The sequence below is a fragment of the Haliotis cracherodii genome, unplaced genomic scaffold (assembly GCF_022045235.1).
Source record: "Haliotis cracherodii isolate W230 unplaced genomic scaffold, xgHalCrac1.p SCAF_11, whole genome shotgun sequence".
In the NCBI taxonomy this organism is placed as follows: domain Eukaryota; kingdom Metazoa; phylum Mollusca; class Gastropoda; order Lepetellida; family Haliotidae; genus Haliotis; species Haliotis cracherodii.
Window position 1 is genome coordinate 12,413,026 of NW_027266266.1, and position 72,089 is coordinate 12,485,114.

General features: G+C 41.9%; 3 protein-coding genes across 3 annotated transcripts in view; 2 read left to right on the forward strand and 1 right to left on the reverse strand.

The window, feature by feature from the left end:
• Positions 1-22,895: 22,895 nt before the first annotated feature.
• Positions 22,896-32,568, reverse strand: LOC139455395 (uncharacterized). The gene is made up of 4 exons (XM_071236951.1): positions 32,472-32,568; positions 30,419-30,808; positions 27,903-28,259; positions 22,896-23,724 (listed from the first exon to the last, which is right to left on the reverse strand). Exons 1-4 carry the CDS (start codon positions 32,527-32,529, stop codon positions 23,633-23,635), a joined length of 897 nt encoding a protein of 298 aa, XP_071093052.1. The 5' UTR covers positions 32,530-32,568; the 3' UTR covers positions 22,896-23,632.
• A 2,466-nt stretch (positions 32,569-35,034) lies between these two features.
• Positions 35,035-53,686, forward strand: LOC139455396 (uncharacterized). Its single transcript, XM_071236952.1, has 12 exons — positions 35,035-35,123; positions 38,473-38,588; positions 40,464-40,599; positions 41,581-41,692; positions 43,502-43,699; positions 44,582-44,694; positions 45,345-45,468; positions 46,971-47,065; positions 47,704-47,777; positions 49,769-49,927; positions 52,240-52,383; positions 53,460-53,686. Exons 1-12 carry the CDS (start codon positions 35,035-35,037, stop codon positions 53,684-53,686), a joined length of 1,587 nt encoding a protein of 528 aa, XP_071093053.1.
• A 5,546-nt stretch (positions 53,687-59,232) lies between these two features.
• LOC139455397 (cytochrome P450 2J4-like) overlaps positions 59,233-72,089 on the forward strand; it is a 15,654-nt gene continuing 2,797 nt past the window's right edge. Inside the window, exons 1-5 of the mRNA XM_071236953.1 lie at positions 59,233-59,569; positions 63,227-63,452; positions 66,811-66,937; positions 68,838-69,000; positions 71,230-71,366. Of these exons, the coding sequence (XP_071093054.1) occupies positions 59,233-59,569; positions 63,227-63,452; positions 66,811-66,937; positions 68,838-69,000; positions 71,230-71,366 (990 nt within the window). The remainder of the gene's footprint in view (positions 59,570-63,226; positions 63,453-66,810; positions 66,938-68,837; positions 69,001-71,229; positions 71,367-72,089) is intronic.

The following is a 72,089-nucleotide window of genomic DNA, read 5'->3' on the forward strand; positions in this document are numbered from 1 at the left end:
TGATGATTATGTACACTTAGATTATCGAAGGTTCCGTTCAGGAGGTTAAACTACCGTAAAATAATTCCCCCTGTGTGACACGTAATTCCTATCATAATTGATGGAACTATCATCAACCAGTGTTTTAAGCCATTGCTGAGTACTTTTTAATATTGGCTGGTATTGTGTACAACCACCACCAGCTAAAGTGATGTAAATACTGCTGGGGTATCGTGCAGGAAGAAGAAGCACGTCAAGTCCCCATGATCCCCAGCGAGGTGGCCCAGCTTTGGTTACTGGTGGCCAATAGCCCGTGTTTTAAACTGTATCAATGATATTATGCCCAAATGTGTTGGATAAGATGTGTTTTTAAATAGAACTTTACTATCACGACCTAATTGCGAATTTATCTCGTCGCTATATGGCTGAAATAATGCCAATACGACGTTACATTTTAACTCAATCACTCACACGTTTTCTTAAGGCCTTAAAAAATACCAGATGATCAATATTATCAAACGATTTAACAACACTTCCTCCTTTTCTCAATAGATTAATTCGACCCGTGAAGATCCGGGGTAGAATAGGTCTTCAGCAGCCCATGCTTGCCGTAAAAGGCGACTATGCTTGTCGAAAGAGGCGACTAACGGGATCGGGTGGTCAGGCTCGGTGACTTGGTTGATGCATGTCATCGGTCCTAATTGCATGGTTCGATGTTCATGATGTCAATCACTGGATTGTCTTGTCCAGACTCGATTAATTACAGACCACCGCCATATGGCTGGAATATTGCTGAGTGCGGTGTTAAACAAACTAAACATCAATCATAGAGAAACTCTGTACCCTAGATCAATTCCCTCACACCAATGTCCAAGGTGTGGAACATGATTCAGAAGGTCAAGGGCAAAGGATATAAATCTGGAGCTCACCATCTCAAAGACGGTAATCCACTATTAACAACTAAATCTGCAATTGCCAACAAGCTTGGTGAAACTTTGGTAAATCATTCCTCATCATCAAATAATAATCCTCAATTTTAAGATGTTTTCAAAACTCTGATAATGGTGAGGACTTCAATGAAACATTTTCACTCAACGAACTACATACTGCCCTTGGGCAATCTCATGACACTGTAAACAGGAGCTGACAATATCCACTGAAACTGAAACACTTCCCCGATACATCTTTGGAAACTTAACTTCAATATATTTAATGAACACCCGAAAATTCCGCTCCTTCGTGGCACAATGCTATAATCATTCCTATACCAAAGGCTGGATGGGATCATACAGGTCCATCCAAATACCGTCCAAGATCATTAACTAGCTCTGTTTGTAAAACCATGGAGCGCATGGTAAACAAACTTCTGGTACTTGGAGACCAATAACCTCCTGAGTGACATCCAGTGTGGTTTCCGAAAAAAACAGAAGTACAATTGATTATTTGATGCGTTTAGACCATTTATTAAAGATTCCATTGTCAACAAACAAGATGCTGTATAAATATTTTTCGACCAAGAAGGCATATGATACAAGGTGGAAACATGGTTTGTTTTATAGATTTGCATAAAATTGGACTGAGGGGCAGATTACCTCAGTTCATATCTCATTTTGTAAACAACAGACAATTTCAAGTACGAGTGGGCTCTACCCTGTCTGATCATTTCGATAAAGATCAGAGCGTCCCTAAAGACAGCATCGCATCTGTTACACTTTTTAGCATCGAAATTAACGATCTCACTGAAGTATTAAACAGCAGCTTTGATGGTTCAATTTCTGAGGACGATTTCAACATTTCTTGAATACGCATTCAATAGAAAGACAGCTTCAAAATAAAAAAATGGGCCAACGAAAATGGCTTCAAATTTTCTCAATCCCAAACAAACTGCTTTCATTTTTTTTCGAAAATACAAACCGCATTAGGATCAAGCTTTACTTTAAGATGGTACTAGGTAGTAGAGGAGGCCAAATTTCTGGGCCTCATATTTGACCATCATCTCACATTCTTAACACACATCATATACCTAAAGGCAAGTGCCTGAAGGCCTCTTGACTTGTTAAAAGTCGTTTCAAATTCTGACAGTGTGCCACCATCACTGGATCCAGAACTGTCTCCTCAAGAATGCCATATTATAGGTCAACCTTTACTGCTGAAGTCAAAGCTGTTAGTTATACTCGGGATCTCATGCAAACGTGGTGCGACACCTAGGTAGGAACCTGTAAACTTCACGAATTTAAACCAACAATTGGTCATACCTTCATTATGAGGTCTTACCACGCTGTCGTATTGGCCACGGTCGGTTTACCCACGAATGGCTGCTTAAAATAGATGAGGGCGAACGTCCAAAGTGTATCCTTTGTGATGAAAGGTTCACTGTCAAGCATACATTGATTGACAGTGTGGACTTTGAAATCCCAAGGTATTCACATTATCAAAGCGTAAATCTGAGAGATCGCTTTTCTCCTGTAAGCGGACATCTCATGTTAAGTGACTTGAAAGAAATTAGTCTGTATAATAAATTTTAAATATGTATGTGAATAACTAAATGTTGTTTTTTCAAAATTGGTGTGATGATTATGTACACTTAGATTATCGAAGGTTCCGTTCAGGAGGTTAAACTACCGTAAAATAATTCCCCCTGTGTGACACGTAATTCCTATCATAATTGATGTAACTATCATCAACCAGTGTTTTAAGCCATTGCTGAGTACTTTTTAATATTGGCTGGTATTGTGTACAACCACCACCAGCTAAAGTGATGTAAATACTGCTGGGGTATCGTGCAGGAAGAAGAAGCACGTCAAGTCCCCATGATCCCCAGCGAGGTGGCCCAGCTTTGGTTACTGGTGGCCAATAGCCCGTGTTTTAAACTGTATCAATGATATTATGCCCAAATGTGTTGGATAAGATGTGTTTTTAAATAGAACTTTACTATCACGACCTAATTGCGAATTTATCTCGTCGCTATATGGCTGAAATAATGCCAATACGACGTTACATTTTAACTCAATCACTCACACGTTTTCTTAAGGCCTTAAAAAATACCAGATGATCAATATTATCAAACGACTTAACAACACTTCCTCCTTTTCTCAATAGATTAATTCGACCCGTGAAGATCCGGGGTAGAATAGGTCTTCAGCAACCCATGCTTGCCGTAAAAGGCGACTATGCTTGTCGTAAAAGGCGACTAACGGAATCGGGTGTTCAGGCTTGCTGACTTGGTTGATGCATGTCATCGATCCCAATAGCGTGGAGGGGTGGCCTAGTGGTTAAAGCATTCGCTCGTAACGCCCAAGACCCGGGTTCCATTCCCGACATGGAATGTGTGAAGCCCATTTCCGGTGTCCCCCGCCGTGATATTGCTGGAATATTGCTAAAAGCGGCGTAAAACCATACTCACTCACTCACCCCCCAATAGAGTGGACCGATGCTTTTGATATCAATCACTGGATTGTCTGTCCAGACTCGAGTATTTACAGACCGCCGTCATATAGCTGGAATATTGCTGAGTGCGGTGGCGTAAAACAACAAACCAACCAATAGATTAATTCCATAATAAAACCATAAATATCGTTTTAATGTGCTGCTCCAGACTCTTGTATTAATATGCAATTTCATTTGAACAAAGCATATATTTGTTTTATTGGAACATTCAAATTCACAATCGCATTAAACAACTATTTCTTGTTCCAGAATGCCTGAGGTACCGTAAAAAGATGAAACTGCAGAAAGGAAAATCTATCGATGGTTATAATGACAAAGAGTATTTGGGAATATCTATAAAAAAATGTGAAAGATATTGTGTCAACCACAGAGAATTTATCTGCAAGTCGTTTGACTTCCGACATAGGTATAATATCTGTTACCTTTCAAAACACGCCTACAAAGATGTACCAAAATCATTTCGTAGTAAAGGGTTAAAGTCGAAATGGACATTGGGATCAAGACTCTGTGAACAGTGGAGACAATAAACGCGAAATAAACATAGTGTTGGGAATTGAAACAGTTTTTTTGAATTTCAAGGATGGGGGGGGGGGGGGGGGGGGCTCAAAATACCAACTTAGTGTATCTGCAACACCCCACGATGTGAAGTGCTGAATTTTGAAAGTTAATTTTTCTGCCAATTGTGTTTAATATTTTAATTGATATTTATAGCTGGAATGCTGCTTAGTGGGGCGATAAGCATCAACCTTACACTATTCCCCTTGCAAAAGAAAGGAACTCAACTCCTCTGAAATATTGTCTTTAGTAAAACGTACAATTCACAAATATGTTGTCAACTGTCCATCATTTCTTAGCATTTATGTTTGTCTGTGTGTATACTTATGTAGTTTAAAATAAAATAAAATAAAGCTTACAATACGACGGTACGTTCTCTATTACAAACTGTTGGCATTTGAACCACTGCGCCATCACGGTGACAGTCGGCCATTTCATTTCAACCACTTCACCATCATGGTGACACAGTCAGCCATGTCATTTGAACCACTGTTTTTTTTCTTCGCAAAAATGGCACCTTTTACGTTCCAGGAATCCACAGACTGCGTAAATGAAGGAGACTAGCTTCTCTTGTCACAACACTTTAAGTGATCACACTACCATTACTTCACTCATCACAAAAGTTTTAAGTGATCAAACTACTATTAACATACTCGGTGGAACATTTTCACCACAAAACATTCCTTAGAATCATTATCACATCAACATGTGTCATTCAAGACAAACGCAACATCACACAATCGTCTACAAAAGGATTTATTTGTTATTAGGATGAATAAATAAAATACTCAAATAAGATCTTGTAATTTTCTAATCTAGAAACGAGAATTTTATTTGTTATTGATAACTTAGGATCCTTTAAGGGCTGAAACAGGTAGTACATTTTAGTTAAAGAGCAGATATTTTTCTTATAAAATGACGTCTCGTCAAAATAATGGAAACATGAGCTGTATTATTTAGACTATATCTGCCTATAAACTTTTGTTATTAATGAGATATTCCAATACCAAATCTTTCATTTCATTCTCTTGATACACGACTTCCTTCTTGGTCTTGTGGGTAGATTGCCCATCCGGAGAGCGGAAGGACGGTGGTTCGATACCCGGATGCGTCAAACCAAAAGACGTCAACAGATGGTATTTGTGACACTGCCCTGATTGGCGCTCGGCATTTGGGGGATAAAGACTGGTCGGCTAGGAGTCAGTATACTGTGTCTTAGTGAGGTGTCAATGTTAAGCTGCGGCTTGGCATCTTAGTGGGCGCGTATAAGCAGCACCCAAACACACGCGTACATGTACGGGGCTTTATAAGTGCAATACTCTTGAACGCAATGTTAAATCCCTTTTAACAGTTCACTGGTACTTCCATGAATTACCATATAGCAAAGAGTCCGTGTCGATTTGGGGTCACGAGTGGCTCAGTCGTCTAAGGCGCCGCAATTCGCTGTGCAAAATTGAGTCCCTACGGCACGCCAGAAACCTATGATTGTGGGTTCGAATCCCGGTTGCCCCGATTATGTTTCTAGGTTTGTCAGCGCCACACCCTTACTCACTCACTGGTCATATTGGTTAAATGTTGCAGCCTAAACCAAATTGTAATTAGCCATATCAGTGTCTACTGGATAGAAAAGCTGTATTTCCTCAACCTCACAACCTACCCAAAGTCGTCTAAACAGATTTGCCCAAATTGTGGATTAATACCGCTCAATAAAAGTTAAAGAACATCCGATTCTTTCATACTATGGCATGTCAATATAGTATTATGAAACAATCTTTGATTCCTTTTGAGTAGTATATATAGATACACAAACTGTCCAAAGCAACACCGAACAATCTACGATCAACAAATGCTTTACAAAATTCACAAAGTTTACAAATCAATACAAATTACTGCACAGCCATTACAATAGCAGTAAGCAATAGAGGGGTGGTACAATTTGCAATGGCAATGAATGATATGATGGCAGTGGTCAGTATCAAATACAAAAATCAGGTGATAGCAAAAGTCAGTAACAGTAAAATATATTCACCCTGTGGCGACAGTGGTCAAGTTTCCGATATGGGTTAGGCAGGGAATCAGGGATGATGAACGATCCTCACATGAAAGCTGGTTCCGGTGAGATGAAGAGGCGTGAGAGATCAGCTGTTTGTTTGTTCTTTGTTTACGGCGCACTCAGCCATATTACGGCGGTCTGTAAATAATCGAGTCTGGACAAGACAAACCAGTGATTGACACCATGAGCATCGATCCACGCAATTGAGAGATCAGTAAACACACTATTGTGCCCTTATATGTTCCACACAGTGACCTTACCAGTCCATCGGCACTAGAAATTTACACAACATACTATCACCGTTCGCGGTATACCAGACCGGAAGTTTACACACCACACTAGCATCTAAATATAATAGCTGCCTGACGACTCATAACTGTCCATACAAATGAAATCAGTGTCTACCGACACCCATATCCCATTTTACTGACTCCCAAATACACTGCCATATAACACATAAATTAAATATTACTTCTTCTTACTGTTTAGAAACAATGGAAAAGAAGATTGGGAAACACTGTTTCATAAATTAAAAGTTTCTCTTCGTACTGTTTATTTGGTTTCTTTCAAAGTCTTAAAGCACTTCAACTTCTGTCATTATGTTTTTAACTCCAAGTATTTGGCTCGTCACATTCATTTGAAACAATTAGACGATTGTAACATTATCATATTGTAGCAAAAAAGTTTTTTTTGACATGAGTATAAATAATTAATATGAAGCGACATCTCTCCTATCTTGAACGGGGGAGTAATTTGAAAGCTGGGTAATTTGCTATGTTCTAAATTGAATAGTTTAAATGAAGCAGTTTGACGACTGGGTGTGTGGGTGTTTGAAAGTACATCCATTTCGAGAAACGTTCCAGACTGAGTCTATTGTATGTGAATAAGAGGTATAATCGTGTTCTCCGTAAACGAGGGTATCACAGCCATGCAAGCCGTACTTTTGATGGTCACGTTTGTGCAGATTAGCACTTCATTGGTGTGTAAACCCCAAGAGTGCGGCACACAGAAAAAAAATGTTTCCGGATTGTCCTATTTAAATTTGGCAGAAAAAAGGCAGAAGATGATCTGTTCTACATTCTGTTTGGCTGAATGTCGACCTGTGCTTGATGCATTCGTGTTTATTACCGTTACAGCTGAAGAAACCAAGTCTACAGGTCAACATTCCCTGGTAGAAAAGCATGTTAAAGGTAATACCGCAATATATTTTCTATCAACCAATCACATTTGTTATCCTATCATTGTGTCATGTTAAACCAATGTGCGGGCACTTTTCCCATTTATCAATTTTAATGGTGATAATTTAGATAGGATCTAAAATATGATAGCATTGTAACAATTTGATAACAGAAGTTGTCTGACCAACTTACTAAAACTAAAACAGCATTTTAAAGTAAACATATTGCTTAAAGCGGCGTAAAACCATGCTCACTCACTCACTCACTTGAACATGGTTAACGTTTCCATGTTCAGCATCAGAGTTAATTTAAAACATATTCAAATTTTGGTATTCCCTTCCGTTGATACTTTTATCTCTATATAGTCTAAGGTCAATATACAATGGACTGATGGTATATATATGGCGCTCATCTTCTATCAAACATAAACTTCTTGCAAACAATATCAACAATATATCCGGTGAAATGGGATTCCTTTAAATCTACCAATTCCTATCATTAATTTAAAATTTGTTTTATCTAAATTTTGCAAAATACATTTTTATTCCCCTTCGGATATCACAAATCAGGTAACTTTCAACATCTAAAATGACAATAAACTATTTTACTCTTTTACTTTTGACATCTTGTTTACTCAGAGGACCAATCTTTTTGTGCCACATAACTTAACCTTTGTTTAAATAAAAACAAAAACATTTTCTGGTTACCTTTCTCTTGTGATAACCAAGCATACCCAAATCCATACAAATATAGCATATGCTTAATCTTTAAAGCGCAAGTATCTTTACCATCTGCTGCCATAGATTGAATCTCATTAAAATCAGATCTAAGTTCTCGCTGCCGCAAAACAAAGATCTGAGGACATCCCATTACGGGTCACGTCAGAACGACCTTTCGCGAACTTTCGCGACTGACCACTGACATCACTAATAAGAAGTCGACATCAGCCAATTAGAAAGCTGCTTTCTCAAGCTTTACGGCACTCGTTTCAACCTGGCGACTTCCATTTATTATTATTATTATTTATTATTGTTTCTAGGTTTGTCAGCACCATACCCGTGCTTGTGGGTTTCATCAAAGTGGTAAACGTCTGAGACCTGCATCACTTCGGGCTTTCCTCCCACATTTAGCTGACACGCCGTGATATAACTGGAATACTGTTAAAAGCGGCGTTAAACCCAACTCACTCACTCACTATCAAATATTTGCGACAGAACTGTACTTGGACTTTCTTCATATGTTCTGAATATTGTGTGCCCAAAATTTCTGACCCATAACATAAACCTGGGCTTAACATAACATAAAATGTATGATTAATGTTCCCAAATGTCTTCTTAAATGCCCAAAGGGACCCAACAGCTTTTAATGCTTGATTACATTAACACATTTTTGCTTAAGCCAAGAGCGTTTTGTTCAGACCATACACCTAAATATCTATAAAAGAAAACTGTTTCTAACTGTACCCATTTATTTGTAAACCATTTATTTCGTATTTTTTCTCTATTTCTAAAAAGAATACTTTTGGGTTTATCCACATTAATCATCATACATGTGTCTTTACAAAACATTTTAGCTGTACTTCTCTGTCCCTGTAGTCTATTTTTTGTATCCGCACATCCTGCTCTATCAGCAGCTAAAAACAATACATAAATATTTGGTATATCTGTACCAATAAAAAATTCCCTTCTACAATTCTCATGACGTCTAGCTCCCAATTATGATGGAATTTTAATACAACCAGACTATTAATATTCATTTTCATTTGAGCAATGTATATATTTGTTTTATTGGACTTGAGTGTTTGTTACGACGTAAATTGTAATAACGCGTTAAATTGTAATAAATTGCGGTAAAATATAATAATACTGCAGTAAATTGTAATACATACTGCGGTAAATTGTAATAAAAACTGCGGCAAATTGTAATAACTGAAACTGCGGTAAATTGTAACTGAAACTGCTATAAATTGTAACTAAAACTGCGGCAAACTGTAATAACCATGGCGGTAAATTGTAATAACTTCACTGCGGTAAATTGTAATAACTTCACTGCGGTAAATTGTAATAAAAGATTATTCATTTGCAAATATTCAAAGAAACATGCCTGAAGTTTTAAAATGTGCGACTAAGCTGTTTGGAAATCAAAATCCGGTCTTTGAAACGACTCATTGATCAATACTAATGTTCATTAAATTACATACAATTAATTTAATAACATTTTTATTTCAATTTCTGTCATTCCTGTGTAGAGGTTGATGCGGCAAATTGTTCCAGTGTTTGTAATAACAAGTGCGGCAAATTGTAATAACATCTCTAAATCCTTCAGATTACAATCTGAATTCAAGTTCCAGTGTTTGTTCGACCTTAACAAGATCAATTCCAACCTCCAGCATGTTTAAGGAAATAAAAAAAAGCGATTTTGTTTCAATTTCTCTCATGTCTATTGCAAGACAGGTGCAGTAAATTGTAACAAACTGGGGCAAATTGTAATACAAAGTGCGGTAAATGGTAATAACATCTCTTAATCCTTCCGATTTCGAACTGATTTTAAGTTCCAATGTTTGATCGACCTTAACAAGATCAATTCCAACCTCCAGTATGTTTACAGAAATAAAAAAAGCGATTTTCTTTCCAGCATGCTTAAGGAAATAAAAAAAAGCGATTTTGTTTCAATTTTCTGTCATTCCTATTGAAACATAGGTGCGGTAAATTGTAATAACATCTCCTACTCATTCCGATTTCAAACTGATGGGTATACATTGGCCTGAACTGGTGGTTGAGGCTTGATCTGTAGGGCAGTGTTCTGGAGGCCGCTGAGGTGGTTGAACTATTTGTTCTGGGAGGGGAGTTAGACACTGAGGAGGGTCGATCATAGGTGAGGGTTCACATACAGGAAGCGATGGGTGACACAGATGGGATGAGTCATCCTCAGTGGTGTCATCTAGTCCATGTATAGGACCAGGAGAGTCAGGAACCCTTACAGTCGGGAGAACAGGGTAACAGCATATGTTGCAAGACAGGTGCAGTAAATTGTAACAAACTGGGGCAAATTGTAATACAAAGTGCGGTAAATGGTAATAACATCTCTTAATCCTTCCGATTTCAAACTGATTTTAAGTTCCAATGTTTGATCGACCTTAACAAGATCAATTCCAACCTCCAGCATGTTTACAGAAATAAAAAAAGCAATTTTCTTTCCAGCATGCTTAAGGAAATAGAAAAAAGCGATTTTGTTTCAATTTCTGTCATTCCTATTGAAACATAGGTGCGGTAAATTGTAATAACATCTCCTAATCATTCCGATTTCAAACTGAATGCGAGTTCCAGTGTTTGTTCGACCTTAACAAGATCAATTCCAACATCCAGCATGTTTAATAGAAACAAAACAAAGAGATTTTGTTTCAATTTCTATCATTCCTATCAGGTGCAGCAAAATTGAACAAAACTGCAATAAACTGTAGCAAATTGAACAGAAGGAAATATATTTGCGTTGAAAATGTACAAGTAATCTACTTGGAAGTCGATCCCTGACATTTCTATCATTCTCATTGGTACCACCTTCGAAAATATATTAGATTACATGTTTTAACATGAAACACGATCCTTCAAATATCCAATACATTTATTATGTCCCCATTTAATTTAATCGTCAATAGCCCGCCCTGAAAAGACTGAAAGGACCCATGTCCAGACATTAAACTCACATATGAACTGTTGAAGAAGAGGCAATGAAATCATTGTTGATAATTATCTAAAATTTCGATAATGGAAAAGAGAGAGATACAGAATGATTGACAAAATGAATAATGAACCAACCATGTAACAACGATGCCAGAGAAGTCAATTCAACAAACCCTGGTGTTTCAAAATCTTCAGTCTCGCTAAACAATATATGATGGCATGAGTCTACTTTTTCAATAATATGTCTATTATTGCATATCATTCAAACGCATTCTCTTCTAGAAGTAGCCATGCGTTGTTCCACTTTCTATGGCTAATTATTCTTTTGAGTTCTATTGCAACACTGCTACTTTTTCCATGGTACAGTATAATTCTACGCACACTAACAGTTCTTGGAATAGTAATGTGTGCGTCAATAAAGACAAACACTGCTGCTCCGTTACACTTGGCGGAAGCCAAGACGTTTAATGAGGAAACAAAAACACGGAATGGTTAATGTGAAACACTAACTTACAACAAACGAAATAAGAGTCAATTAATGTCCCAGTCCCCGCTAGTCTGCCAAGCAGGAGGGTGGCGAATTCTCCCTGATCTTCGTGTACCATTATTTGATACCACACAGTCCATTTCACTGGGTGTGACAGTTCCAATGTCACTAGGTGAAACAAGTTCACTCTCACTTTGCAAAGTGGGGCCATAGTCACTTGACACAGTCTGGTCATTGCACGCTTGGGCGGTGGGTATACATTGGCCTAAACTGGTGGTTGAGGCTTGATCTGTAGGGCAGTGTTCTGGAGGCCGCTGAGGTGGTTGAACTATTTGTTCTGGGAGGGGAGTTAGACACTGAGGAGGGTCGATCGTAGGTGAGGGTTCACAGACAGGAAGCGGTGGGTGACACAGATGGGATGAGTCATCCTCAGTGGTGTCATCTAGTCCATGTATAGGACCAGGAGAGTCAGGAACCATCACAGTCGGAAGAACAGGGTAACAGTTCTTGATCAGAACAGCATATGTCTTTGACCTGAACTGCAATTTGGTAAATTTCCTGACTAGGCAAGACTCACCAGAGATCTGAACGATCATGTATTTGTCTCTTGTTTTGGTTTTGTCTTTGTCATGGACAAGGAAAACGAGATCTCCAATGTGTAAACTAGCTACTGATGTCCCGGTCTTAACCGTTGGCTTTTGATCTTGAACTGTAGGGATGGTTGATTTCTCGCAGGTCTTTCTGTTGGGTGATGAGGTCTGCATTTGCTAAGGGTAACTGACTGCAAGTGACCTGGTCTCTTTGTGTCCAGACCTCTCTTGATGACTATCCAACTTTACGTAGTATGGCATTCATGTTAGCTACTGCTAATGCCAGCATGGTGTTGGAAAGTGGTCCACCTTCGGGTGACAGATGCAAATTTCTGTTCCGAGTTCCTGTATAACTCTTTCTGCAACGGGGTTCTTGTTGATGTTCTTTTCATTACCAATGATAAGTGAAATTCCATATTTCGCGAGCAGAGGATCCTTGACGAGGCTGACAAATCCTGGAGCTGGGTCAACACGAATTAGGGAACCACCATCCCCCATGTTACGGACGCCTGCAGATAGGGTTACAATAGCGTCCCGTAGACTGTCTTGTTGCTCGTTGGGTTTTGTCATAGCCCATGAGTAAGACAACACAGTCTCTCTGAGGACAAATACAAGTTGTTTGTACCAGCGCATCACATCAGCTGTGAATGAGGATCCAATCTTTTCAGGAGGGGGATCTGAAGTCTGGGGTTGTAGATATTTTGGCACTAAGAGTAGGGACGTACAGAGATGGCAAGATGAGGTGACATGGTCAATGCCCGGTCAACATCCAAAGCAAAGAAGTAGTGATTGAATAACATCCTTAGTTGATGTCTCGAAGGATGGTCAAACCTGAGATATAAATCAGTGATGAGTCCATTGACAACAGACCTAGGAACAACAATATGTTCAATAGGAGACTGGAATGGCAGTGTTTCTTTGTCAATAAGCACACCATTATGTGCGATTGAAACCACACGTTTTACATCCACTATGGTTGTTTCTTTCTTAGAAGGCTGGGTTCCCTGAGAGAGATCGGCATGTGTTTGGCGCATGTAAGGACACTCTTGCCGTGTGTCCATCCAAGCAGCTCTGCTTGTAAAGGACATTCATGCTCCATGTTGTATGACATCCTTTACTGATAGTCCAAGGACCACTGAGGCATCAGTTTCTTGAATGAATTTACATATCTGGCAGGTCTGGTCAAAACAATCCACAGGATTGCGGCTAGTGTAGTCAGATGGAAGGTTTGCTGCTCCTGATATGTGTCTGACCTGCACATTGTACCGACTGACTGTCGATAGAAATGTAGTCACGCTGGAGCTGGCAGAGAACTCTCCTCTTGTAAGTTTCTCGTAGGCCTGCACACCGGGACGGCTGTCAGTCAGGACTTGTATCGGGTGCTTCGACCAGTATCCTGATGACAGGAGAGAAGTGTTTCACAGCTGCTCCAATAGCCAAAGCCTCAATTTCACATGGCACCAATTTTTCTGATTCTTTTTCAGTTTTGCGTTGAAGAAGCCTGAAAGGAGCAGTTTGTCTTGTCATTTGGCATACAATGTCGCAGCTAATCCACCCAATTTGAGAGATGCATCCGTTACTATCCAAAGACTGTCTGTTGGACGAGGAAAGGTAATCGTTCTGCAGTCCTTAAGAGTTGACTGGGCCTTAACGAATGCTTGAGTGAGGCTATCAGACCATTCTACCTTGTCTTGGGACTGTTTTCCAGCCACAGCCTGATCCAAAGGGTTGAGGACATTAGCGTAGCCAAGGAGAACTTGGCTGAGCACTTTGAAGGCACCAATGAAAGAACGCAAACCCTGAACAGTTGATGGAGGAGTGATTGATGATGGTGCTGTTACCCGATGTTGACATGCAGAAAGGGTTCCTTGGGACCAAATCCAACCGAGGATCGTTGCAGATAACTGTCTTGGAAGCTGTTAGCTTGAGGTTATTCTCTTTTGGGGCGAGTAGCACTTGTTCCCAGTTGTTAAGAGCTTCATCAGAAGTAGCCCCTCTGCAAAACAGGTCATCGGCTAGCTTGATGACACGGCCTTCTTCAATCAGATGACCCAACACACGGCACATCAATTCCTCAAGGCAAGTCTCGGATCCGGGCATGCCCATGGCACACCGAGTATACACACGCACGCTCTTGAAGGGAGTAACAACTCCACAGTACTTCATTGACTGGTGTGAGAGAGGAATTTGGTAAAAAGCCTTTAACAAGTCAGACTTGATAATGTAAGTCCACTTCCCAATGTCTCGTAAGACGTCCTCAATGTTCGGCATCAGTGAAGGTTGAGGTTTGCTATAAGGGGCCACTTCACCAAATGATGTTACAAGAACTTCCAACCATTTGGCTTTTGGACAAGAAAGGAGAGATTCAGGTATTCGATGCTGACACTAACCTTCTCAGGCTTTGAAAAAACTCCACAAGATTCAAGCTCATCAAATTGCTTTTGAAGTTCTAGGAGCATTTCCCTATTGTATCCTGGGAGGCGATCTTTCCTTTATGGGGGGAGAGTGGGGCCCATATTGACCACAGCTTCAATTTTGCCACTAGCATTATTATATTTTGAGAGTGAAGGATAAAAAAATAGTGTCATATTTGAGGTGCAGATATTTAAACTCTCGTCGACTTGTGGGTGGAAGGAAATTGTCAGGGTCAAGGAGTACCTGGCTTGAATAGGGTGGGGTGTTGATAGTCCGTTGAGGTTTCACTGTGGAAGGATGTGGCTCGTTCCTCTGGGTACTGGAGAAGTTACTTCTCTGATTTGATACAAGTGTTCATTCTTTCTCAAAACCAGGGGGGTCAAGAGATGTATTAGAAATCCTTACTGTACGACCGACGGACTCAATCTCCTGAACTGGAGGCCAGGCACTTTCAGACTTACGACATGAATTGCTCCGTTACACTTGGTGGAAGCCCAGACGTTTAATGAGAAACACTAACTTACAACAAATGAAATAAGAGTAATGGCGGTGGGCAATAAATACTTGGTCGCAGATGGTGAAATGATCTTGATGGGACACTTGCAAGAAAGATGTCACAGTCTTGCACATCAAGACCACTGCTTGGCTACCTGTAAAGAAAGTACAATGATTAGAAGCACCATTTGCTGGCCGATTGGTGAATGCAACCTGTGTGGCATATTGTGGCATGTTTTTATCGGTTCCTTCCATGTGATGATCTTTTCGACATGAGAGGAATACTTCTTCATCGCTGCTGTTGGTACTGTAAAAGCCTTCTTTTCTGTTCCCTTCCATTTCCGATTCTTGATCCTCACTCAAAGACTGACGTTGTTCTTCATTGCTGCTGTTGGTTCTGTAAAAGCCTTTTTTCTGTTCCCTTCCATGTCCAATGACTCTTGATCCTCATTCGGAGAATGACGTTGTTCTTAATCGATTCAGTTAGCTCTGTAAAAGCGGTTTTTTTCTGTTCCCTTCCATGTCAAATGACCCTTGATCCTCACTCAGAGAATGACGTTGTTTTTCATCGATGCAGTTAGTTCTGTAAAGCCTTCTTTTCTGTTCCCTTCCATGTCCAATGACTCTTGATCCTCACTCGGAGAATGACGTTTTTCTTACTCGATGCAGTTAGTTCTGTATCGTCTTCTTTTCTGTTCCTTTCCATGTCCAATGACTCTTGATCCTCACTCGGAGAATGACGTTGTTCTTCATCACTGCTGTTGGTTCTGTAAAAGCCTTCTTTTCTGTTCCCTTCCATGTCCATTGACTCTTGATCCTCACTCGGAGAATGACGTTGTTCTTCATCGATGCAGTTAGTTCTGCAAAGCCTTCCTTTCTGTTCCCTTCCACGTGTAAAACCTCATCAGTATCACATTGCGAATTATGTTGTCGAGATAAGTTGTGTTCTTCTTCACTGCTATTTGTGCTGTCAGAGACTAGTCTTGGCAAGTTTATGTTTCCTTCCCGTCTCATGGCTGATCTTCACTTTGAGTTTCATGAAGTTGCAGAGCAACATAGTGTGCCAAGATTGATTACAGTAGCATCAACGCCAAGCGAGGAGTGTACGATAATATTAACATTAAACACATTTTAGACTGCTTGCAGTATTATGCAATCTCCGAAGATATCTTCATCTAACATACCGGATATGTATGTATCACAGTCTTCGCCCGCGAAAAGTTCTAAGAGTGATCCATCTGAAGTGTAGGGATGTACAAGGAGGTAACTGAGAACATGTTCTCGGAGTGTCCTGGGCGATCTGAATAAACCAATTTTAGATAAAAGGTGACACAAGGCTGCAAACAGACAGTTACCGTTTCCCGGTGGGTCATAAACGATGTCACTTTGTAATGCGTATGGCCTGTCTGTGTCCAATAATGGTATTTGATACTTTGCTCGATGATGTCTGCGCTGTAATCTCGAGGAAGCCATCTGCTTTCGTTTTACCTCTTTATCAATTGTGGTACTTGACAACTTATCAACTGACACCCATTCATTCGTGTCCTCTTTTTCTGTAATTGGATTTGTGAATGAAATCTTATACATAGAAGATTTCAACCTGCATGCAAGAACCCTTCCTTTTACAACGTTCTGTTTTTTTAGAGCGAGTTTTCCCTTTTTTGGATTCATATTTGCACAAAACATCATCGCCTACATTGTACACTGTGGGCGGATGCAGTCTTCATTGTCTTTGTATACTGAGTCTGTCCGGTTTCTTTATCACAACTTCAGCCCGATGTCTAGTCCGAGTAACGTACTTACTCTGCTTCAACCTGTCCTTGTTGTTAGGGACATGAATATTTTCATTCACTATATCAGCATTGAAATCCGCTGAATCCATGCCTAAAACAGTGTTAGATTTTCTTCTGAAATACACTTCAAAGGAACTCTGCCATCCTAAACATTCTTTCTTTTCATTATTCAGTATTGAGGCATATCTTCGCAAATGTGACGCCCAGTTGACGCCCTTGGCGCCCATAGTTACAAAATCATACATTATTTTCTTTTTCAATTGTCTATGGGATCTCTCCACTTTTCCTTGAGATTGAGGGTGGTAAGGTCTACTGCGTATGGGTTTGGTTTTTAGGGTTTTACAAAGTTCATTTACATGTCCTTTAAATTCGACACCTTCGTCCATTTTTAACTTGTTAGGTGGTCCATGTTCTTCGTGTAACACCCGCAGAGCGCTGGCTACACCTTTGCTTTTCTTTTCTGCCGCCTTACAGTTAATCAAAGCCAAACCGCACATAACTGCTACAACGAGTGCATGCATGGGTGAAAATGTACGTGGAGGTCCTTTGAATAAAGTCGGGGTCAGTTGGACATATACAGCCTTCGCGCACAGATGAGCACCTTGGGCAACACTGGAAGAAAGCAGCAACTTACTTGTGAATTCAAATGGACGCAAATGTATGTCAAAAGTAAAGCCTGTTAAATTAGAAATAAACGTCGAATATTTAATTTAATGTCCATATTGTACATACCTTTATATCTAAAAAAAACCCATTGACTTAACAATTTATGGAAACGGAGAAGACTGCGTGTGATTTAGACATTATTTAGGGAAATAATTTATGGAGGCATTAACATGAAAAAACAGGGTGTAAAACTCCTAGTCTATTCTGGTTGAAAAAATAACAAAAATAACTTCACAATCTGCTCATTTAATCATAAACACCAAAACACTTTACACAACGATGAGAAATCAGTGGTTCTAAAATCTATTTAGTGTTGTGTTAAAGCATGTGCTAGAGCTAAGAACATTTTGTCAGACCTTTTTGAATGCCCACTGGCCCTAAGACAAAAGTGCCTTCTAAGCCCACTATTGTTCTCAATATTTATAAAAGAACATGCCGATGAAGTATCTACATGTGGATCTGGTATTCAACTTCATCCAGATATCATTCAGTTATTTCTGCTTTTGTTCCCTGACGATGTGGCGCTTGTTTCGTCCACAATTATTGGTCTTCAGAAACAAATTGATACTTTGGATAGGTTTTGTTCAGACCGCAGTTTGTTACAATTAGCCGCACCTGTGTTTCAATAGAAATGATAGAAATTGAAACAAAATCGTTTTTTTTATTTCCTCAAACATGTTGGAGGTTGGAATTTATCTTGTTAAGGTCGAACAAACACTGGAACTCGAATTCAGTTTGAAATCGGAAGGATTAAGTGATGTTATTACAATTTACCGCACTTGGTATTACAATTTGCTGCAGTTTGTTACAATTTGCGGCACCAACCTCTCAACAGGAATGTGTGACTTAAAATTAAACTCTACGAAATGGCTGAAATATTGCCGATGTGACGTAAAGCATTAACTCACTCACTCACTAAAATTAAACTCACTCACTCACTCAACAGGAATGACATAAATTGAAATTAAAATATTATTGAATAGAATTTAATGCACATTAGTATTGATCAATGAGTCGTTTCAAAGTCCGGTTTTTGATTTCCAAACAGCTTAGTCGTACATTTTCAACTCCAGGCATGTTTCTTTGTATAATTGCAAATAAATAATCTTTTATTACAATTTGCCGCAGTTTGTATTACAATTTACCACAGTGAAGTTATTACAATTTACCGCAGTGGTTATTACAATTTGCCGCAGTTTTATTACAATTTACCGCAGTATGTATTACAAGTTACCACTGTATTACATTTTACCGCAGCTTATTACAATCTACCGCGTTTTAACCAAATTTACGTCGTAACAAACACTCAAGTTCACAATTGCATTAAACAGCTATTTCTTGTTTCAGAATGTCTGAGGTACGGTAGAAAGATGAAACTGAAGAAAGGAAAATCTCTCCATGGTCATAATGACAAAGAATATAAAAGAATATCTCTCAAAGAATGTGAAAGGCATTGTGTCAACCACAGAGAATTTATCTGCAAGTCATTTGACTTCCGACATTTGTATAATACGTGTTACCTTTCCAAACATGGCATCCATGATGTCCCAAAATCATATCTTAATAAAGAGTCAAAGTTGAAATGGACATTGGGATCAAGACTATGTAAAAAGTGGAGACAATAAAAGTGGAATATATGTAGTTTATTTACAGATCCCTTTAGGATAACTGGGTTCTGAGTTGACAAGCAGCTAACTCGGATCTCATGGGTTGCTGACAACCATTTCTAACCCGGATCTTCACGGGAGACAAGCATGGGTTGCTGAAGACCAGTCCTAACCCGGATCTTCACTGGAGACAAATATGGGTTGCTGAAGACCAGTTCTAACCCGGATCTTCACGGGAGACACGCATGGGTTGCTGTAGACTGGTCTGTCATTGAGAAGCCAACGAGGTGTATGATAGTATTAGAAACAGAGGTGGTTCATCAAAATACCATGCCGTAACATGCCGAATTTGAAAGTGAATTCCTCAGCCAATCGTGTTTATAGTTCCGGAAATTATGTTTTATAGTTGGAATACTGCTGCGTGTGACGATAAACATCAAACTCACCCTATTGACCTTGAAAAAGAAAGAAACTCAAAATACATGTTGTATATATTTAAACGTTCAAATCACATATATATTGTCAACTGTCCATCATTTCTTAGCTTTAATGTTTCAGTATGTGTATACCTGTGTGGTTTTAAATAAGAGAAAATAAAGCTTACAATTCATAGGTACGTTTTCTAATAACACACTGTTGGCAGTGAATGAATGTCCTTCAACGCCACAATCTGCAAGATTCCTGCTATGCAATCACCCAAGACCAGGATGACCCGTGCTAAAAGGTCCACACCATCAATTTCACACTGTCAGCCGGGTCATGTGACCCGCTGCACCATCACGGTGACACAGTCAGCCATGTCATTTGAACCACTGCGCCATCACGGTGACACAGTCAGCCATGTCATTTGAACCACTGCGCCATCACGTTGACACAGTCAGCCATGTCATGTGAACCACTGCTCCATCACGGTACCACAGTCAGCCATGTCATTTGAACAACTGCACCATCACGGTGACACAGTCAGCCATATCATTTGAACCACTGCTCCATCACGGTACCACAGTCAGCCATATCATTTGAACCACTGCGCCATCACGGTGACACAGTCAGCCATGTCATTTGAACCACTGCGCCATCACGGTGACACAGTCAGTCATGTCATTTGAACCACTGCGCCATCACGGTGACACAGTCAGCCATGTCATTTGAACCACTGCGCCATCACGGTGACACAGTCAGCCATATCATTTGAACCACTGCGCCATCATGGTGACACAGTCAGCCATGTCATTTGAACCACTGCGCCATCACGGTGACACTGTCAGCCATGTCATTTGAACCACTGCGCCATCACGGTGACACTGTCAGCCATATCATTTGAACCACTGCGCCATCACGGTGACACAGTCAGCCATATCATTTGAACCACTGCGCCATCACAGTGACACAGTCAGCCATGTCATTTGAACCACTGCGCCATCACAGTGACACTGTCAGCTGTCATTTGAACAACTTCATCACAGTGACACGGTTGGATGGTTGGTTTGTTGTTTATTGCCGCACTCATTTGAACCACTGCGCCATCACGGTGACACAGTCAGCTATGTCATTTGAACCACTGCGCCATCACGGTGACACAGTCAGCTATGTCATTTGAACCACTGCGCCATCACGGTGATACAGTCAGCTATGTCATTTGAACCACTGCGCCATCACGGTGACACTGTCAGCCATATCATTTGAACCACTGCGCCATCACGGTGACACTGTCAGCCATGTCATTTGAACCACTGCGCCATCACGGTGACACAGTCAGCCATGTCATTTGAACCACTGCGCCATCACGGTGACACAGTCAGCCATGTCATTTTAACCACTGCGCCATCACGGTGACACAGTCAGCCATGTCATTTGAACCACTGCGCCATCACGGCGACACTGTCAGCCATATCATTTGAACCACTGCGCCATCACGGCGACACTGTCAGCCATGTCATTTGAACCACTGCGCCATCACGGTGACACAGTCAGCCATGTCATTTGAACCAATGCGCCATCACGGCGACACTGTCAGCCATATCATTTGAACCAATGCGCCATCACGGGGACACAGTTGGTTGGATGATTGATTTGTTGTTTAACGTTACACTCAGCAATATTCCAGCTATATGACGGCGGTCTGTAAATAACCATGTCTTGACCAGACAAATACAGTGATTGATATCATGAACATCGATCCACGCAATTGGGATCGATGACATTCATCATCTAAGTCACCGAGCCTGACCACCCGATCCCGTTAGTCGCCTCTTACGACAAGCATAGTCGCTATTTATACAGTCAGCCATGTCATTTTAACGACTGCTATCTTTCCTCCTATATATATATACATATATCACCTATTACGTTCCAGGGCTCCAAAGACTGCGTTAATGAATGGGACTAGCTATAGCATTTCTTGTCTCAACACTTTAAGTGATCACACTTCCATTAATTCCCTTATCACAAAACTTTAAGTGACCAAACAGCTATTAACAAACTCAGTGGAACGTTTTCACTCCATCACATTCTTTAGAAACAATATCACATCAACATACATGTATATCATTCAAGACAAACGCAACATCACGCAAATAAATATGATTTATTTGAAATTTGGATGAATAATTCAAATTCTTACATTAAATTTGTAATTTTCTAATCTAGAAACGAGAATTTTATTTTCCAAAATAATTTAGAATCATTTGGGGCCGAAACAGAGGTAGTACATTTCATTTTAGGAGCAGATATCTTTCAATAAAATCACGTCTCGTCAAAATAACTGAAACATGAGATGTATGGTTTAGACTATATCTGCCTGTACAACGTTTATTAATGATGCTATTGCAATACCAACGCTTTCATGTCATTCTCTTGTTTTTTTACGACTGCCTCCGTGGTCTTGTGGATAGCTTGTCTACCCGGAGAGCGGAAGGTCGGTGGTTCGATACCCGGATGCGTCATACCAGATGGAACTTGTGATACCAGTTCTGGCTGGCGCACGGCATTAGGGGGAAAAACATGGACAGGTCGGCTAGGGGTATACTGCGTCTTAGTGAGGTGTCAATCTTAAACAGGGCGGTCTGTTAGCCTAGTGGTTTAAGCGTTCGCTCGTCACGCCGAAAACCCAGGTTCGATTCCGACATGGGTACAATCTGTGAAGCCCATTTCTGGTGTCCCCCGCCGTGATATTGCTGGAATATTGCCGAAAGTGGCGAAACATCATACTCACTAACCCACTCAATCCATGTTAAACTGCGGCTTGGCATCTCAGTGGGCAAATATAAGCAGCCACACACACGCGAACATGCACGTTGCTATATGATACTATGCAATACTATTGAACGCGATGTTAAATCCCTTTTTACAGTTCACTGGTACGTACATCTATGAATTATGTTTCTAGGTTTGTCAGCACCATACCCGTGCTCATGGGGTTCACCAAAGTGGTAAACGGCTGAGAACTGCATCATTTTGAGCTTTCCTCGCACCAAGCTGACGCGCCGCGATAAGACTGTTCAAAGCCGCGTTAACCCCAACTCATTCACTCACTCACTGGTCACATTTGGTAAAAGTTGTAGTTTAAACAAAAATATATTTAGCCACGTCAGTGTCTACTGGATAGAAAAGCTGTAATTCCCAAAAGTAACAACCTTTCCTAAGTCGTCGAAACAGATTTTCCCAAATTGTGGATTTATACTGCTCAATAGAAGTTAAAGAACATCCGATTCTTCCATATCATTGTACATTGATATAGTCATATGAAACAAATGGATGTGCTTTAATTTCTTTTGAGTAGTATATAGAGATACATACACAATAGCCACTATCCAAACTATCCAAAGCAACACCGAACAATCTCGAAATCTAAACCAGTTAAGAAATGTTCGTGGAAATAAATTATTTTGAGTCTTTAAAATGTCACCTGTTCCATAATTAACCTCATAGAGATTTCGAGTTACTATTGGTCCCAAGAAACCTATGTTGGCAGTAAGGGCACCAAGTGGATCGGGTGGTCAGACGGGGCGACTGGCTTGATTGTGCATCGTTGCTCATAATATTGATCACTGGACTGTCTGGTCCAAATGCGAGTATTTCCAGACCGCTTTCATCTACCTGGCTTCGCAATATTCCAGATATTAATGAACTGAACGTCCATTGTGCATAAACAGTTTTGAACGAGTATTGTAAATAATCGAATAGTCCAATATAGTCACTGAGCCAAGCGTGATAACATGGGCCACTTCGTCGCTCTCCGGCAAAGGTTTCTGGGTTCTTGAAGCTGAAACTTCTTATGACCATTACGCCGCCATATTCTTTCGGGGCTGTCGGGTTGCCAGCCTAGTGGTCAAAGCGTTCGCTCGTCACGCTGAAGACCCGGGTTCGATTCCCGACATGGGTACAATGTGTGAAGCCCATTTCTGGTGTCCCCCGACGTGATATTGCTGGAATAGTGCTAGAAGCGGCGTGAAACCATACTCCCTCACTCTGGGGATGTCTTACGTCCAGCGCATGTTTCTGATGACCTCTAACGACAAGCACGGGTTGTTTCCTGGGGACTTTTTAAGACCATCATAGGTTTCTCGGGACCGCTTACGACCAGCATAGGATGTGTTTGTGACATAGGTTTCTGGGAACGTCTTAAGACCCGCATACTATAAGGTTCCTTGGGACCAATCCTAACATGGACTTCCGTCGGGCACAGTTAATAATAGGACAGAAGAATCGCCAAGAACAGAACAACAATGTTGATGTCCCTGTACATCGCCACTTTAACAGCCACCGAGGACTCCGAATCTGAAACAAATAATAGCATCGCCATAACAACAGCAATAACTCATATTCGGAAATACCGTTGAATTAATACAATATATATTGTTATTATATCTCTTCATGTTTTAAGTATGTACATTGGCCAGTCCGGTAAGGTAGCCTAGCAATTCACCCGTGAAGATTATTTAGGAGTTTTCAGAACATTACTTTTTCCCTGTTTCCATGACAACAATTTGGATTTGACTCTGTTCATCGTGTTGTGTTTGTCCGGACTATATCTCTAAAACTAACAGCCACTCTTTCTTACAACTGTGCACACACACAAAACCAGGTTGTCAACTGGTGCCTTTTGCTATTTATGGAATTTTAGAATTATTTATTTTTTTACTCTGTTCATAGTGGCGTGTACCTGACATTGAAATACAACGTTCCGAATCCCAATGCCATGGTATTGTTTAGAAAGCTCAATAACTACTCTCATCAAGTTGGAGTTCAAGTAACAGTCGGAGGATTTGTTCTTTCGAATTTGTGAGGGCCGGGGGAATTTGTCATCTTCTGATGACGCTTGTTTACAGGCCGCCGTCATACAGCTGGAATATTGCAGAGTTTACAGGCCGCCGTCATGTAGCTGGATTTTGCAGAGTTTACAGGCCGCCGTCACACAGCTGGACTATTGCTGAGTTTACAGGCCGCCGTCACACAGCTGGAATATTGCAGAGTTTACAGGATGCCGTCATACAGCTGGAATATTGCAGAGTTTACAGGCCGCCGTCATGTAGCTGGATTTTGCAGAGTTTACAGGCCGCCGTCACACAGCTGGACTATTGCAGAGTTTACAGGCCGCCGTCACACAGCTGGAATATTGCAGAGTTTACAGGCAGACCGCTGTCACACAGCTGGACTATTGCAGAGTTTACAGGCCGCCGCCATACAGCTGGGATATTGCAGAGTTTACAGGCAGGCCGCTGTCACACAGCTGGACTATTGCAGAGTTTACAGGCAGGCCGTCACACAGCTGGACTATTGCAGGGTTTACAGGCCGCCGTCATACAGCTGGACTATTGCAGAGTTTACAGGCCGCCGTCACACAGCTGGACTATTGCAGGGTTTACAGGCCGCCGTCATGCAGCTGGAATATTGCAAAGTTTACAGGCCGCTGTCATACAGCTTGCATATAGGCGTTACCGAGATATTTGAGAAAAGACGAAAGTGTTCCAAATCGTTCGGGTTGGTTAGTTTCAAGAGCAGACCATGCATCTGACAGATATTATTGGGGCGATACGCACCCTTCACCTTTGAATCGTGGCCCGGGTAAAGGGACGCAAACTCTGCATAGCAAGATGTTTGCCTCAGGCTATGTTTGCCTTCCGCCCTTCCTGTGGCACCCGTAACACATGCAAAGGCAAGTCAATTGTTTACCAGAAAACACACGGAACAAACGGGACAAGAAAAAAAGGGGATTCCATCAGACATGATTTTTGTCACAGATTTCAAAATCTGAAAATGACCTTCACATGTATTCCATGAAATTGTCTCAAGATTTATTAAGGCCTTGCTGTAACCCTGGACTCAGTCATACAGTCTTGTGGATAGCGTTTTGTCACCTTGAATCTTTATAAATAGATCTATGGCGGTATGACAATTGTAGCGATTCCGTCTATGAACAGGTCCTTAGTAAAATACGTCTAGCATGACAATCGATGACTTGCGGATAACAGTACCCCATGTGCGACGGTTTCGGACATGTTCATAATGCTGACAAACCAAAGAACATAATCAGCGAAAATCTGGAATTCGAAACTCTATCATAGGATCCTGGCACGCCCAAGGGACGCAAATCTGCACAGCGAATTAAGGCGCCTTAGTCGACCGGGCCTTCTCGTGGTCCTTAAACTAACATTATCTAGGACTGAAAAAATGTCTGACACACGTGGGTTTTTTTTTTACTTGCAAAGATCAGCTTATCAGTTACGTCCCCATTAGAAAATAGCTGTAGTACAGTATTTCTTTCAGTTGGAGTAATACTTGTTGAGGATCTGTTGTTGGGTTAACTACTGATCATTACATTTGTACAATACGTTGAAACAGCATCATGCATCTTTGTTCTCGGTACAAATACAGTAAACTACGGTTATAACGAACTCAAAGAGACCACTAATTTTAGTTCGTTATAACCGTAGTTCGTTATAAGCATATATATAGCATATATACAACAAATGGCCGGGACTAAAAAAATTGTTCGTTAAAACGGTCAGTTCGTTATAAGCATATATACAGAATATATACAACAAATGGCCGGGACTAAAAAATATGTTCGTTATAACGGTCAGTTCGTTATAAGCTTGTTCGTTATAACCGTAGTTTACTGTATTACAAGTAAGTCAACTGTCGTAAGTCCACATGGTCCGAGTGAGCTAGGCTATTTTTGGTTGTTGGTGATTTAAAGCCCAAGTTTTATGGGGCGTCTTTGTTTAAAAGTCTGTTCTTAATATGCCTTTATAAATAAAAAATATGTGACGTTATTGGTTATTGTACTTCCCGTGGATAACAGGGTGTTAGAACATAGATTCGTTACTTTGTATAATCACAACATGGTTGAAATATTGCTGATGTGACTTAAAATGTTACTCACTCACTCATTCCCTTACTAGTCACGTGTCATCCTAGGTGAGGAATCCTACCGCGCAAAAATACCACCAATAAAACAAAGTGCCCCCAGTTCAGTGGACAGTGATGCAGAAGTACTGAAATCTCCCTGCACAGATCCTTACCTTCAGTAGACAGTGATGCAGAAGTACTGAACTCTCCCTGCACAGATCCTTACCTTCAGCAGATAGTGATGCCGAAGTACTAAACTCTCCCTGCACAGATCCTTACCTTCAGTAGACAGTGATGCCGAAGTACTAAACTCTCCCTGCACAGATGCTTACCCTCAGTAGACAGTGATGCAGAAGTACTAAACTCTCCCTGCACAGATGCTTACCCTCAGTAGACAGTGATGCAGAAGTACTGAACTCTCCCCGCACAGATGCTTACCTTCAGTAGACAGTGATGCAGAAGTACTGAACTCTCCCTGCACAGATCCTTACCTTCAGCAGATAGTGATGCCGAAGTACTAAACTCTCCCTGCACAGATCCTTACCTTCAGTAGACAGTGATGCCGAAGTACTAAACTCTCCCTGCACAGATGCTTACCCTCAGTAGACAGTGATGCAGAAGTACTGAACTCTCCCCGCACAGATGCTTACCTTCAGTAGACAGTGATGCAGAAGTACTGAACTCTCCCTGCACAGATGCTTACCTTCAGTAGACAGTGGTGCAGAAGTACTGAACTCTCCCTGCACAGATCCTTACCTTCAGTAGACAGTGATGCCGAAGTACTGAACTCTCCCCGCACAGATGCTTACCTTCAGTAGACAGTGATGCCGAAGTACTGAACTCTCCCCGCACAGATGCTTACCTTCAGTAGACAGTGATGCCGAAGTACTGAACTCTCCCTGCACAGATCCTTACCTTCAGTAGACAGTGATGCCGAAGTACTGAACTCTCCCTGCACAGATGCTTACCTTCAGTAGACAGTGGTGCAGAAGTACTGAAATCTCCCTGCACAGATCCTTACCTTCAGTAGACAGTGATGCCGAAGTACTGAACTCTCCCCGCACAGATGCTTACCTTCAGTAGACAGTGATGCCGAAGTACTGAACTCTCCCCGCACAGATGCTTACCTTCAGTAGACAGTGATGCCGAAGTACTGAACTCTCCCTGCACAGATGCTTACCTTCAGTAGACAGTGATGCCGAAGTACTGAACTCTCCCCGCACAGATGCTTACCTTCAGTAGACAGTGATGCAGAAGTACTGAACTCTCCCTGCACAGATGCTTACCTTCAGTAGACAGTGATGCAGAAGTACTGAACTCTCCCTGCACAGATGCTTACCTTCAGTAGACAGTGGTGCAGAAGTACTGAACTCTCCCTGCACAGATCCTTACCTTCAGTAGATAGTGATGCAGAAGTACTGAACTCTCCCTGCACAGATGCTTACCTTCAGTAGATAGTGATGCAGAAGGACTAAACTCTCCCTGCACAGATGCTTACCTTCAGTGGACAGTGATGCAGAAGGACTAAACTCTCCCTGCACAGATGCTTACCTTCAGTGGACAGTGATGCAGAAGGACTAAATTCTCCCTGCACAGATGCTTACCTTCAGTAGATAGTGATGCAGAAGTACTGAACTCTCCCTGCACAGAACATCTGAACTGCCTCTTGATGTCCAAGGATGACACTCTGTGGGTGAGTGTTGAACCAACAGAGTACTCGCATCCACCTGAGGCAGGTACTTGCCTGACAGGGTTGTAGATGATGCTGGTGCTGTTTGGGTACCGTCTCCAGGGGGTTATCACACTGCCCACAGATCGCCACTCCCATGTCCAAAGGTTCCTGACATTCTTGTCAAACACGTTACCAATTCTACCACTGCACGAGAAACGCACAAGCTCATCTCTGTAATAGAGGCTGCTTTCAGGGACCTGTGATATCGTCAACCTTTTGGGGGGATTGTCTGAAAAATGGAGGCATTGTGGTAGAAAAATTTAGAAGGAACAGGATCGGGACAAGAAGATTCATTCAAGGATATTTGTAATCCACCTCTCTCTTTTTTAGGGGAGAACAGGTTTGTTTGGTCTGCGATGAGGACACGATATCAACCAAGTCACAGAGCCTGACCACCTTATCCCACTTAGTCGACTCTTACGGCCAGAATAGGTGATGGGGGCCAATTCTAAAGAGTAAAGTACTGTTAATATTCCATTAGTACATGTATGTTACATGACTAAATAAAGCATGAAGACAGTTGATGGGAAACAACACCCTTTGTCCACAATGTGGCTAGATCAAAGTAAACTTAGGGTTTGTTTTAATAAAATACTGGCCGTTGCAGTGATGAAAGGTTTGTGACGTCACTATATGATGGATGTTATGAAAAGACAGGAAACATTGTGTAATAAAGTCATATTTGAGGTAGAATTTTTTTTTTTTTTTGTAGTGGTTGCAAAGCAAAAGTTGTTAATGAGACCGTATCAACGTTTAATGGTGATGACATTGGTTTTTCCATTTAAATATGATATGATAGATGGGAGTAGGATGTAAATTTCCTGAAATGGCATGACATTTAATATATAGAGAGGGTTTGTTTGTTGTTTAACACCGCACTCAGCAATAAGACGGGGGTCTGCACTTTATTGAGTCTGGACCAGACTATCCAGTGATTGAGCATCGATTCAGGTTTTTTTGGTTTGGTTTGTTGTTTTACGCCGCACTCAGCAATATTCCAACTATATGACGGCGGTCACGCAATTGGGATCGATGACAAGCATCAACCAAGTCAGCGAGCCTGACCACCGAACCCGTTAGTCGCCTTTTACGACAAGCATGCAATTGGGATAAGATAACATGCAATCAACCATGTCACCGAGGCTGACCACCCGATCCCGTTATAATTAGTCACCTCTTAATTAGATTGCTTGATATATTCTTATCAGTCCCAAACCCGTGAAGATCCGGGTTAGAAGAGGTCTTCAGCAACCCATGCTTGCCGTAAAAGGCGACTCATGGGATCTGTAGTCAGGCTCGCTGACTTGGTTGATACATGTCATCGAATCCCACGCGTGTCCCCCAAGATTCTTATGACATAAGGTGTCACTAATAACTGACATGCATTCGGGAGGCCTAGTGGTTTCTTTGTTGTTTAAAGCCGAACTCAGCAATATTCCAGCTATATGACGGCGGTCTGTAAGTAATCGAGTCTGGAAAAGACAATCCAGTGATTAATATCATGAGCATCGATCCACGCAATTGGGATCGATGACATGCATCAACCAAGTCAGCGAGCCTGACTACACGATCCCGTTAGTCGCCTTTTACGACAAACATAGTCACCTTTTACGGCAAGCATGAGTTGCTGAAGACCTATTCTACCCCGAAATCTTCACGGGTTGCCTAGTGGTAAACTTCCCTCCAACACCCACCCACCCACCCACTCATTCACTCACTTGTGGACCCGTGAAGACCTGGGGTAGAGTAGGTCTTCGTATATCAGTTGCGTAGGTCACTGTATAGTTTCAACCGGAGTTCACATATACGGATTTACGGCCCATGAAGATCCGGGGTAGAATAGGTCTTCAGCAACCAATGCTTGCCGTAAAAGGCGACTATGCTTGTCGTAAGAGGCGACTTACGGGATCGAAGTTTTGAAGCATGTCATGGCTACTTGTACTAGTCCAGAGTGTGTGTGGCTACTTGTACTAGTCCGGAGTGTGTGTGGCTACTTGTACTAGTCTGGAGTGTGTGTGACTACTTGTACTAGTCCAGAATGTGTGTGGCTACTTGTACTAGTCTGGAGTTCATGTGGCTACTTGTGCTAGTGACCCGTGAAGATTCCGGGGTAGAATAGGTCTTCAGCAACCCATGCTTGCCGTAAAAGGTGACTATGCTTATCATAAAAGGCGACTAACGGGATCGGGTGGTCAGACTCGCTGACTTGGTTGATGCTTGTCATCGATCCCAATTGCGTGGATCGATGCTAATGATATCAATCACTGGATTGTCAGGTCCAAACTCGATTATTTACAGGCCGCCGTCATATAGCTGGAGTATTGCTGAGTGCGGCGTAAGACAACAAACCAACCAAACCAACCACTCACTTATGTGGGTAATACATACTTATGACTGACACGTTCACAGTGACCTGATCGTTTCCGTTGACAGGGCCAAGCTCGAAACGGGACGCACAGGAGTAGGCAAAAGCGCTTGAGCACTCGAGCTGTGTGAGAACAATCTGTAGATAGCCAGTGGTAGCGCTAAACGATCCAGTCGCTGTGAGGCGCGACTGCAAGCCTGTTTCGTGCACTACGGGCGACGAATTGGTTGCTGTTACTATAGGCTGGATGTCACGCCTTTTTCCATAGACCCTTCCGATCATTATTTCATTGAGACGTGTTATATTGGATGCAGCTAAAGTCTTAACTGAGCAGTTCACAGTCAACTGTGGAGTTGGGTAACTGCCTCCTATTAGTATCTGCCCAGGATTGGCTGACAGCGTGATGACGTGTCCTTCAATGACAAAAGTAATAATTATAGTTTTTATCTTATTTATGGTTGGAGATAAAATTTCATAACTGAAATTTTGATAACGGTTTCATGTATTTTCCGGCGATCCTTTAACTAATTTCCGTAATAAAAGAAACACCCTTAAATACAGTCGAAGTAGACTAACCCCTTGTCTCTGAAATGAATATATTTTACAGAAGAAACACTTGTTAAATAATAGTTTTAAATTATAACAAAAAGGAGCCGAGGGACTTTCTTCATTTCAGATACTGTAGTAATCTAGACTTGCCAAACATATGATTATAGACTTGCATGGGCTCATTTGGAAATATATTTTTCAGGGTCAGTATGACAGAGTACAGTCTCTCTCTCTCTCTCTCTCTCTCTCTCTCTCTCTCTCTCTCTCTCTCTCTCTCTCTCTCTCTCTCTCTCTCTCTCTCTCTCTCTCTCTCCAATCAGAGAGTCCAATCAGAGAGTCCAATCAAAATCGAACTAGACATCCGGTTCGTAAACAATCTTTTTGGTCAAGAGGAGTGAGTGAGTATGGTTTTACGCCGCTTTTAGCAATATTCCAGCAATATCACGGCGGGGGACACAAGAAATGTGGTTAAGAGGAACGACATAGAAGGGACATGACGTGTAAAAGCCACTTGTGTCGCTACGATGAAGCCTGAAACTGGGCTTTTATAGTCAGATAACGCCTTTTCTTCGGGAACATGGCTTATCTGTCACCCAGGGGCGGTTGGGTAGCCTAGTGGTTAAAGCGTTCGCTCGTCACGCCGAAGACCCGGGTTCGATTCCCGACATGGGTACAATGTGTGAAGCCCATTTTTGGTGTCCCCCGCCGTGATATTGCTGGAATATTGCTAAAAGCGGCGTAAAACCAAACTCACTCACTTATCTGTCACCCGGGTGCCAATGTTTCAAATGAATGTTGAAATATATGTTTCGTCATTTTCGTCTTGCAAAGAGTCAAAACTCAATAAAATATTTAGAACTCAGCTAATGAGCACGCATTAGCAATTCTATGTGAAAATCCCTCTTTAATGTATGTGTACCGTTCGTGTACAATGACGCCCTAATACAAGCGACTAAACCATTTCCACATCATATCTATTGTCCATTGTACGATTCGAACTACATCATAATCATGTGTTTATGAATCACTATCAAACAATACCATCACTGTCAACATTGGATAATTTCTTAAATTGGGCAGTTCATGTGTCCCGTCAAGATCAACTGCATGTATTAAATGCATACGACAGACAGTTTTTGTTGGTTGGTTGTTTAAGGCCACACTCAACAATATTCCAGCTATATGATGGCGGGTTGTTAGTAACCGAGTCTGGACCAGACAATCCAGCGATAGATATCATGAGCATCGATCCATGCAATAGGGATACGATGACATGCATCAACCAAGTCAGCGAGGCTGACCACCCGATCCCGTTTGTCGCCTCTTACGACAAGCATAGTCGCCTTTAACTGCAAGCATGGGTTGCTGAAGACAAATAATAAATTACAACCGGGATCTTATATATTATATATATATTGAAGATAGTAATTGCACTTGCACCTTTCTAACAATTAAATCATATGGTTTCTTCAAACATCTCATCTTCCCCACAAAAGTATAAAAGAAAACAAACAAGAATGTATTTACCCGATAGTCCAGTAATATGTTGAAACATCGCTGTAAGCAAGAGAAGTGTTAGTTCCATTTTACGAAGCTCTGGTGTTGAAAGCTTTAACAAATTGCGGTGATGGTCCGTGAGTGACTGACGCAGATGACTATATGTCGATCGTACACTTCCTGATGTCCGTTATTCCTCATTTCCTCATAAGTCCCACTGCGCAGATGGATAGACGGAGAATTTCCTGTCATCAGTGTTTAAACGAACAACAAAGCGAAATGTGTCTGATTCAGTCGTAAACGCATTGGCGTTCAGTATCGGTGGCTCCTGCTGGTTGGATGGTTTGGTGTTTAACGCTGCATTCAGCAATATTCCAGCTATATGACGGAGGTCTGTAAATAATCGAGTCTGGACCAGCGACCCAGTGATTGATATCATGAGCATCGATCCACGCAATTGGGATCGATGACATGCATCAACCAAGTCAGCGAGCCTGACATACCAAAAGACGTTAAAATATGGTACTTATTGTTACCCTGTCTGACGCTCGGCATTAAGGGGTTAAAACAAGGACAGGTCGGCTTGGAGTCAGTATACTGTGTCTTCATGAGTGGGGTTAGAGTAACATTTAGTCTCTGAAATCTTATATTACACAATATTCTTCTTGACTCTAAAAATAAAAAAACAATTCGCTATGCTGATTGTGGAATAGAGCTAGCTTGAGCTGGCTAGACTTGCTTTTGTATGCATTTCTAGATTATTATTTTTTCATAAAATAAATATATTCCACGGTGATGGTGCAGGACTAGAGTGGGGTATTCATGTTTAACTGCAGCATGGTATCTCAGTGAGCTAGCACTATAAATCGGCATCAGTCCGGACTAGTACAAGCAGCCACACACACACGCGTGCATGCACGTCGCTATATAAGTGCAATAATCTTGGACGCGACGTTAAACTCACCTCACCTCACCTCACCATAGAATGTCCCCGCCGCGAAAGACCAATTTTTATTTGAACACAATCTATATACGGAAATGTGCGGTTTGATGTAAATTCAAACAAACAAATGCCTTCCCAGTATTTCAGTGCTTCCAACTTGTAACCTTCGTATCTGTAGTCTATGGTGAATATCGATGCATGTCGACCATGACCCGATTGCTAACCACGTGATCAAACTCAATGATTATGTTTATCGCAAGCAAAATGGATATATCTAATTCTTGAAAAGCGAGCTTTGCCAGTTTTGTCATGACATTAAGTAATATTCCTTATCGCCGGGATGGCTTATTTTCACTTTATTAGTATAAGCGCACGAGCAGTTTGCTTCGTGTATCACGGGGCGATGGAGTAGACGACGGTTAAAGCGTTGGCTCGTCACGCCGTATGCCCGGGTTCGATTCCCCTCATGGGTACAATGTGTTGAGCCCAATTCTGGTGTACCTCGCGTGATATTGCTGGAATATTTCTCAAAGCGACGTAAAACCATACTAACACAATCTTCGTTAATTAATAATCGCGACATTTCGTGATTCTGTTTCAAATGACGAGAACTATAGCAGTTCTCGCTGAATCAGGAATATTCCACAAAATGAAGTCCTGGGTGTATATTCTCTGTTTTGGACATGACAACTAAAAATTCTCGTAACGTATTCGTCGTATATATTGAATAATAAATGGTCTAGTGCTATATTATTCGACGTAATACCTATGAATGTTATGTTCTCATGATATGTCTATATTTCACATCTTTTGAGGTGAGTGAGTGAGTATGGTTTTACGCCGCTTTTAGCAATATTCCATTAGTATCACGGCGGGGGACACCAGAAATGGGCTTCACATATTGTACCCAGGTCGGGAATCGAACCCGGGTCTTCGGCGTGACGATTCCCACTAGCTAACCACTAACCACTAGGCTACCCGACCGCCCCTCTTTTGAGGTGCAATCGAGCATATGTTCTTTCAACAAATATAACAAAGGGCGTCTGCGAATGTTTCTCAAAGGCTTTTGAATCAGGGTTACAAAATATTAAAAGGCCTCAGTGAAGCTTTCAAAAAGTGTTATGGGAGATCCAATTCCCTGTGTTCCCCTGTGTTTTTCGGTTGAGCACATGACTTGCCCTTGCATGTGTTTGTGACGGGTGCCCCCGGTGTGGCAGAATGAGCAGACACCTGGCGTCATCACTATTTGATAACTTGATATACTCGGGATCATACAATACATGGACTCAGCTTTTTTTACTATATTTTTTTTTTTTTTTTTTTGGGGGGGGGTGGCAAAAATGGCGCTTGTGTTAGACTGTGCGATTAAGCGCGCAATGTAAAGCGCGCAATTCCAAGTTGGTCCTACGTGTGCTCATGGCAGCTTATAGAAGACGATTGTCGGACTTCCACCCACCAGGTCATGCCTGGGTCTTTCCCCAGGCTCCATAACAGCGCGTGTAACCTTTGTTTCCGCGCTATCGATGTGAGGAGCAGGGTTCAGCCAATCAAAATGCCTGTCTCCAGTGACGCGCCCTAGCAACGGCTCATTATCCCCAGAGCGTCTGAAAGGAAAGGATTAACGAGTCAGAAGGGCGCAAAAAATCAAACATGGCTAAGACTGATCAAGACATGGAACTGCCTGAATGCTTTCATGCGTCGACAGAAGCATCGCTCCAAAGATTTACACGTGGACAAAGGTAAATATTAAAATGTTTCTGATTTTAAATGAACTAAACTGGGCCCGTTCTGATATTAACTTGCTGCTCGTCTTGTCACAAGACAATGATCAGCTGTTGTGAAGATACAAGCTTGGGTCGAGATTTGATAGCTGTAATACTCTGCAACTGATGTATAACTGTTTTTTATTAGCTTATATGACATGATCGGTGATGTCAGAGCCCTACCTCCATTGTATCTCAGGTTTTGGAAGCAAACTCGTTCTGTTACAGCAGGAATTCGTAGCTCTTTTCCCAAACATAATTTATTCAAGCATTTATTGACCCATGTATCTTACGATCACAAACACACACACACACACACACATACACACATACATCCACATACATATGTACCACCACAAGTTGCGTGGATCAATACTCATGTTGTCAATAACTGAATTGTTTTGTCCAGACGAGACTAATGGGATCGGGTGGTCAGGCTTGCTGACTTGGTTGATGCATGTCATTGTATCCCAATTGCATTGATCAATGCTCATGATATCAATCACTGGATTGTCGGGTCCAGGCTCGATTATTTACAGACCGCTGTCATATAGCTGGCATATTGCTGAGTGCCGGGTTAAACAACAAACAAACAAACAAACAAAAAATTACATACCATAGTTATGTTGCTTGAATATTGCTAAGTGCAACGCTAAACAACAAACAAAGGGTCAACTGCAGTATTTGGGTCCACTCTTCGGGAGTTTAGCTTATATAAGCGTGCACGCACTAAGTTGACGAAATCCGTTAGGAGGCATTTTTTAGCCAGAAGGACCCTAAAAATTAGCTGGACATGAAAAGTATGGTCTAAAACATGTTTTTTTCATGGTTAGAAACAGCCATCAAGAAACCATATTTTACACTAGAAATATTTTGGGGATGTTTTGAATCTATGTTTAACATTATTTCAAAATCATATCCAAGAAAAAACATCCTGCCAACCACCAGAAAAGTCTACTTGTTTGTCCATGTTATTTTTTCCTTGGCCTTTTATAGCTATAGGCTAGGCCCTAAGTTGTTTGGGTATTTAAAGGATCGAGTTGTATACAAGTGGTGCCCTACCTTTAGAATACAGTACAACAAACTTTTCAAACACATGACTATACCCTATGATGTAATTTGTAGTATTTTGTTTCCATTCGCACCAGCAAAACAATACCCTGTGACATCGGGTCATCAAGTGTGCATAAGCTCCTCCCAGTGATCTATCATCTCAACACGCAGTGTCATTTAATACGCCCAGCAATGTTGAGAGTTTTGAATATTTGTTTACTAAATATAGCCTGCTACCTCACATATTATAACAAGCGTTAGTTTATGAGAGCACTTTTATTTAGCAATATATTTTTATTTCGTTTTTTTTTCGTAATTCAAGTGGCTAAACTGGTTATAAATGGGAACTAATATACATATAATATTTTTTCAGTTCATTAATTTTCATTATTATGCACAAGAATCCAGTTTATTAGGGACATTATATTGGCGCTGAACACATCCCAAAACATTGTGTACAGTCTGCTATTACTGTAGTTGGAAACCTTAGTATAGTAGACACAACTAATACTTGTCCCTATGTTAACACTACAATATATTGTCAGTTGGTCAGTTCAGACTTGTTGTGTTTGCACCGACTGCTGTGTATTAGTATGTGAGATGAGGCGAAATGGGGTTTACAGGGGTAGATTTAGCAACCAATTTTGCTCTTTTTAAAAATTACTGGCCCTTCTCCAGACTAACTGACCTACATATAAATGGTGGAGGCAACGAAGTAGCTGAACCTGTGGTTATGTAGCCACCAAGCTGAGCTTTGAAAATTTCAATCTCATTAAAATTGACCCGTCATGGGATGTCCTCAGATCTTTGTTTAGCGGTAGCGAAAACTAAGATCTGATTTTAATGAGATTGTGAAATTTTGAACTCCTCACCCCTGAAATGTCTTTACCTGCACTCTGAGATTAAATCTTGGCTTCCATTTGCCTTATTTGCATTGAGATGGGGTGAAACTGACTAGCCAGATGGGCCATCTACTTTATGTTTCAGTAAGCCCTTTGTAATTTTAACTGGCCTCGGGCTAATGGGCCAGCAGTTAAAGCAATACCTGGTTTAGAGTTGCATCCAAGATTATCGCACTGACATAACGACATGCATGCACACGCTACAGATTTGCGTAAAATAACTCTCTCTCTCTCTCCCCCCCCCCCCTCCCCCAAATATTCAAAACTCAATTACTTTCTTCTATTAACTTGCATACAGTGTGTGTTTGAGAGCTTGTAATGGACCGGACTAAAGCCAATTTTAGAGTGCTACCCCACTAAGATACCATGCAGTCCTTGTTTTAGCCCCTTAATGCCGAGCATCAGGCAGGGTAACAACAAATACCATCTTTGTAATGTCTTTTGGTATGACACAGCCTGGGATCAAACCCTTGACCTTCCACTCTCCAGGTGAATGCTCTACCACTAGACCCAAAGGGAGTCGTATTAATAGTATATGATGAAATACTTCATCTTTGCCCTCTCCAATGAGTTCTCTGTATGCTTTATACTATTTCATTTTATGGCCAACAATTTATTTTCATGACACAATCATGAAATACATAAGAAAAGGACCCCGTGAATTTCATCTATAATTTCAATGTCAAATAATTAAATTTTCGTTGTGTTCATTGAAATTCCTGCATTCTGATTAGCTGAATTGGTCACGTGTTATTGCATTCATTTCCCAAAGAATGTAAAAAATTAAGCCACGCCCACCGAATACAAATTACTGCGTGAGACCATAAGATTTAATAAGATATCATGGAACTCTGTGGAGTGGTGTCATGAAGATGTGAGGTTTCATTTCTAATCCCTCTGTCAGCTGGAGGACACACAAGACATACTCGCTCCTACATCTTCCCATGGAAAGAGAGTTAACTCACTATAAAAGTCCAGTTTCCACCCTTGCCGAACTAGGATGGAATTTCTGGGCTTGATCGTAGCGTCACCAGTGACTATTACGAGTTATTTCCCTTCTATGTCCCTCCTATTGACCAATGAGATTCTACACATCTGTTTACAAACCGGATGTCAATTTTGTTACAAGATTTTGACTGGACTATGCATAGACTTGTTAATTCCAATATTCAAGCCTTGTTCGGCAAGAGTGGAAACTGGATTTTTGTAGTCAATTAACTCCCTTGTCTCGGGAAGATGACACTCTGATTGTCTGACTCATCTTACTAATGGATTGTGCTCCTGTTTTCCGGATTAGAGTTGTTCTTTTCTAATTTAGTATTAACACTGAAATGTTACCTTCGAATCAGTCATTATGTTTATATTTTCAGTTCAATGGTTAATCTCCATAAACTTCTTAAGGACCATGCAAAAATGGAGAAGAAAGTTGGCCAAATCTACGATGAGTTTGTAGTAAAGTGGAAGGACAGAGCCCTTGCCCAAATTGGTAAGCTTCACTTTATCATGTTTATGCTGATTTAACATATCACTCATGTCAATGCATATACTGATATGTCCTTGATTATTCATGTCAATGTTTCTGGGGTAGGGTTGCCTTGCTCGTAGTTGTAGTATTGGCACGCCTCATCCCTAGGCTACAATTTGCCACTTTGATATACAATATGCATGATATGTGAACTTGTGAATCTCATTCTTGTGTCACTTTCTGTGATTTGGCTTGGCTCAAGTTTATAAACATACTCACTCCCACTCACTAATGTTACTGTTTGTGCCAATAACAGTTTTGTTTATGCATCACATGCTGAGGTGAACTGGGGTTTAACCTCAAGAATATTGCACTGATATAGTGGCAACCGCCTGTGCATGCGTGTGTGGGGCTACTTATACCAGGGCCTAGATTTTCGAAACGATCTTAGCTAAGATAAATCTTATCAACTTACGACGGGTATTGGGCTATCTTAGATTTACGACAATCTTAAGATATCATAGGGCTACGATAGTTTCGAAAATAGGCTACGATAGCTTACGATTTCTTACGATAACTTTACGATAATTTTAAGACTACGATCGTTTCGAAAATCTAGGCCCAGAACTGGCTGATTCTTGTAAGTTTTATACTACTAGCCCACTGAGATACCATGCCGGAGTTTCCATACTCCACTCAGACACAGTATACTGACTCAGCATATTTTGGTATGGTGTAGCTGGGTATCGAACAACCGACCTTCCACTCTCCTGGTCGATGTTCTATCCACTAGACCATGGAGGCAGTTTATGCATAAAAAAGTCATCTTACATTTTTTGATATATGCATTAACAAGTATTACTATTGTCTGAGGGTATGTGTCATGTTTAGGATTACATTGGTTTGCCTGTATCCCATCTAGTTTTTCTGGACTGAGCATCGATAGATGGCAACAAAATGCAACATAAGAATAACAACATGTCAGAGAGTATTAATTGTGGTAAATTAAAGTTTGCTAAATCACAGGTAGTGCACGGAGCAATGTAAGACAGCATGGTTGATATTCCGGGTCATCATACAAGATTCAACAATATTGATAACAGGGATTATAAAAAAATGCTTACCTTTGAGGGAATACAAACTCGTTATCTATCATGGCAAAACAAAGTCTTTTTTGGTTGACATTAGGCCTTTAAGTTTGACCTCACAAGCTCAATCTCTGACATCAAATTGACCTCATTTTGCATCTTGTTAAATCTTGTCATGCTAGTATTGTTGGACTTCCATCCACATGGGAATATCAGAGCTGAGACCAGTGTCCGAAATAACTGCCTGCCTGCCTACCCGTGGCTGATAACTTTTCTGTTGGGCTGCAGGAAATTTTCGACCACCTACCTGCCCGTCTGTCTTGTATGGTTTTAAAATTATTTCAAAGAGTGGCTAAGACAATTCCATGCTTGGGCTGTATAATTTTTGTTGTTGGTTTACGAGACTGACCGACCAAAAATACCTGAAATTAGAAAGGAACAAAAATGTCTTTTGACAGTATTTATTTGGGGCAACTGTTTTATAAATAGGTGAAATGAAAAAATCACTGTTTTTCATAAGAAATTGTGAATGATAGGTATACAAATCTTTATTCTAACATCAACAAAACATCAATTATCTTTTGATATCATTTTGCAATTTTACTTCAGTGACGGTATGACCTACAAGTACTACTCTGACTGCCTACAGTGATATTTAGGCAAAAATGTTTGCAAAGTTTCTAATAAAAAATAAAAGGCTTGTCTACTGGAGCTTTGCTGAATCTGGTTATGTCCAGTTAGCAACAATAGATTTCAACCAGTGACAGGTGTCATGAGAAGCTACATTTTGGTTTCCGTGTACAAACAGGAAGCAACCTGGCTTATGATGAAGTCAATTCTCTCATGAAAATCTGGATGGCCACTTACAAGGAGAAGCAGGACCTGCACAACAAATTATTAGACACCATGTATGCCCAAGACGGCCCTCTCAGGAACCTTCAAGAGTAAGTATAATGAGTCAGCTGTGGATAGGTATAGAGGATTTGTCGGAGGTAAGCATGCTTGTTATTGCTTGGTCCATGCCTGATCATTGTAAACATGCTTTAATTAGGGAAAACATTCGAATTTTTTCTTTCAACATTTGCCTAAATGATAAGAATATGTGGGGATAATGATAGCATGCATATTTGATTATTATCGGAAGGTATTTCAAGCTTGTTAAGACCCAAGAAGATTCCGGGTAGAATAGGTTTTCAGCAACCCATGCTTGCTGTAAAAGACGACTAACGGGATCGGGTGGTCAGGCTCACTGACTTGGTTGATACATGTCATCGATCCCAATTGCCTGGCTCGATGCTCATGATATCAATCACTGGATTGTCTGGTCCAGACTCGATTATTTACAGACCGCCGTCATATAGCTGGAATATTGTTGAGTGCAGCGTTAAACAACAAACCAACCAAACAATCAAGCGTGTTAAACCCATTCTTTCGGTATATGGCAAACTGCTAAAAAAAGGAACTCTGCTGACGGATTAAACCTTTAACAATGATCGGCCTGAGGGACAGCTTAACTTGATGTCTTCTCATGTAATTTTACTGTTCCTGACTGAACATGTGAAGTGAACAGCGATGTTACCCGTGAAGATCTGGTTTAGAATTGGTCTTCAGCAACCCATGCTTGCCATAAAAGGTGACTAACGGGATCGGGTGGTCAGGCTCGCTGACTTGGTTGATGCATGCCATCGTATCCCAATTGTGTAGATCGATGCTCATGATGTCAATCACTGGAATGAATGATCCAGATTTGATTATTTACAGACTGATGTCATATAGCTGGAATATTGCTGAATGCGGCATTAAACAACAAAAAAAGCTATGTTATAAATTGAGAAAAATATGTGTGACAAATTGTAAAAGTTAGGAAGATTCAGATGGAGAAATGTTCATGATCCTCATCTTCATGATCCTCATCTTCATCTCAGCTACATCAACTCAGAAGAGGTTATTGCTAAAAGGAAGGCCATTCAGTTTCTGTATGAGAAGGCAAGGAAGAGACAGGTCAAGGTGGAGAAGGAGATTGACCAGCTGAAAGAGGTGATTGTTTTTGTTTATTACTGATTTTGGTAATGACCAATGATCTATGAGGTATCAAGGATTAATTCTCCCAAGTCCTTATCTCTGCATGTGGATGATGTGTGTGTGAGTGTGTGTCTGAGTGTGTGTACGTGTGTGCTTACTCGCATGTATGTTGCTTGCGCATGTGTGCATGTGGCTACTTGTACATGTCTGCAGTGTGTGTGGCTATTCTATGGCTACTTGTACTAGTTCGGAGTGTGTGTGGCTACTTGTACTAGTCCAGAGTGTCTGTGGCAACTTGTATTAGTCCGGAGTGTGTGTGGCTACTTCTATGGCTACTTGTACTAGTCCGGAGTGTGTGTGGCTACTTGTACTAGTCCAGAGTGTCTGTTTCAATTTGTATTAGTCCGGAGTGTGTTTGGCTACTTCTATGGCTATTTGTACTAGTCCGGAGTGTGTGTGGCTACTTGTACTAGTCCAGAGTGTCTGTGGCAACTTGTATTAGTCCGGAGTGTGTGTGGCTACTTCTATGGCTACTTGTACTAGTCCGGAGTGTGTGTGGCTACTTGTACTATTCCAGACCGTCTGTTTCAATTTGTACTTGTCCGAGTGCGTGTGGCTACTTGTACCAGTCTGGAGTGTCTGTTGCAATTTGTACTAGTCCGGAGTGTCTGTTGCAATTTGTACTAGTCCGGAGTGTGTGTGACAACTTGTACTACTCCGGTGTGTTTGTGGCTACTTGTACTCGTCTGGACTAATGCCGGTTTTATTGTGCTAGCCCACCGAGATACCCCCACTCCTACTCTGAGCCAACCAGTCCTTGTTTCATCCCATGGATGGAAACACCAACATTCCAGTCGTATCCAACGACTAATGGGCCCGTGAAGATCTGGGGTAGAATAGGTCTTCAGCAAACCATGCTTGCCGTAAAAAGCGACTAACGGGATCCGGTGGTCAGGCTCGCTGACTTGGTTGATGCATGTCATTGTATCCCAATTGCGTGGATCAATGCTCATGATGTCAATCACTGGATTGTCTGGTCCAGACTCGATTATTTACAGACCGACTTCATATGGCTGGAAAATTGTTGAGTGCAGTGTTTAACAACAAACAAACATTTCTTGCTTTTAAGTGTTTGTCACATGTGTTAATAACTGTCTTACAATAAAAGTTGCACATGTCCAGGTATTCATTTGCATGTTTTCTCAAGGTTCATACAGGCTTCAAAAGGTCCCTTGAAAAAGCCTTGATTTTCAGTGTCAACCTTGATTAGCCTTGAACATCACCCACATTGCTAGAAATAACCTTGAACTTGTACAAAATGACATATATTTGTCAATAAAAGTATTATTCTTCATGACAGACTAAGGCGCCGCGATTCACAGAGTTGCATCCCTTGGGCACGCCAGAAACCTATGATTGTGGGTTCGAATCCCGGCTCGCCCCGATTATGTTTCTAGGTTTGTCTGCACCATACCCGTGTTCGTGGGTTTCACTGAAGTGGTAAACATCTCAGACCTGCTTCACTTCGGGCTTTCTTCCCACATTAACTGTGATACTGTTAAAAGCGGCGTTAAACCCAACTCACTCACTCACTCCAACAGAAGAAACGTGAAAGTTGACTGTCTCCTGTCAGTATGTAAGACAGTTCCTAACCTTGAGGTTCAAGTTAGATGAACACTCCAGTATTTGCATTGTACGTACTTGAGTGTTCATCTAGCTTGAACCTTTTGGTAAGTAACTCACCCATTTACTTGAAGTGATATTTGATGTGACAGTTTCTGGTATGAAATGTTCATTCCTCAGTTTTCACTCTTCCTTTCACAGGACTTTTTCCTGACCAAGGACAAGATGGTTCACTTCAAGCCTCAGATGGATGCAGCCCAAATTAGCCAGGACCCTCACACCAACTTTAGGGAACTCTTGGCTCACTGGAGGAAACTGGAGGCTGACGTTGATGGGGCTAAGACGTCCTACAGACAAAAACTGCAAAAGGAAAAATCTACACGAACGACTTTCATAGAAGTAGGGACTAGTCCTAGTATTATTACAGTGCATATTTGATATTAATACAATGTAGAACAGGGATTTATCAGGTCTCAAGTCTCCAACAAATGTCATTAAAAAAATCCTAAATTGGAATTATATATTTACCAATTCATGTAATAACTAATTATGGCTTTGTGGAGGTAGCATGTGTCACTGGTAACAGGACCAGTGAAGAGGAAGAGGTTTTAATGCTTAATTTTATACTTTTAGATTGAATCCTATCTCTAAATACAATGTTTAAATATGTGTGATTTTAAGAAAATAGGAACTTTAAAAAATCCCAATTTTGAACAAAATAACAATCCTTTCCTAAATTGCCTGCCTGGGGCACTTAGTTTAAAATCTTAGCTAAATCCCTGGATTTTGCGTTTGCAATTTTTTGTTTTTATGGCAACAATTCAGGTTTAATAGCAGGAGGAAGATATACATAGAGATCCGAGTGTCTTGTGTTCTCAAGTATATCAACACAAGTTAATAAAAGATTTAATCTCTTAGGTTTGCCAAGAAAGAAGTTTTGAACTTTTATCGACGAGTGTTGATATGTTCGTATCAAAAGACACAAGGTTGAGATTCTATTTATCATCCACAGTCATTCTTCCAATTTGTTCAGTTTGTAAACCATAATAACCAGTGTTTTGAGTGTAAAAAGTACAGCTAACCAGCTTCAGTGATTAGTGATGTAATTTGATTCTGACATCACGGGAACTGATGAAATACAAAGGTCTGTAAAGCATTGTGATGCAGTTCATTGTACCCTGTATCTCCTTGAAGCATGATCTCACCCAAGCAATATCTCTAATGAGATCGCTTCATTTTGACGTTTTACTGCTAGCAACATGATGTTTCTGTTTATTTCAGGATATGAAAAGATACCAGAATGATTCTGATGCTTACGAGAGGGCTCGGCTTCAAAAGCTGCAGGATGTGATGACTGCGATGATGCAATGCAGTAAAACAGTTGAGACCCAGAGGTAGATATTAGAAGCTGGCACATTCACTAGTTCATAGTACTAGACCACCATGATATTGCTGGAATATTGCTAAAGCGGGTTAAACCCCAACTCACTCACTCATGGTTCTAAGTTACGGGTCACTTTTGATATCATTTTGCTACTGTTTGTAGCATTGTGATCTGGTTATTATTTTCTCACAATGCAATCTACTGGGCACATAGGCTAACATGTCCACAGTGGATCCGTGAAGATCCGGGTTAGAATGGGTCTTCAGCAACCCATGCTTGTCGTAAGAAGCAACTAACAGGATCAGGTGGTCAGGCTTGCTGAATTGGTTGATGCATGTCATCGTATTCCAATTGCATGGATCTATGCTCTTGATGTCAATCACTGGATTGTCTGGTCCAGACTCAAATATTTACAGACCGCCGTCATATAGCTGGAATGTTGATGAGCGCAGCGTGAAACAATGAACAAAACCAAACAAACGTAAATTCACCAATGTTTTTTCACTTATACTTCCATATGTTCACCAAAAATATAGACATCAGTTCTGAAATAGATGGTACTTGAAAGGGTTATGTCTAGGTGCAACATCATATTCACATGGCATGGGATCACTGCTCAAATGATCCTCAACAATATTGTGAAAATATTTCTACCTCTAGGCATGAGATATTGGAGCCTTTGTTTGAAGAAGGAATCTCCTGCCTTGCCCAGTACAACATGCAGAAAGAAATTGACCTTTACAATGTGTTCTATCTGTATCAACATAAGTTTCCCAAGGAAGAGGTGAGCATGGCCTCTTGTGTATCAGGGGAAACATGTTAAAGGATGGGGTCATGGTGCCCCAGTGGGAGGGATGGAGTCTGGGTGTTGTGTGTCAGAGTGAGGGGGTGTTGTGTATCAGACTGAGGGGGGGTGTTGTGTATCAGAGTGAAGGGATGTTGTGTGTCAGAGTGAGGGGGTGTTGTGTATCAGACTGAGGGGGGGTGTTGTGTATCAGAGTGAAGGGGTGTTGTGTGTCACTGTGAAGGGGTGTTGTGTATCACAGTGAGGGGGTGTTGTGTATCAGAGTGAGGGGGTGTTGTGTATCAGAGTGAAGGGATGTTGTGTATCACTGTGAAGGGGTGTATCACTGTGAAGGGGTGTTGTGTATCACAGTGAGGGGGTGTTGTGTATCACAGTGAGGGGGTGTTGTGTATCAGAGTGAAGGGATGGTGTGTATCACTGTGAAGGGGTGTTGTTTATCACAGTGAAGGGGTGTTGTGTATCACTGTGAAGGGGTGTTGTGTATCAGAGTGAAGGGGTGTTGTGTATCACTGTGAAGGGGTGTTGTGTATCAGAGTGAAGGGGTGTTGTGTATCACTGTGAAGGGGTGTTGTGTATCAGAGTGAGGGGGTGTTATGTATCAGAGTGAGGGGGTGTTGTGTATCACTGTGAAGGGGTGTGTCACTCTGAAGGGGTGTTGTGTATCACTGTGAAGGGGTGTTGTGTATCAGAGTGAGGGGGTGTTGTGTATCACAGTGAGGGGGTGTTGTGTATCACTGTGAAGGGGTGTTGTGTATCACAGTGAAGGGGTGTTGTGTATCACTGTGAAGGGGTGTTGTGTATCAGAGTGAAGGGGTGTTGTGTATCACTGTGAAGGGGTGTTGTGTATCAGAGTGAAGGGGTGTTGTGTATCACTGTGAAGGGGTGTTGTGTATCACAGTGAAGGGGTGTTGTGTATCAGAGTGAAGGGGTGTTGTGTATCACTGTGAAGGGGTGTTGTGTATCACTGTGAAGGGGTGCTGTGTATCAGTGAACGGGTGTTGTGTATCACAGTGAAGGGGTGTTGTGTATCACTGTGAACGGGTGTTGTGTATCACTGTGAACGGGTGTTGTGTATCACTGTGAAGGGGTGTTGTGTATCACTGTGAAGGGGTGTTGTGTATCAGAGTGAAGGGGTGTTGTGTATCACAGTGAACGGGTGTTGTGAATCACTGTGAAGGGATGTTGTGTATCACTGTGAACGGGTGTTGTGTATCACTGTGAACGGGTGTTGTGTATCAGAGTCCGCTCATCCAGTATAGGCCCATGATGTACATTCTCTACTGTAAATGTAATTTAGAAAATGTCTTATGTGAAATAAATTTGGTCAAAGTTGAATTTGAGAAAGAGGAAAGTACCATTTATAAACCTCTCCTTTCAGGAATAATATGCCATGTCATGCCATGATTTGTTTCAAGTCCTATTCTGACTTTGGTGTGTGGATTAACATGTGTAACATATATGCATATTTTGTACTGATAAAGCCTCACCCATCTGAAATGCCGTCCAAGAAGGCCGAGGAGGATGAGTCATTGCAGAAGACACCTAAAGTGGACCCATCTGTAGAGTTAGACATTGTGTAAGTTCCCTTTCACTATTATCATGTTAATCATGATGATGACTATAATAAAAACTAATGAATCAAGTTATGGATCATCCTTGCTATGAAATTAATGACTTATCCTTGCCATAAAAGTAATGACTTATCCTTGCCATGAAAGTAATGGCTTACCCTTGCCATGAAAGTAATGACTTATCCTTGCCATCAAAGTAATGACTTATCCTTGCCATGAAAGTAATGGCTTATCCTTGCCATCAAAGTAATGACTTATCCTTGCTATGAAGGTAATGACTTATCCTTGCCATGAAAGTAATGACTTATCCTTGCCATGAAAGTAATGGCTTATCCTTGCCATGAAAGTAATGACTTATCCTTGCCATGAAAGTAATGGCTTATCCTTGCCATGAAAGTAATGACTTATCCTTGCCATGAAAGTAATGGCTTATCCTTGCCATGAAAGTAATGGATCATCCTTGCAATGAAAGTAATCACTTATCCTTCACGTAATGAACAGTTTAGTGATGTATTTACACTAGATATAACAATCAGCTGTAGGTCTCTGGGTTATGTTACATTACATGTATGTATGCTCTCTAGACCGTAATGTGCTAATTTTGTGAGATCTCTCGACATTGAGGTGTGTGTGTGTGTTGCAGCCAAGTCCTGCCAGCCGAAGACAACACTGCCGTGTTTGTGCAGACCACAGTAGATGCTGATACTGAGAAGCCAAGTGAGTTCTACACCATTTAGTTTTTGGGGGTATATTTATGCCACACTTATGATATGACGGTTGTCTGTAAATATTCAAGTATCAAGACAAGCCAGTGATTGACTTCATAGGGGCTTTTAAATGGTATTAGATGATCTACATCAACAAAGTCAGTGCGCTGGACCGCCTGATCCCATTAGTCACCTCTTACGATCAGCATAGGTTACCGAAGACCAATTCTAACACTGATGTTCATGGGGGGAGACAAGCATGGGTTGCTGAGTGAGGAGTGCATCATGGTAGAACTCCTTGGTAGACTGACTAACGACCATGTCCCGGTGTAGTGTGTGTCATGGTTCCCAGATAGGGGAACACCTTGGTAGATTGTCTCACAGCCATGTCCTGGTGAAGTGTGTGTCATGGTACCCTGATGGGGGAACACCTTGGTAGAATGACTCACAGCCATGTCCCGGTGTAGTGTGTGTCATGGTACCCTGATAGGGGAACAGGTAGGTAGACTGACTAACAACCATGTCCTGGTGTAGTGTGTGTCATGGTACCCAGATGGGGGAACACCTTGTTGGAATAACTCACAGCCATGTCCTGGTGTAGTGTGTGTCATTGTACCCAGATGGGGGAACACCTTGGTAGACTGACTAACAACCATGTCCTAGTGTAGTGTGTGTCATGGTACCCTGATGGGGGAACACCTTGTTAGAATGTCTCACAGCCATGTCCTGGTGTAGTGTATGTCATGGTACCCTGATGGGGGAACACCTTGGTAGACTGTCTCACAGCCATATCCTGGTGTAATGTGTGTCATCATACCCAGATAGGGGAACACCTTGGTAGACTGTCTCACAGCCATGTCCTGGTGTAGTGTGTGTCATGGTACCCTGATGGGGGAACACCTTGGTAGAATGACTCACAGCCATGTCCTGATGTAGTGTGTGTCATGGTACCCTGATAGGGGAACAGGTAGGTAGACTGACTAACAACCATGTCCTGGTGTAGTGTGTGTCATGGTACCCAGATGGGGGAACACCTTGGTAGACTGACTAACAACCATGTCCTGGTGTAGTGTGTGTCATGGTACCCTGATGGGGGAACACCTTGTTAGAATGTCTCACAGCCATGTCCAGTGTAGTGTGTGTCATGGTACCCTGATGGGGGAACACCTTGTTAGAATGTCTCACAGCCATGTCCTAATGTAGTGTATGTCATGGTACCCTGATGGGGGAACACCTTGGTAGACTGACTCACAGCCATGTCCTGGTGTAGTGTGTGTCATGGTACCCAGATGGGGGAACACCTTGGTAGAATGACTCACAGCCATGTTCTGGTGTAGTGTGTGTCATGGTACCCTGATGGGGGAACACCTAGGTAGAATGTCTCACAGCCATGTCCTGGTGTAGTGTGTGTCATGGTACCCAGATAGGGGAACACCTTGGTAGAATAACTCACAGCCATGTCCTGGTGTAGTGTGTGTCATGGTACCCTGATGGGGGAACACCTTGTTAGAATGTCTCACAGCCATGTCCTGGTGTAGTGTGTGTCATGGTACCCTGATGGGGGAACACCTTGGTAGACTGACTCACAGCCATGTCCTGGTGTAGTGTGTGTCATGGTACCCTGATGGGGGAACACCTTGGTAGACTGACTCACAGCCATGTCCTGGTGTAGTGTGTGTCATGGTACCCTGATGGGGGAACACCTTGGTAGACTGACTCACAGCCATGTCCTGGTGTAGTGTGTGTCATGGTACCCTGATGGGGGAACACCTTGTTAGAATGTCTCACAGCCATGTCCTAATGTAGTGTATGTCATGGGACACAGATGAAATATGAATAAAGAAGGAATACGCAAGGACCAAGCTTTTACCTTAGGGAACATCAATGTTCGACACAACCTTGATTGACTGTATCAACAAATATCTACAACCTGCATCAATTTGAACATACCCCATACATTAATATGTGACATATATGACTGAAATACCATCATTCTTACAGAAGCATCAAGATATTCCCGTCATGTGATGTTTGCCACCCCGAATCCAAAAGACGTCTGTTACCTGCCTGACGTGGAGATTCCCAACGTTGTGACAGACCGGAGACAAACAGCTGCTCCCATCATGAAGGAGACAACGGTGGATAATCATAAAGACCTATGTTAGTATTATTTGTTGTGTCAGCTATAGGCGCTACCCGCAGTCTCTATTGCATTGTGTATGACCTGTCCTATTTTAAACTCCGTTGTCATCTTGTGTAAGGTACATGGGGCCGCAGTGGTGCAGTGAGGAGGCTTTCGCGCAGCTTTTGACAATATTCTTGTTTGTTTGTTGTTTACACCGCCTTCAGCAATATTCCAGCTATTTGACGGCGGTCTGTAAATAATCAAGTCTGGACCAGACAATCCAGTGATTGACATCATGAGCATCGATCCACGCAATTGGGATCGATGACATGCATCAACCGAGTCAGCGATGTAGGAATCGAAGCTGGGTCTTCAGAGAGACGAGCGAACGCTGTAACCACTAGGCGATTCGCTGTGCAGAGTTGCGTCCCTTGGACATGCCAGAAACCTATGATTGTGGGTTCGAATCCCGGTTCGCCCCGATTATGTTTCTAGGTTTGTCAGCACCATACCCGTGCTCGTGGGTTTCACCGAAGTGACATAAAGCAGTTTTCTTTTTTTAAACTGGACATGATTGCAACTGTTTGTTGTTTATCGCCGCACTCATCAATATTCCAGCTATGAGACAGCGGTCTGTAAATAATCGAGTCTGGACGCTGACTTGGTTGATACATGTCATCGAATCCCACGCGTGTCCCCCAAGTTTCTAATGACATAAGGTGTTACTGATAACTGACATGCATTTGGGAGGCCTAGTGGTTTGTTTTTGTTGTTTAACGCCGAAATCAGCAATATTCCAGCTATATGACGGCGGTCTGTAAATAATCGAGTCTGGAAAAGACAATCCAGTGATTGACATCATGAGCATTGATCCACGCAATTGGGATCCATGACATGCATCAACCAAGTCAGCAAGCCTGATTCTGTTCATCGCCTTTTACGGCAGAATGTTGCTGAAGACCTATTCTACCACGGATCTTCACGGTCTATTATTTGTTGTATCATGGGTAGAATTTAGAGGTTAACATGTGATTGTGTGGGTTTTTTTTATGGTTAATATCCTGTATTAAGAAAAAACATTGTATTTAGTATGCCTTCATTTATGGTAGTGGGACAGTGACAGCATTCAATATAGTTCAAACAATAACCTGTTTCTTAATGGCGTAACTGGATACAGGCAGAAAGACAATTGCCTTTACATATTGTTTCTACTTGCCTTTCGTGGCAATCCATAGATCTGCCCGCTAGAGTAACTGCCTTTTGTCAAAGGGAAACTACTCTAATACTCGTGTATGAGAATTCACGTCTGTTTGAGTCTGACTCTCCTGTCATATAGTGCAGAGTCATACATACTCAAAGCTCCAAAAGACTACCTGACCTTTCATAGTTGCATCTTTATCTGTATATGACTCCAATGGATACCGTTTTTATTGGTTTTCTTTCCGTGGCTTTAATCTGCTAAGAAACCAAACCATTATATGATAAATACACTTTGTGTCAGATCAAGTGGCAGAATGATAAAGGCCCCTGCAAGTTTTGTTTATTTGCTGGAGGGATGGTTATGAAAGAGTTCTTCAGACACTGTCGAGAATGTTTTCCAAGCAAAAAAAAGGGGCGGTCAGGTAGCCTAGTGGTTAAAGCGTTCTCTCGTCATTGCTAAAAGCGGCGTTAAACCTCCCTCACTCACTCACTCACTCACTCACTCACTTTCTGCATAGTTGTGAAGCCTATCCGGTATTGGAGCTTTTTTTTATGGCAGATATAGCAATATCTGTCACAACTTACAATCAAGAGTAAGCAAATAAAAGTAATAGATAACTTTTGTGATTTGTGTATAACTGTAGCGTGTTCAATCTTATGGGAATCATTGGGTCTTCAGGGGCGGTCGGGTAACCTCGTGGTTAAAGTGTTCGCTCGTCACGCCGAAGACCTGGGTTCAATTCCCGACATGGGTACAATGTGTGAAGCCCATTTCTGGTGTCCCCTGCAGTGATACTGCTGGAACATTGATGAAAGCGGCGTAAAACCATACTCACTCACCCATTCACAGGGTCTTCTCCTCTCACAGTGACCTTCAACATTTCACCAGCCTTTTGAAACATTTACTATCCTCAGGCTGGCAGAACAGCATTAGCAACTAACATTTTTAGTTAACTAGTCCTTATAATGATCACTAATAGCGAAACCCTCAATAATGGCATATTACTACTAGTCCCTATGATACCTTAACTGTGGGCAGTTTGGCAAGGACTATAGGACCAGTGCCAATTTCTAATGCTGCAGAACAACTTTTACTTTTGGACATGATGACATCACTAAAGATAAAATGAATCAATTTCTGTTTCAGCGGATTCTGACTCTGATGATGACCTGACTCAAGGACAGCACAAAGATGCTGATCTTGGAAACATCGCACAAGGCCAGAAGGTGAAGGTGTATGCTGTCAAGGCCTTCACGGCCCGCTCTGACGATGAGATCTCATTCAAAGCAGGTATGTTGATGGAATCCACTCTGTCTGTGAAAGCCAACATTCAGGCCCCCTCTCTTGATCAGCAAACTATGCTGGTCATAAGAAGCTTGGGGCACGGGTGGCCTAGTCGTCTAAGGCGCCGCAATTTGCTGTGCAGAGTTGCGTCCCTTGGGCATGCCAGAAACCTATGATTGTGGGTTCAAATCCCAGGTTCGCCCTAAATTATGTTTCTAGGTTTGTCAGCACCATACCTATGCTCGTGGGTTTCACCAAAGTGGTAAACGTCTGAGACCTGCATTACCTTAGGCTTTCCTCCCACATGAAGCTGACACGCCATGATATAACTGGAATACTGATAAAAGCGGCGTTTAACCCAACTCACTCACTCACTCATAAGAAGCTAATTGGTCTTAAGGTGAGGTGAGGTCAAACAGGGTTTACAGCGATAGAAGCTAACATTTTTAGACCACATGTCCTTATAATGATAACATATAGCAAGACCCTTACAAATGGCAATTTTGTACTAGTCCCTTAGGATGCCTTACTATTGGGCAGTTTGGCAAGGATATATAGGACTATTGCCAGTTTCTGTCGCTGGTTTAGCATTGTGTTCAAGATTATTGCACTTATATTGTGACGTGCATGCACATGTGTGGCTGGTTGTACTAGGCTGGACTGTGCTAGCCCACTGTGATATCATGCCGCAATTTGGCATCAATACCCCAATCAGACACAGTATACTGACTCCGAGGCAACCAGTCCTTGTTTTATCCCCTTAATGCAGAGCGCCAGGCAGGGTAATAACAAGTACCACCTTCTTTTGGTGTGAAGCAGCCTAGGATCAAACCCCCAACCTTCTGCTCCACAGGCACCTTCTAGTGCCAGACCTTCCGCCCACAAGGACACTAGACCACATACCGGTTGGCCTGAATTTGGATGGAGTCAGCTTGCATTTTTGCTGACTGTCATGTGAACACCTCTCGGGCAAAATCTCCATTATATGATAAAGTCACTTATCTCGGCCTAACTGACAAATGGATGTCAATAACTGACTGAGTGGCCGATTTTCATCAGATGTGATATTTGGACTCTTTCAGGACGCAAGATTTATGTGACTGAATCTGCTGTTGCCGGCCGGGTCTATGGCTACTTCAAGAAGGGAAAGCTGATCAAGAGGAGAACTTACGGCTACTTCCCAGAACAACTCGTCAGCACGGACAAGAAGTTCAAGGTCAAGCAATCCTTCCTGAAGAAGAAGCTCTCCAAGCAGCTTCCCCGTGACAGTTCCAAGAACTACATCAGTTTCATGGGGAACAGTGGGTAAACAGCATGAAGATAACTACAAAGGATTACCCCTAACGGACTGGCGAGGAACTCGATATTGAATTAGAACTGTGATATGCATTTTTTGTTGTTGATTTGATTGTTACATGGATATACTTTTTACTGTTCTTATATGAACAATGTTTTATTTTACTTGTGTCTTTGATAGTATTTTATGATGTATATTACTGGAGGGAAGATCTTGAAGATGATTTATTGCAAATTTTGTTGCCATGGTCACAAGAATATATTCAGGTTTTTGTGATGAAATGATTGTGTGAAAGATAGATGAAGATATGAATTGTGTCTTAATATGTTTCCTTGGATTGTTTAAGTATGAAAGATACCTCAGTGACAATAGAACTTGCCATTCCATATTAAAGGTATTGTTATAAATCAGTCCATAAGCTCACATATTAATCTGGGGTTTTATTGGTCAGCCTATAGAGCTGTGTACCACACGAGATATGCAATGCGCTGCGATAGAGACTGACGATACCACTGGTATCACGATACACCACAAGAAATAGCAAGGAATGATGAAGGGAAATACCCATGATGTCTTCTGAGATGTGTTGACATGTCATTTTTCAGCTGTAAGATATAACAGCTTGACACAATCCGCATACCATTTTTCTGTTGGAGGAGTTTTCAAACCCAAACACGAGACGTAACTGCAGCAGGAGCGTCAACTATTACCACCACATCCTCATGTTCAACCTTGCTTACAGTGGTGCTGTTCTACTTCCAATAATACAGGAGGTGTCCAGCAGTTTCTATTCTATGTAGCGTATTGCGATCTCACAAACTGACGATTCAATTATCGTCTGTTCCTAGGTACTGATGACACGTTGGTATCGGTGAAACATTACACCCCTTTTAGAATATAAATAATTAAATGAGTTACGCTTTCAAGAAATTGGTAGTTGACCGAGAATGAGTTCTATTTGATGTAAAGGGGGGCTTGGCTCCATTATTAGACACATCAGTCGGAGCTATAAAGTCTTAGTCTGTTTTCTGCAAGCCGAACCCAGTAGTGTGGCATCAGTGGAACCCCACGGACAGAGGTGCCAGACTGATGAGTCACCCCCCTTGTAGGGAATGGTAGATGCTTCCCATCCCAAGATGATTCAATGAATTCTTACAGCAATAGGACCTTCCAACATGGGAGATCAGTGGGAGACATCATGTTCCTCCTTTGATTTGGCAGGATTGGTGTAGATTGTAGCTTGGTGTAGGAAGGGGCACGACGGACGGTTTTTCTGACAGACGTTTTTTATTCTCCTTTCGACGGTATCAACTCCCCCCTCTTCTGAACCTGCTACAGTTTACTTGAGCGATGGTGAATGGTCACTGGCAGGAACCTGATGTTAACCACAGGTCACCCATGTTCAGAGGATCCTGTTGCAGTAAGAATTCAGATTGACCTGTCTTGGTGATGTGAAGTTTCTCATGTTCCCAGGATTTTTTTAATTTGCCCCTTTCGGGTTTAAATTGATAAATTGATCAATGTTTAATGTTTACAGAACTGTTAACCAGAATTGTAAACCAAAAATTCTTGTTTATTTATGAAAATATTTAAGGTGACTCCATCTACCAATTTCTTGAAATCTGCATCTACCAATTTCTTGAAACATAAGTTAACTTTACACTTGTCCTTGAAAGCAACTTTTGAAATCCTACAAACAATATCCAGGCATCACACAAAAATTAATATACTATGTAACCAAAAATATTTGTTCTTGATGCTATGTAATATCGTATCTTATATGTCCTTGTTTTGCCTGTATTTATCATGATATAGGGAAACAATTCCTAATGTAGTTATAAGATATAGGAAAAAAATAATAAGATTGAAATTGATCTAAACATTTTTTTGTTATTGATATGGTGCTTATATGTGTTTGTTAAAGCAATATGTTATTAATTGTATGTTTACTATGTCTTTACAATATTCCATTGCTGGAATTATATTTGATCTTTTGGCGTGATGAGCTTTACTCTTCACCTGGTGCTGTTTTAGATCTCTTACATGATTGTTGATGCATGCATTGGAGATGATGATGGCGAAGATAATGATGTTGATGATGATGACTGGTGCTGTCTTAGATCTCTTAGAAAATTGTTGATGCATGCAATGAAGATGAGGTACTCAGGTTTATGATATTTATGATGATGATGATGATGATGATGATGACTGGTGCTCTCTTAGATCTCTTAGAAGATTGTTGATGCATGCAATGAAGATGAGGTACTCAGCTTTATGATATTTATGATGATGATGATGATGATGATGATGACTGGTGCTGTCTTAGATCTCTTAGAAGATTGTTGATGCATGCAATGGATATATGGTACTCAGGTTTATGATATTTATGATGATGATGATGATGACTGGTGCTCTCTTAGATCTCTTAGAAGATTGTTGATGCATGCAATGGAGATGAGGTACTCAGGTTTATGATATTCATGATGATGACGGTGAAGTCCATAGTGACAATAGAATGCATCAAGATGATATGCTCGTCATTCTATTTAAAATCAGATTTTTTACTCCGATACAATACCTCTCTGAATGAAGATCTTGGAGATCATGTCAGGGGAACATGCTAATCAGTCAAGCAGCATCAAGGTTTCCTATTTCTTTGTACAAGTCTGCTGTCTGAGTTCTGTATCTGTAATACAAACAGTTCCGAATGTCAATAATATATGACTTATTTCTGAGTGCCATAAGAAAAGGGGAGTACCACCAAGGGAATGTTTGTGGTCTGTATGTTAAATTCGAAATTTCTGATAACATGGTAAAGAAATTAAGCCAAATCTTTCAAAGCTCACATCCAGTTGGCTCAAGTAGCCTTGCATCCTTCATTTAGATGCGAGCAAATGATCTGATTTGAATGCTCATGTTTGAAAGTGTGGACCATAGGATGTTGCAGGCATTATTTGCTGCGTTTTATGTCTTGCAAGGTTGATGACGTTTGTGATGAAAATGGTGTGCAGTTAGGCCTATTGCCCTCTGTTGATGAACTTTGTAAAAGACAGATATCTGGGTGACATTAGGGAACAAATTATCAACTCCATATTGCACAGTCATGTCAGTTTTCGTCATCAATGATGATGATGATGATGATGATGATGATGATGATGATAATGATGATGACTGTTGCTCATTGTTGATGATGTTTAAATAAGACCGATATCTGGGTGACAATAGGAAAAAACTTATCAATTCCATATTGCTGTCATGGCAGTTTTCATCGATGATGATGATGATGATGATGAGATGCAATTGTGCATGTAGAGGGTGATAATATTCATGACGATGATATGCATCGCATGTGCCCGTCTTAATAACATGCATTATGATCTTTATGATGATGATGATCATGTTTATGATAATATTATGATGATGATGTGCAGAATGTTTCCTGATGGTGATGAGGATAATACTTGTGGTTATGATAATTATGAAGATATTATTTGCCTATGTCACAGCCCCAATTCTGTGGAATGCAAATCCTCACTGTTTCACTCAGATGCACTGAAGCTCTTGAAACATTTCAGACATTTAAAAACATATCTTTTTGCGGAGTCACAATATCTATAGAAGCATGTTTTGAGCACCAAAAGCAGAAGGTTAGGTGCTATAGGAATGAATTATTTTTATTACTATAATTTCCAATCTTGTTTTAAGGAGCCTTTGGTTTGCCATTTGATTTTCTTCAAGTCATAATTGATATATATATATACATTGAGCATCTCTGACATCATAAAAGTACCAGTCCTATGTTGATGAAGATTACACTATTCCTCTATTGAGGATCTATGTTAATGGAACATAATTTTACACTGTGCTAAATGTGTTATATCTTGTGAAACAATTACTCAGTATCATTGTCTTTCACATTTACACCAATAAAACTCTGAAAATCATATTGTTTTGTTTCATTGAATATATTCCAGCCATCTTAGCTTTACATGCACTGAGTGACCCCAAGGCCAGACAATGCTTACAGTTTTACTTTGAGTTATCTGAGGGAGAAAAAAAATGAGCTTTCAAAGTTTACCAATGCAATTAGGAAATTAGGTTTGTTTGTTTTTTGTTTAGCCGCACTCAGCAATATTCCAGCTATATGACGATGGTCTGTAAATAATTGAATCTGGACCAGACAATGCAGTGATTGACATCATGAGCATTGATCCACACAATTGGGATCGATGACATGCATCAACCAAGTTTGCGAGCCTGACCACTCGATCCCGTTAGTCGCCTCTTACGACAAGCATAGTCGTTGGGTTGCATGGGTTGCTGAAGACCTATTCTACCCTGGATCTTCAGGGGTCATTTCCCATGTTGAATGTTTTCTGGTACATAATCACAGTACCACATTTTCAACCTGAAATAGGTATCATTATCAATTTCTATCAATCTAACAATAAGATAACAGAGACTGCGTGGATCAATGCTCATGTCAATCACTGGCTTGTCTGGTCCAGACTCGATTATTTACAGACCACGGTCATATAGCTAGAATATTGCTGATTAGGAGGTTAAACAACAAACAAACAGTTGCAATCATGTCCAGTTTAAAAAAAAGAAAACTGCTTCATGTACACTTGTTTATACATTTCATGTTGTTTTATGTATATAGTTCTATTGATTGATTGCCCACCGTACCTCATTCACGATTCCTTACAAGGACGTGCCACGTCCTTCCATACAGAATTGTCATATGTCACAGGCAGTTTGGCGGGGTATAGGTTTTATCAGGGAGTGAGTGAGTAGGGTTTGACGCCGCTTTTAACAGTATTCCAGTTATATCACTGCGTGTACTGTCAGCTTAATGTGGGAGGAAAGCCCAAGTGATGCAGGTCTCAGAGCACGAGCACGGGTATGGTGCTGACAAACCTAGAAACAATCCGGGCGAACCGGGATTCGAACCCACAATCATAGGTTTCTGGCATATCCAAGGGACGCAACTCTGCACAGCGAATCGCAGCGCCTTAGACGACTGGGCCACCCGTGTCCCCATAGGTCTATATGTTTTATAGTGGCGGTCGGGTAGCCTAGTGGTTACAGCGTTCGCTCGTCTCTCTGAAGACCCAGGTTCGATTCCTACATCGCTGACTCGGTTGATGCATGTCATCGATCCCAATTGCGTGGATCGATGCTCATGATGTCAATCACTGGATTGTCTGGTCCAGACTCGATTATTTACAGACCGCCGTCAAATAGCTGGAATATTGCTGAAGGCGGTGTAAACAACAAACAAACAAGAATTTCGTCAAAAGCGGCGCGAAAGCATCCTCACTATACCACTGCGGCCCGATGTACCTTACACAAGATGACAACGGAGTTTTAAATAGGACAGGTCATACACAATGCAACAGAGACTGCGGGTAGCGCCTATAGCTGACACATACATAATCAGACATGACATACTTCGAGCTGGAAACTGATAGCAGGCGGCAGTGACCTGACTACTGCCCTGTCTACTGTGCTGTGCTGTGCGTAGAAACTGCTGTGCCCGCCTCTATACCTCAGCCATGGCGCTCCTGCTTGGAATGGACTTGCCGACGGTGCTAGTATTCCTTATTGTATTTTGCATAGCCTATTATGTTATTTCCAAGCCTAAAAACCTGCCGCCCGGACCTCCAGTTATACCATTCCTCGGCAACCTGGATTTCCTGATTAAGGGGAACAGGATGGAGCAGTTCATCCGCTATCACAAACAATACGGGAAGGTGTTCCGCATGTACGTCGGTGGCTACTTGGTGGTGGTTCTCAGTGGATTTGATGTGGTCCGTGACGCCTTCGTTACACAAGCTGATTGCTTCAGCCATCGGCCTAACTTTATGTGGTGGGTCAGTCAAATCAAAGCGGGTAAGTCGGGAACATTTTATGTGGAAATTAAAGAGGGTAAGTCGGGAACATTTACTTTTTATGTGGAAACTACACGTGAAGATCCGGGGTAGAAAAGGTCTTCAGCAACCCATGCTTGCCGTAAAAGACGACTATGCTTGTCGTAATAGGCGACTAACGGGATCGGGTGGTCAGGCTCGCTGACTTTGTTGATGCATGTCATCGATCCCAATTGCGTGGGGGGCGGTTAAAGCGTTAGCTCGTCATGCCGAAGACCCGGGTTCGATTCCCGACATGGGTACAATGTTTGAAGCCCATTTCTGGTGTCCCCCGCCGTGATATTGCTGGAATATTGCTAAAAGCGGCGTAAAACCGTACTCACCGACTCACCAATTGCGTGGATCGATGCTCGTGATGTCAATCACTTGATTGTCTGGTCCAGACTCGATTATTTACAGACCGCCGTCATATAGCGGCGTTAAAATCAAACAAACAAAACAATTATGGAAATTAGAGTCGTTAAGTCGTTCACATATTATGTGGTGGGTCAGTCAAATTAAAGAGGGTATGCCGTGCACAGTTTATGTGGAAATTAAAGAGGTTACGACATGCACATTTTTTTGTGGTGGGTCAGTCAAACCAACGAGAGTAAGTTGTGCATATGTCATCCACTGTATACTTAAGATTGTTTTTAGGACTCATTGGCTTGTTATGTTTCATGTTGCCTTTGTTGTTTAACTCTGCCTGTAAGTAATCAATACAATCCAATGATTGATGTCATGAGCAACGATCCACGGCGTCGGGGTACGACGACACGCAATGAACCAAGTCAGCGAGCCTGACCCCCCGATCTGTTAAGTCGGTGAGACTTAAGACAAACATAACCCAGAATCCCAACGGGACAACCCAAAGGAGCTCACTATTTCTTATTGATTTGTTGAAATATGTGAGCTGGCATTTTGCATAGTTGCTCGTGAAGTCAACCACACGTTTGCCTGACTCGACAGGCATTCACTCCTTAAGTACAACTTAATGTTTACCCAGTGGGTCATACCATAGATATTGCCAATGTAAGGGACTGACCATTTGATATTCTGGGGGAGAATCCTGGCATTTTTTCTGGAGATTGGATATGTTTTCAAAACAGCTGCAAAACAAGATATTATTTTTTAATTAAAACTATGAGCCTAAATATTATTTTGTAATTTTTGAGCCAGACAAGTTCTTTTTTTCCAAGTCTGAAGCATCATTGATTTTTCAAGAATTTTCAGCGACAAGAATTTCTATAAAATCCCAGACCCCCCGTCCCCGGATATCAGATGGTCGGTCCCGAAGTTGTCCCTTCCCGTCACCTCCGGATAAAACACAGATACGAAAAGAGTCGGGAAGATATCCGTAATTAATAAGCACAGGGGCACTTACTGGATTATCTACGGTACGTTATATGACCTTGAACAGCGGCTTCATGTGTCCTCAGTAATAGGGGAGTCGTGTGTGTCGGAGTCCAAAGGTACAAAGCGTATCGTAACACACTCAGTGTTCGTTAACAGTTACAGTATACGACTGCAGTTTATCGGTGTGAAGATAGTGAGTGAGTGAGTAGAGTTTTACGCCGCTTTTAGCAATATTCCAGAAATATCACGGCGAGAGATACCAGAAATGGGCTTGACACATTGTTTGTTTGTTTATTTGTTTTTGTTTGTTGTTTAACGCCGCACTCAGCAATATTCCAGCTAAATGGCGGCGGTCTGTGAATAATCGTGTCTGGACCAGACAATCCAGTGATTGACATCATGAGCATCGATCCACACAATCGGGATACGATGACATGCATCAACCAAGTCTGCCAGCCTGACCACCCGATCCCGTTAGTCGCCTCTCCCGACAAGCATAGTCGCCTTTTACGGAAAGCATGGGTTGCTGAAGACCTGCTCTACCCCGGATCTTCACGGGTCCTTCACACATTGTACATTGTGGGGTATCGAAACTGGGTCTTCGGCGTGACGAGCAAACGCTTTATCCACTAGACTACCCTATCCTAGTGTGACGATAATACACGTCTTGTGCGAGGCAGAAATGAGAACACGTACGCAAACACACTCACACTCGCATTAATTTCCTTCCAAGGGTAAAAGTGTGGAGATGTGAAATGAGATCTAACATCGCGTTCAAAACTATGGCACTTATATATATAACGACGTACTTGGATGCTTGGATAACCTGTGTGTGTGGCTGCTTGTACTAGTCCGGACTGATGCCGATTTATAGTGCTAGCTCAGAGATACTATGCCGCAGTTTAACATGAATACCCCACTCAGACACAGTATACTGACTCCGAGCCGACCAGTCCTTGTTTTAGCCCCTTAATGTCAAGCGCCAGGCAGGGTAACAAAAAGTACCATATTTTAACGTCTTTTGGTATGAACCCTGACCTTCCATTTTCCGGGCCTACGCTTTAACACTAGACCACGGAGGCGGTCCGCCTCAAATAGAAAGACTTGACATGGATACCCCTCCCACACACATTACTGACTCCGAGCCGACCAGTACTTTTTATCTCAATAATGCTGAACACCACGTACTATGATTTTAACGTCTTTTGGTATGACGCAACCGGGGATCGAACACCAGCTTTCCGCAATCACTCACTCACTCAGTCACCATTTCTAGGGTCCCCGCCGTGATATTGTTGGAACACTGCAAAAAGCGACGTAAAACCTCTCACTCCCTCATGAATGATACCCATTTCTAGAGCCCCCCGCCGTGATATTGGTGGAATACTGCAAAAAGTGGCGTAAAACCTCACTCACTAACTCACTCACTCACCATTTCTGGTGTCCCCCGTTGTGATATTGTTGGAATACTGCAAAAACGGGCGTAAAACCTCTCTCTCACTCATGTATGATACCCATTTCTGGTGCCCCCCGCCGTGATATTGTCGGAATACTGCAAAAAGCGGCGTAAAATCATACTCACTCACTCACTCACTTACTCACTCACTCACCATTTCTGGTGTCCCCCGCTGTGATATTGTTGGAATACTGCAAAAATCGGCATAAAATCATACTCACTCAGTCACTCTCTCATGTATGATACCCATTTCTAGAGCCCCCCGCTGCGATATTGTTGCAATACTGCAAAAAGCAGCGTAAAACCTCACTCACTCACTCACTCATGTATGATTCCCATTTCTAGAGCCCCCCGCTTTCGATATTGTTGGAATACTGCAAAAAGCAGCGTAAAACCTCACTCACTCACTCACTCATGTATGATACCCATTTCTAGAGCCCCCGCTGTGATATTGTTGGAATACTGCAAAAAGCAGCGTAAAATCATACTCACTCACTCACTCACCATTTCTGGTGTCCCCCGCTGTGATATTGTTGGAATACTGCAAAAAGCGGCGTAAAATCATACTCACTCACTCACCATTTCTAGAGCCCCCCCGCCGTGATATTGTTGGAATACTGCAAAAAGCAGCGTAAAACCTCACTCACTAACTCTCTCACTCATTCATGCATGATACCAATTTCCAGAGCCCCCGCCGTGATATTGTTTGAATACTGCCAAAAGCAGCGTAAAATCATACTCACTCACTCACCATTTCTGGTGTCCCCCGCTGTGATATTGTTGGAATACTGCAAAAAGCGGCGTAAAATCATACTCACTCATTTACAGGTATCTTCATGAGCAGCGGCCAGGCATGGAAGGACTTAAGGAGGTTCAGCCTTCAGACCATGAGGGACTTTGGGATGGGGAAGAGTAGCGTAGAGGACAAGGTGAAGGACGAGGTCAACGCCATCCTCACCATCCTTTCAGAGAGTGATGGAAAGCGGTTCCATTTCCACGACTTCATGGACGTAGCTACAGGCAACATCATCTGCAGCCTCATCTTCGGCGAGAGGTGAGTTGGAGTGTCCACATTCGGAGTGAATGAGTCTTCATAGCAATATTTCAGCAATATCAGTGAGTGAGTGAGTGAGTGAGTTGGGTTTAACGCCGCTTTTAACAGCATTCCAGTTATGTAGCGGCGTGTCAGCTTAATGTGGGAGGAAAGCCCCAAGTGATGCAGGTTTTAGATGTTTACCACTTTGGTGAAACCCACGAGCACGGGTATGGTGCTGACAAACCTAGAAACATATTCGGGCCGAACCGGGATTCGAACCCACAATCATAGGTTTCTGGCGTGACCAAGGGACGCAACTCTGCACAGCGAATCGCGGTGCCACCCGTGCCCCCTCAGCAATATCAGGGCTGGGGAGACCAGGGCCCACTTGCACAAAGGGATCTTAGCGCTACGACTGTCGTAAGACTTCGTTAAAGAATGGGAGTTATGATCTTCTTAGCGCTAAGATCGCTTAGTGCAAGTGGACCCGGAAATGCGCTTCCCACGTTGTACCCATGTGGGGAATCGAATCCGGACATTGGGCGTTACGAGCGATCGCTTTAACCACAAGGCTACCCAACCGCCCGTCGATATCTGGAACATTGGAAAAGTTTGTTTTTAAGAAATAATGTTTACAGAACCACAGTGGGTGTAACACTTAACCTAATTAGAACAAAAACGAACGAGGAACTACGAGTACAAGACTATGAATATTTGTGTCGAGCTGCAGACAAGTGATCCTTTATTCCAAACGTCATTCTGAAGTATTTATTCGGAGGTGAGGTGAGGTGAAATGAGGTGAAATTGAGTTTAACGTCGCGTCTAAGATTATTGCACTTCTATAGCGACGTGCATGCATGTGTGTGTTTGTGGCTGCTTGTACTAGTCCGGACTGACGCCGATTTATAGTGCTAGCTCACTGAGATACCATGCCGCAAATTAACATGAATACCCCACTCCGACACAGTATACTGACTCCCAGCCGACCAGTCCTTGTTTTAGCCCCTTAATACCGAGCGCCAGACCGGGTAACAACAAGTACCATCTTTTAACGTCTTTTGGTATGACGCGTCCGGAGATCGACCCCCGACCTTCCGCTCTCCGGGCGGACGCTCTACCACTAGACCACGGAGGCGGTTTATTCGAAGGAGGAATATCCGTAATATAATGCCAAGTTTGGTTTAAATTAGAGATGTAATTTAGAGATGTAATTTTAAGAAAAAAACCTCAGAAAACGTATAACTGACGTCGATTTGGTCCTGGTGAAGTAAGTTATCAATTTGGGACATCAAGAACAATAGATGACGTCATATCGTAGTGTTTCCAGCAATGCTGCATTCACACGAATTCAGCTCACCAATCACCGTTGAGTGTACAAATGTCGGGAAAGCGCCCCTGTGTGTTTATTTATAATAGTTTATAGCACCGAGGTGCATTCTTAACATATCATATAGGGTCTCAAGAAACTTTCTAGGGTGATTTAGTCGTCTAAGGCGCCGCAATCTACTGTGCAGAGTTGCGTCCCTTGGGCACACAACAAATCTTTAATTGTGGATTCGAATCCAGGTTCGCCCCGATCATGTTTCTAGGTTTATTATTTACAGACCGCCGTCATATAGCTGGAATATTGCTGAGTACGGATTTAAACTGGAAACAAAAAATAAAATAAAATGGTCCTGAATAGCTCGTTAACGTGCTTTCTGTCAGTGCATTTAACATGTTTGATTGTATGTTGTTTAATAATCTATATTTCAACTGTAGGACGGCAGCCTCTTAATAACTGGTGAGGTGAAATTGGGTTTAACGTCGCGTCCAAGATTATTGCACTTATATAGCGACGTGCATGTACGTGTGTGTGTTTGTGTGTGTGTGTGTGTGTGTGTGTGTGGCTGCTTGAACTAGTCCGTACAGATGCCGATTTATAGTGCTAGCATACCGCAGATACCGTGCCGCAGTTTGACATGAATACCCCACTCAGACACAGTATACTGACTCCGACCAGACCAGTCCTTGTTTTAGCCCCTTAATGCCGAGCGCCAGCAGGCTCTCCGGGCGGACGCGCTACCTCTAGACCACGGAGGCGGTTTCTTAATAACTGATTCTGGACCAGAAAAAAGAGTGGTGGCGTCACCAATTGGTTAGAATAGCTCCCCCACGATCCACTGCTGATCGACAAAGGCAACTAAAATCGACCAGGTTGTCATGCCATGTTTACGTAATATACGGGTATACGTTTTTCTTAATCTTGATCGACAGCCTATGACAAAAATCATTATTTTCTTCAAAACAATATTTGTGTGTGCATGTTCATCGAATGATCGAAAAAAATTAAATACATTTATTGACCAAATCATTTGTAACACGAGAAACCCAATGCTTGCACTGAAGTCCTTGTTGAAATTAATATCCGACTGTACGGTAACATTCCACTTGACTTGATGAGGTATAAATAAAACTATAGCATGAGAACGTCACGCTTTTTGAAAACTCAATAGAGGGATGAAAAGAGGAGTGAAAAAATATTGGTAACCCCATGAAAAATGCATTAACCTAATAAAAATAGAAACCTTCAATGTGAAAACTCAATTGCTCAAAAAGTTATCTGGAGCTCTGAGTTGAACTATGTATCTGGTGTATTTCTCGAAGTAAAGAAAGAAGCTGAGGATTTCACACCATGATTTTTGTCATCTGATGTCAATAATGTGATGTGAGATGGTGTTTGTTTTTGCCAGGTCCATGTATATTCCTGACAGTGTGAGAGGCACTTATGTTTGTCCTAAGAGGCACCTATGCTTGTCCTAAGAGGCGACTATGCTTGTCGTAAGAGGCGACTATGTTTGTCGTAAGAGGCGACTAACGGGATCGGGTGGTCAGGCTCGCTGACTTGGTTGATGCATGTCATCGTATCCCAATTTTGGATCGATGAACATGAGCTCAATCGTCATAGAGCCGCCGTCATATAGCCGGAATATTTCGGCTAAACAATAAACGAACAAACAAACAAAGAAAACATATTTTGTAATTTCAGTGGGACTGAATAGCAAATATGAACCTCTTTCTCAACCCAGGTACATAACTCGTGAAGACCCGGGTTAGACTAGGTCTTCAGCAACCCATGCTTGTAGTGGTTGTAGTTTCAACACAAAGACTGTGTTGGCTCCAATGCAACTCTAGCTGAGCCTACGACACTACCGGTTGTTAGGTGTTCCCAATTCGTTCGTTATATCAGTACAACTATTATTGGGAACTAATATCTCTTACAATTTTGGAAATTTTAAGTTATGTGCAAGTGTCCTCTATTTTATTTGAAGAGTATGTATTTTCCGGAATTCACCCGGGACTCCACTGATAGGTGTTTCTGTTTTTGACACTGTAGATATGACTACCACGATGAGAAGTTTCATGAACTGATGCGTCTCCTTAACGACGTGGTCAAGTCGCCAGGAAGTCTCAACCCTTATTATGCCATACCATTACTGAGGATGCTCCCATCAACGCAACAGGTATTTAGTCGTTATTCGCTTGAGTCATTTGATTTGGGCGAACCTGGACGCACTTTTGAAATAATTTCCTCTGTGAGGTGAAATTGTTTTGTTTTTTTAATATTTAATACCCCTCTCAGACACAGTATACTGACTCCGAGCCGACCAGTCCTTGTTTTAGTCCCTTAATGCCGAGCGCCAGACAGGGTAACAACAAGTACCATTTTTTAACGTCTTTTGGTATGACGCGGCCGGGGATCGAACCCCGGACCTTCCGCTCTCCGGGCGGACGCTCTACCACAAGAACACGGAGGCGGCCAATTTCCTTTGTAGTAATTTGTGATGAATTGGATTGAGATCGACCATGGACTCTCTTTTAAAATAATTTGTTCTTTTAATGATCTGTTTGCTTGTTTGTTGTTTAACGCCGCACTCAGCAATATTCCAGCTGTATGACGGCGGTCTGTAAAAAAAAAAAATCGAGTCTGGACCAGACAATCCAGTGATTGACAACATGAGCATCGATCCGCGCCATTGGGATCGATGACATGCATCAACCAAGTCAGCGAGCCTAAACACCCGATCCCTTTAGTCGCCTCTTACAAGCATAGTCGCCTTTCATGGCAAGCACGGGTTGCTGAAGACCTATTCTACCCTGTGATTAATTGGATTGGGACCCACCATGAAATTCTTTTAATAACAAATTGTTATTTATTGGGTTTTTAAAATAATGTGTTTGTTAATAAATTGTATAATTTCTTATGAATATAGAAAGGGTTTTGTCGCTTTTATTTTTAGAAATACCGGAACTGTTACACGTGATCCAGAGTTCACAATTCCCATCAATGCAAGACAATTGTGATGAAAACCCTATATCAACAGTTTTAACTCTGACTAAGTTGCTGAAAATATGTTCAGTGTCGTTTGTGCAAACACATCATTGAGAAAATCATATTTCCATGAGTGTTAATGAGATTATATTGCACATGAACTGTAAATAAAAGCGACAAATCTTTCCCAAAATCGTAAGAAATATCTGCTGAAACAGGGTCCATTGTACGATTCCGACTACATCACGAGCTGGTGTTTGTGCATCACCATCAAATAGTGATGACACCGGGTGTTCTCCTTCACGCACGCCAGTTTCTCTTTCCTCCAGGTCCAAGTTGGTCAAGCCATAACGTTCGTTGTACATGTAGCGTTATATACTTAGCAGAAAGGGGTTCAATTTTTAACTACGATGTACTGAATTATTTTAAAAAAAAAAAAAAAAAAAAAAAATTGTGAACAAAGAGTTTTTGCATGTGTTTGTGACGGTTGCCACCGGAGGAGCAGGATACTGAAACATTTTCGCGAACACCTGGTGTCGTCACTATGTGACCGTGATTCATTAACACATGCTAATGATATGGTCGGAATCATACAATCGACTCCTCTTTTAGTAGGGATTTTTACAATCATGGTAAGGGTTTTGTCGCCTTTATTCGAAATAAACACATTGGAATGTATACGTCATGGGTGGCCCAGTCGTCAAAGACGCCGCGATTTGCTGTGCAGATTTGCGTCCCTTGGGCACGCCAGAAACCTATGATTGTGGCTTCGAATCCCGGTTCGCCCTGATGATGTTTCTAGGTTTGTCAGCACCATACCCGTGCTAGTGGGTTTCACCGAAGTGGTAAACGTCTGAAACCTGCATCACTTCGGGCTTTCCGCCCACATTAAGCTGACACGCCGTGATATAACTGGAATACTGTTAAAAGCGGCGTTAAACCCAACTCACTCACTCACTCAATTTTTCATTACGGAAATATTTAAAACTCGAAATAAAATGTACCATTTTTCTACATGTGTGAAAGTCTTGGACGACAGGTCAGTAAACTAATGTAAATGGGAACTGATTTATGTCGTCAATCAATTACAGAAAGCCCGAGTGTCTCTCGGCCACATGAAGCGACTGTGTGAGTTTGTCAAGGGCGTGGTACAAGAACACGAACAGTCGTATGACCCCAACAACATCCGTGACTTTGTGGATCTGTACATTCAGATGCGTGACGGCGAGGGACAGACCAACAAAGCCTACAGCCGTAAGACATGTCTCAAAATACACATCATTTACCCAACAGGTTCTCTGATATGGTCGCTTCAGATGAGAGGTGATGTGAAATGGTTTTTAACGTCGCGTCCAAGATTATTGCACTTATATAGCGACGTGCAGGCACGTGTGTGTGTGTGGCTGCTTGTACTAGTCCGGACTGATGCCGATTTATAGTGCTAGCTCAGAGATACCATGCCGCAGTTTAACATGAATACCCTACTTAGACACTCCCAGCCGACCAGTCCTTGTTTTAGCCCCTTAATGCCGAGCGCCAGGCAGGGTAATAACAAGTACCATCTTTTAACGTCTTTTGGTACAAATTTGCCCTTTGTAAGGGTCTTGCTATATGTTATCATTATAAGGACTAGTGGTCTAAAAATGTTAGTTTCTATCGCTGTAAACCCTGTTTCACCTCACCTCATCTTATGACCAATTAGCTTCTTATGACCAACATAGTTAGTGACGTGCATGCACGCATGTGTGCGTACGTGAGGCTGCTTGTACTAGTCTGATTTTACAGTGCTAGCCCACTGAAATACCATGCCGCAGATTAACATGAAGACTCCACTCAGACACAGAACACTGGATCCGAACCGACCACTTTTTAGCCCTTTAGTGCCGAGCGCCAGGTAAGGTAACAACAAGTACCATCTTTTAACATCTTTTGGTATGACGCTGCCGGGGACCGAAGCCCGGACCTTCCGCTCTCCGGGCGGACGCTGTACCACTAGACCACGGAAGCGGTCTTGTCACATGATACTTGGCGAACTGTTCGAATCATGTACAAGACACATCAGATACTGATACAATGGTCCCCGACTTCGTCATACCAAAAGACGTTAAAAGATGGTACATGTTGTTACCCTGTCTCGCGCTCGGCATTAAGGGGCTAAAACAAGGACTGGTCGGCTCGGAGTTAGTATACTATGTCTGAGTGGGGTATTCATGTTAAACTGCGGCATGGTATCTCAGTGAGCTAGCACTATAACTCGGCATCAGTCCGGACTAGTACAAGCAGCCACACGCACACACACACGTACATGCACGTCGCTATATAAGTGCAATAATCTTGGACGCGACGTTAAACCCCATTTTACCTCACCTACTAATACAATGAGAAACGTGCCATGCGCTCGGTATTCGATGACAGGCAGTTGACCAAATCACTAAGACCTACAACCCCGTCCTTTCTGTCGCCTCGTTGCTTCGGACTTATTCTAATCCGGAATCCCAACGTCTTAATCCAATAACTAAAGTGAAAATATATGATTTGGGTAAAATCGTCACTATTGTTCAGATGAAATATATCCGACAAACAAGTCTTGAACTTATGCACTTAGCAGTACGGTTTGTATCCATCGCTTTGTTTAGCGATTGTCCTCCAAATGTTTCCAAATAGCGGGATTTATTTTTCCAGATTAATATTGTCGAAATTTGCCATTCAATTTCCCTACACTACTCCAAAGAGTTACACACAAAGAGTCAAATCGGCCACCTACCACCTGCTTGCTCCGTACGGTTTAGGCAATAAGTACAATTTGAAACTGCTGTAATATTAAGAACGTAGCAGTACCATCCCCACCCCCATCCCCACCCCACCCCACCCCACCCAACTCCCACCCCCACCCCACACACATACACCCAGCGGAGCTATATTTTCTGATACGAGAACTATATAAGTCCAACAAAGAAAAAGGAAATATTTCTCGTGCACCGGCGCGTCACTTTAAATCCTGTTTGTAAGGCATTTGTATTGCTAATAGAAAAATATGTTCAAGTTTCTGTTTATAACATAAGTGACAATAAATTAAGAGAAGAAAATTATATGTGATCCATGTGTGCCCAATTGACTTTGTTGGTATTATTGGTGGGTTAAAAATAAAAGAGTTCGTCCCAAGTCACTGTTGTTTTCAAGACCTAATTTGTACAAACGCACTCCCCTTCCCACTTTTTGAGAAAAATATGCCGAGGATTATTTTATGCAGCCTTAGCTAAGAACGGAAACCTCTTTAACCCACTTTCCTTTAAAGTTACTCGATATATCGACAGTCCGCTTGTCTCGAAATACGGTTAACTCGATATAGTGTAGCTGGTCTTCGAGATGAAGATGTCTTACTGTCACATATATGTTTGTGATAAGAATAGAGTCGACTCTGTTTTTTTAATTATTTTCCTCTGCAAAAAGTATAATAAAGTATTTAATATTTCTGTTGCACAGTCGAAAACTTTTTGCGTCTCATCGTTGACCTGTTTCTGGCTGGCACGGAAACATCGTCGACATCAGTGAACTGGGCCCTGCTGTACATGATGAAGTATCCAGACATACAGAAAAAATGTCAGGAGGAAATTGATAACGTAAGCGGTTACCTTACCCATAGGTGTTACATGATCGAGTGTCATAGGTGAGGTGAGGTGAAATGGGGATTAACGTCGCTTTTAACAGTATTTCAGTTATATCGCGGCGTGTCAGCTTAATGTGGGAGGAAAGCCCGATGTGATGCAGGTCTCAGTCGTTTACCACTTCGATGAAACCCACGAGCACGGGTATGGTGCTGACAAACCTAGAAACATAATCGGGGCGAACCGGGATTCGAACCTACAATCATAAATCCCAAGGGAAACAACTCTGCACAGCGAATCGCGGCGCCTTAGACGACTGGGCCAAACTTACATTCAGCGACGTGCATGCACGGGCGTGTGTGGCTGCTTGTACTAGTTCGGACTAATGACAAGGTTATAGTGCTAGCCCACTGAGATACAATGCCGCAGTTTAATATGAATACCCCACTCAGACACAGTATACTAACCCGGAGCCGACCAGTCCTTGTTTTAGCCCTATAATGCCGATCGCCAGGCAGGGTAACAACAAGTACCATCTTTTAACGTCTTGTCGTATGACGCTGCCCGGACCTTCCGCTCTTCGGGCGGACGCACTACCACTAAACCACGGAGGCGTTCTATGGCATCATGACGTTTCTAGCAGTATCCCCTCTGTACGTATCGCATTGCAACAGAAGAGAATCCTGGTTCATTCATACATAAGGTTAAGACACTTGCATTTGTTACTGCAAGAGTCGC

Excerpts from the sequence above, each read along its gene's own strand:
- LOC139455395 (XM_071236951.1), bottom strand. The coding sequence starts at position 32,529 with ATGGAACTAACACTTCTCTTGCTTACAGCGATGTTTCAACATATTACT. Across the intron at positions 30,809-32,471 it reads ACATATTACTGGACTATCGG|GACACGTCATCACGCTGTCA; the intron begins GTAAATACATTC and ends TTGTCATTGAAG. Across the intron at positions 23,725-27,902 it reads TGCATCACTATCTACTGAAG|ATTCGGAGTCCTCGGTGGCT; the intron begins GTAAGCATCTGT and ends TATTTGTTTCAG.
- LOC139455396 (XM_071236952.1), top strand. The coding sequence starts at position 35,035 with ATGGCTAAGACTGATCAAGACATGGAACTGCCTGAATGCTTTCATGCG. Across the intron at positions 47,066-47,703 it reads TCTGTAGAGTTAGACATTGT|CCAAGTCCTGCCAGCCGAAG; the intron begins GTAAGTTCCCTT and ends TGTGTGTTGCAG. Across the intron at positions 49,928-52,239 it reads GGATAATCATAAAGACCTAT|CGGATTCTGACTCTGATGAT; the intron begins GTTAGTATTATT and ends TTTCTGTTTCAG.